Raw genomic sequence first — 72089 nt, 5'->3', positions numbered from 1 at the left:
CATGTGAAAGTCAAGAAACCGACTTCAATAAATTAATTCATCATGCACATGCGGACAAAGGAGAGAAATTGATTTTAGCTTTAAGAAGGACCCGCACTTGGCTTTCATAAATGGAAAAAGGAATGAAAATTCCAAGTGCCCAGTACATGAGTGAAGCCAAAGCAACTTAAAAGGCTTGGCCTTTGGCTTAAGAGTTGGAAAAGTCCGTGGGGCCCATTTTAAAGGCTATATAAGGGACAAAACTACGTTACAGAATCTGTAAGGTACAGACTGCAGCATCAGCCGTTGGATGTGGTTGGATGTGGAGTGAGAAACTAAACAAAAGAAAATCGGATGGTGGGATGACGGGAGATGTTTGTTACAGAATCTGTAACATAGACAGGTCCCTATATAAGAAAGCTAAACTTTGGCTTTTGGGGAGTAGCCGCCAGAGAAGAAGAATAGCGAGAGCAGCAACAATTCGGCTTTCCATGGCTGAATTTATTTATTTTGTTGATCTCAATTCAAATATGTTTAGTTAATTTTTTTATACTGAGGTTAAGGATGAAATCTTATTGAATGAAATAATTATCTTTTTATTTATTTAATTCCCTATACATGTTCTTTAATAATTATGGTTTTTATTTCACATGATTAATTGGATGTTGTTAAAATCTTTTCATTAATTCTGTCATGCATTATTGATTGTTAGGAGTGATATTCGATTAAATCTATACTTGGATCTATAAAGTTTATACATGATTATCTTTGATTTTGTGTCTTTCATTAAATTGTTTACACAAAGTACTTAGGAAAACTTTGACTCTTTGTTATTCAATATGTTTACATGAGACGCTTAGATATCATACTATTAAGCAGAAAAAGAACCTACACAAGATTAATTTTAATTGGGTTTAATTGTTATATTTATGAGATGACATAGATTGATTTCGAGTTGTCACTCTAAAATTGGGGATTAATTAATAATTAGATATGTACTAGTTGAATAGTGGTGGATTCTGAAACCTTGGTAATTTTTGTCTCTCATTTACTTTAATTATTTCTTAGTTTAATTAGTTTAATTTCTTTTAAAACTCAATTTGCTCAACTAGGTTAGAATTAATATTAATTTTAGATTTAAATTAGACTTTTCAATTTATAACAATCCATGTGAGATCGACCTCGTTATCACTATTCTATTTCTAGATTCGTGCGTTTGCAGTATATTAAAATTTTCACAATAAGTTTTTGGTGCCATTGCCAGGGATTGTGTCAGAAAGTCAGTTTAATCTAGGTTGATTTAATTCTTCCACTAGTTATAATTTAGGTTGTCTTTTATTTTTTTTATTTAATTTTTTATATAAAAAGATTATTTATTTTTACTTTGAATTCATTGTGTTGGTTGTTTGATTTCTTTTATTTAAATTTTTTTTATTATTATTGTTTTATTTTTCTTCTTTTGTCTAGTTAGTTTATGAGCCTTTGGGAACGCGATTCAACAAATCGTTTGGTAAAAAAAAAGTCAAAAATTGAAAGTAGTCTAGATAGTTCTTTAAAAGTGATAGATGACCCAAATAGACTATTGTCAATACTTCCACCAGTGCAAGCAGAGAAAACCCTTAGAGAATATTTTTCACCACTTGTAGCCAACCAACCATCTTGTATTGTGTTGCCACAAACCACAACAATACACTTTGAACTCAGGCCCTCTGTCATTCAATTTTTACCATCTTTCCATGGGTTAGAGAGAGAAGATCCATATTTGCACATTAAGGAATTTCTTGACGTATGCTCTACATTCTGTTTTCAAAATTTTAATGATGAATCAATTAGACTACGTATGTTCCCTTTCTCGTTAAAAGACAAAGCAAAAGCTTGGGAATTCACTTCCTGCTGGCTCTATTACTACGTGGGATGAATTGAGTAATAAGTTTCTCACTAAGTTTTCCCTATGTCTAAAACAAATGCCCTTAGGAGAGAGATAAGTGATTTTTATCAAAGAGAGAGTGAGCAATTTTATGAGTGTTGGGAAAGATTTAGTGATTTACTCCTCAAGTGTCCTCACCATGGTTTTGAGAAATGGAGACTTATACAATGCTTTTATAATTGTTTAACCATGTCGAATCGTCATGTGATAGATCTATGAATGGTGAGAGATTTTTGAACTTACATGAAGGGGTTGCATGGGATTTCGTTAATTCACTTTCTGAGAATTCTCAACAGTGAGATTTTTCAAATCAAAGGGAAAAATCATCTCAAGTTTCTAGAAAGGGGTTATATGAAGTTAAGGATGATTTTGATGTGAAATCCACTCTAGCTACACTTTCTAAGAAAGTAGATGCTTTAGCTCTGAACCAATCAACGAAACATCATCCTAATGTAGCTAATGAGATTTGTGCTCTTTGTTCTAACTTGTCTCATGCAGCGCATCAAGAGGCTTATTCTGAGCAGGTACATGCCTTACAATCATATGAGAAAACCTCCAATAATCTATATTCACCCACATATAATCCTAATTGGAGGAATCACCCTAATTTTTCTTGTAAGCAAAATCAACCTTTGTCAAACCAAGGAGGACAACAATTTAACTTGCCCAATCAACAATTTGTCCCTCCTAACCAAATATATCCTCCTGCCCAACAACCTATGTCTCAATTTGTTGCACCCCAACAAAGAAAACCTTCTTTGGAGGATACACTTCAAAGATTCATTCAGTCAACCCAACAAGCTTTTCAGTCAAACACTCAAGCTATTCTAAAGCTTGAACATCAATTGGGTCAATTAGCAACTACTGTAGCTGAGAGAGAAAAAGAAAAATTCCCAAGTCAACCAATTCCCAATCCTAAAAGAGTGCATGAAGTTGGAGTAAGTTCAAGCCATCAGCATAAAGAAGTAAAATCTGTTATGACCTTGAGAAGAGGAAAATTATTTGACAACAAGGTGGAGGTTCAAACAAGAAAGACATCTGAGCCCACTTCTTCAGATCTAGTTCCATCACAAGACTCATCAGTAAATGATCCAGAAAAGAGTGGCCCACCAGCTAACATTCCCAAGGCTCCTTTTCCTCAAAGGTTAACAAAGGTAAAGAAAGGGACTTCAACAGGTGAGATTATGGAAATCTTCAAGTATGTAAGTATAAACATCCATTTACTCGATGCTATTAAATAAGTTCCTTCATATGCCAAATTTTTGAAAGATTTATGCACTAAAAGAGAATTTTGCATGTCACCAAAAAGACATTTTTAACTGAACAAACTAGCAATTTACTCCAATGTAAAATGCCACCAAAATTTAAGGATCTTGGTTCTCCTACTATCTCATGTGTTACAGGGAACCAATTGTTTGATAAAGCATTATTGGATTTAGGCGCTAGCGTTAATCTCTTGCCTTATTCTGTTTACATACAGCTTGGATGAGGTGAGTTAAAATCAACTTCCATTATTTTGCAGCTTGCTGATAGGTCAATGAAAATACCTCGTGGTATTATAGAGGATGTGTTGATACAAATTGATAAATTTTATTATTCTATTGATTTTATTGTTATTGATACTCATCATGTACAAGATCCTAAGAAACACACCACAGTGATATTGAAGAAGTTAATGCTTTACTTTATTCGACTCTTATCATAGATCTACTTAAGTGGAAAGAAAAGATTGAGCCATTCAAGTTGGAGCTACTTCCTAAAAAAGTACAACATATGTCACATTCTGACATGAAAAATGTGGTCAGATCTAAAGTGCTTAAATTATTAGATTTTTATACTACTTCAGATAACTCTTAGGAAATCTTAGAACAGAAGAGATCAAAGTAGTGCGATATTGAGGAGTTTCATTACCATCATCCTTTTATGGATAAAATGCTCCAGTGCTTAATCAATTATGTTTGCTGGTATTTTCTGTGTAATTGCTTTGATTTTCACCAAATTCTTATTGATCCTGGTTGATTTGTTGTTTACATTAATTAGTTAGTTAGTAGGATTTTTTTTTGTTTTTTATTTTATTATTTATATTTCTTCTAACGTTTTCTTTTTAGTTGTCATTTTTTTAAGCTTCCCCAGCCCATTCAGGTGTGTTGTCTCCAACTTTCTCTTTTATTATTTATGTTTTTATTTTTTTCATCTTTTTGCATGCATATCTTTTGTTTGTGAAACATTGAGGACAATGTTCCGCATAAGTTTGGGGGGTGGGAATAGTGTGTGCTTTGTTATAAAAAAAATTAAAAATTTTCAAAATTTCAAAAAAAAATTGTGTTGTTTTTTTTTTGTTTTTATGTGAAAAGCCAATGATAAGAATTTGATTGACAATGAATATGACTCTTAGAAAGAGTTGAATATGGTCTTAATTTATATTTGATTCTTCTGTTGATTCCTCTTGATTGAGATTCTTTAACCATGAGCACTAATATTAATTCTTTCATAATTTTGACTCAAAATTTGAGATTGACGCAGCCTGAATTGAGAATTTTAGATAGAGTAAATGATTGTTTGTCTTTATTCTTATCTTCACAATATAAAATAGTATACATAGGCGCCAAAGTCAAAAATAGCTATCTATAACCCTTAAGAGTGAAGCTATCCTTGAATAATTTGGGCCTATGTAGTACCAGTATGTAGAGGATAATTTACCATGAGAAGAAGGCTACCTTAAGAGGTAGAGTGAAAGTTCCTGACTATGGTTAAAAACAAAAGAAAAAAAAATCAAGTGCATGCGCTGAAATGAAAAAATCAAGAGAAAATGCACATAGAAGCCTGTGAAAACAAACATTTGGAGATTAAGATGATAATATTAGTTTGACCTACTCTTTTCTTTGTTTGAGACAAAATCTATTGATATTAAAGATTTTGAGAATAGATTTGATTGATTTGATTTCACACACACACTACAAGAATCAAAAGAGAGATGGGATTGACTATTGAATTAAAGTTAGAACTTTGCCAATATTTGAAATTTTCTTTGAGCTATATAATTTATGCAATCTTTGAGGCTATTTTCATGTTTTATTTAAAGTTTTTTTGTTCTTTTTATTTTATTTTTATTCTTTAAAAAAATGATGTTTGTGGGGATCATCATTGAAGCTCTCATGAGACTATAATTCGTCCACTAGGGCCGCCTAGGGTTTTAAAGGCTTATTGCATACGCTAAATACAATCACAATTACCTGCGAAAGTGGTTTAGTTAGGATTTATTATTATTTTTGTTTTGTTACTTTTATTTTTGTTTTTAATTCTTAGTTTTACTCGAGGACTAGCATCTAAGTTTGGGGGTATTTGATGTTCACAATTTATATACACATTTTATCATTTATTATATATTTGCTAGTTATTTTTATTTCTTATTTCTTATTTTTAATTAATTGAATTGTTTTATTGAATAAGGAATTAATTTGAGATTATGGATAAAAAGGGGATAAAAGAACTCAATTTTAGAAGTATTAAAGATTAATTCATTTTTGGAAACAATTAGACATACATGCATGTGGCAATCAAGGAACCGAATTCAACAAGTTAATTCATCGTGCACATGCGGACAAAGGAAAGAAACTGATTTTAGCTTTAAGGAGGGACCCGCACTTGGCTTTCATAAATGGAAAAAGGGGTGAAAATTCCAAGTGCCCAGCACGTGAGTGAAGCCAAAGCAAATTAAAAGGCTTGGCCTTTGGCTTAAGAGTTGGAAAAGTCGGTGGGGCCCATTTTAAAGGCTATATAAGAAAGCTAAACTTTGGCGTTTGGGGAGTAGCCGCCTGAGAAGAAGAATAGCGAGAGCAGCAACAATTCGGCTTCCCATGGCTGAATTTATTTATTTTATTGATCCCAATTCAACTATGTTTAATTAATTTTCTTATATTGAAGTTAAGGATGAAACCATATTTAATAAAATAATTATCTTTTTATTTATTTAATTCCCTATACATGTTCTTTAATAATTATGATTTTTATTTCACATGATTAATTGGATGTTGTTAAAATCTTTTCATCAATTCTGTCATGCATTATTGATTGTTAGGAGTGATATTCGATTAAATCTATGCTTGAATTTATAAAGTTTATACATGATTATTTTTGATTCTGTGTTTTTCATTAAATTATTTACACAAAGCACTTAAGAAAACTTTGACTCTTTGTTATTCAATATGTTTACATGAGATGCTTAGATATCATACTATTAAGCAGAAAAAGAACCTACACAAGATTAATTTTAATTGGGCTTAATTGTTATATTTATGAGATGACATAGATTGATTTCGAGTTGTCAATCTAAAATTGAGGATTAATTAATAATTAGATAATTACTAGTTGAATAGTGGTAGATTCTGAAACCTTGGTAATTTTTGTCTTATTGAAATCTCATTTACTTTAATTATTTTCTTAGTTTAATTAGTTTAATTTCTTTTAAAACTCAATTTGCTCAACTAGGTTAGAATTAATATTAATTTTAGATTTAAATTAAACTTTTCAATTTATAACAATCCTTGTGGGATCGACCTCGTTACCACTATTCTATTTCTAAATTCGTGCGCTTGCGAGTATATTAAAATTTTCACAACACTGCTTGAAAAGAACAATGCGTATTTGTAACCTAGCCTTTGTCAATTACACAATTGTAGATATTTGTATGGTACCCGTATTTTCTTAAAACAAGGGAAAAAAAAGTTTTTGCTCCATTTTGTTGTTTCTACAATCTCACAAGCGAAGTTTTTTTCCTAGTAATGAGAATTCTTTTTGTTGTTTTTATGATTTGTATTGTGGTTAGACAAATGTAATTTGAATAGTAGATAAATATTTGGTAAAACACTTACTGCACTTGTATGTATATATGCATGTATGTATGTTTGTGTGTGTTTACATCATCTTCATTATTTTTGTCAAAGTTATTATATATATATATATTGTCAAAATTATTATTTAAAAGTCATTTTTAAAAAAAATTATCAACTTTTATTTCACAACTATAACTTTTTATTCTACAATAATTATAGTTTAAAACTGAGTACTTCAATACTAAATAGGGCCTAAGGGATTGGACAAAATAAATATCTTCTAAAAAATAAATTCAGTAATCCACAAAGTCTTGAGTTAACTTTTTGTTGACAAACCCTATTAGTACTTGGAAATTTCTGAGATAAATCTAAAGAAAGAGATGATAACAACAAAGAAAAATAACTAAACCTAGTAGTCAAGTGATAGTGATATAGTTGATATTCAATGGGCCTGTCTATATCTTATGAATTGCTATTAATCTCACTTGCATAATTTTAATCACAGAATAGGTAACCGATTGCACGGGGTGAATTGAATTTGACTAAAATATTGTGAACCTATTTACGACATTATGTCTGGGATAGATGAGAATTCAGAAAGTGCTTTATACAGCTGCTTCCTTTTTGTTTCGCCAACACAAGAATAATGACCATGTGATGAAATATCATCTGACAAAATTTTGGAAGTCTAGCGACTTATTACTACCAATACTAGTCATGGGATCATCATTTTTATTGATTGCATGATTTGATATTATTAGGTATGGCTGCTTGCAGGGCTATTTGTTAGGGCTTAAGCTAGCTCGTTGAAAATTGATTGCAGAGCTATAACTGTTAAAGCTCTGCTCTTGAAATATCCAAATGAAATATCCAATCTAAACAGCCATCACGTGAACATTTTAAGTGGAGTCTTCCCAAAATTTAAGCAGTCTAGTTAAGGTTTCTTCCTATTAGTTCTAGACTTGTACCTTTTAAATTATAGCTAGAAAATTTCTGGTAATTAAATATTTATATATAATTGTAGTTTTGAATCGCAACTACAATTGTATGACGAACAACCTTTATTATTCTTTATAAAAATCATTATTTTCGAAATTTTAATTGTTAATAACAATACATTTTTTTTTCTGTGATTATGCATCTGAAATATTCTTGAACTTATATTCATTTATGTAATATAATTGTCGTGGGTGAGATCAGTCAAGAAATAATGCCAAAAACAAGGTAAATTCTTCCACCAATCAGTTGTCAGCACAAAACTCCGTATCGATGACCAGAAAGTTTCTGTTCCATAATGTCCAAGCCTCAACAAAATATTGTCAACTGAAAAAATGTCATGCAGCGACCCATTGGCCTCCTATAGGCTATAAATCCCAAAGTGCTCCCGAATTTGGAAAGATGGTAAAAATTACAATTTCAGCCATGCTTCTCGTAGTCATGCAACTCATCATGCTCTTTACTGTTACTAACAGCCCATTTGAAAAATAACCTCAAGCTTGTTCTACAGTCATTAGCTACCAATCCTTCATAAGGCTTCTACAAGTTGTTTAAGGGTGATTATCCTAATCGAGTTTTTGGGCAAGCACTTTGTCGAGGGGATATTAACCGCACAGTTTGTCATAATTACCTCGAAAATGCAAGACTAGAAATCTTAATAAAGTGCATAACTGATGCAGAGGCAATCATATGGTATGAATTATGTCAAATTCAATACTCATACCAGAAACCTTTAATGATGATTTATGCCAGACGATACGCGAAAGAGTGGAATAATCAGTGGAAGAGTGTGTCAAATCCTGCTCGTTTCATTAAAATATTAACTTAATTAATGACTAACCTCTCATTCATGGCCTCATCTGATACATCAAACGGGATGTTTGCTGTCGGTGCACTTCAATTTTCAAAGCTGGGAACTATATATGGTCTTGTTCAGTGTACTAGGGACATTACTACCCGTGAGTGCAACTACTGTTGGACTGGCGGCTTGGGGAATCTCAAAGCTTGCTGCGGTTCTCAGCAGGCTGTGATTCTCGTTAATTTGAATTGTAACATGAGATTTCAGCTCTCCTCCTTTTATAACTCTTCAACACGCATATCATTAACATACCCAATTTCCGCAGTTGAAGTCGTTGACTTTGTCAATCATTTTTCGTTTGGTGGTCTGACTTTGTCTGTCACTGCAATGAAATTGAAGCAAATAATGAAATTTTAATTTCTGTTTATTACAAGATGATGACCTATGAATGAAAACAATCCAAATTAAGGGAAAAGGAACCCCAGCATTCATTTAGTTTGAGGAAATGGCTACAAACATTATGTTTTCAGAAATAGTCACACAAAACTTTTTTTAACATATACAAACTTCCTTTTGTTTTTAGAAATGGTTATATAAACCATTTTTTAGATACATAAATCCCTTTTTGTGTTAAAAAATCATTATAAACTCCCAAAAATATCTAAGGTATCTGTCAGAATTAAGAGTGACAAAACCTTAATTCTTTTTCCCAAGAAATTACTACACACTGATCTTGTTAAGCCAAGAATGAAAGATCAAAGTAGAAATCAGATTTAAGAGTAAGGGTTTTTAACCAGAGATACAAGGATTAAGAAAGAGTGAAGCAAAACGAAATGCAAAGGAATTATAGAGGTTCGGCTTTGCAGCCTACATCCTCTTGAGAAACAGAAGCCATAGCTTTTCTGTATGCTTTAACAGATTACAAGTCTTAGAGTAATTGCTACAAGGAACAAAATCATCACTAAGTATAGCCATCAAGGCTATATATACTACTCGGAAGGTGTCCAGATATGTGTGCTGTACACTAGCTCTTCTTCTGGGTTTGTTTCAACAAACCCAACAAACTCCCGCCACTCCTAACTGTATGTAACAACTCTTCAAAGTGAAACGGCATCAGCAGCTGCCGTTTAACTTAAGCTTGATCGTGCAAGTCACGTGAGTTACTTAAGCCTTTCGTATGATAGATGCTGGTTGTCATACGGCATTGTTATTTGTGTGTTTGCTTTGTCGTTTCTTATCCAATTCCCGAAACGACAAAGTCATCTCCTTCAGAAGGTCTTGATTCAGGTTCACAATTTTACAATCTCCACCTTGAATCTGAATCACAGCACTCCTATGGCTTCTTCTTCTCGAGCTTCTGTATCTTCATATTCTACAGATGCCTGCTAAGTCTAAGCAATGCTCAAACTTAGCTATTGGAACTGGCTTTGTCAACATATCAGCAACATTGTTACTGGTATGAACCTTCATAAGCTTCACAGTGCCTTTAGAGACTTCCAGCCTTATGAAATGGAGCTTGATGTCGATGTGCTTAGTCTTTTCATGATGGACTTGGTTTTTGCTTAGACTGATAGCACTTTGACTGTCACATAGAATTGCTATGGATGATTGTTCATACCCCAATTCATTTACCATGCCCCTTAACCATATTGCTTCTTTGAAGGCCTCTGCAGCAGCTGTGTATTCTGCCTCTGTTGTAGATAGGGCTACTACACTTTGAAGTGTTGCTTTCCAGCTGATTGTGCAGTTATTAAGTGTGAAGAGAAAACCAATGAGTGATCTTCTGTTGTCTAGATCTCCTGCATAGTCAGAGTCAACAGACCCCTCAACCAGATTGTAGTTGGCCCTCTCCCCTCCATACAACAGACCATAGCTTGTAGTCCCTCTTAGATACCTTAGTATCCATTTCACAGCCCTCCAATGTTCCTTTCCTGGGTTTGACATAAACCTGCTGACCAGGCTTACTGCATATGACAAATCAGGTCTTGTCAAGACCATTGCATACATTAGGCAGCCCACTGAGTTAGCATATGGTGTTTTCAACATTTCAGTTTGTTCTGATTCAGTGTTTGGGCACTGCTGACTTGATAACCTGAAATGAGCTGCCAATGGAGTGGACACTGGTTTACAGTTCAGCATCCCAAACTTTTCCAAAACTTTGTTGACATATTTTTCTTGTGAAAGAAACAATGTCCTGGCTGTTCTGTTCCTTATCATTTCAACACCTAAGATCTTTTTTGCTGGGCCAAGATCTTTCATGTCAAACTTATCTCTGAGTTGTTGCTTTAGCAGATTAATCAACTTCATGCTTTTACTGGCCAGAAGCATGTCATCAACATACAGGACAAGATAGATTACTTCCTCCCCATAGGTCTTTCTGAGATATACACAGCAGTCATAACTGGATTTCTGAAAATTCAGTTCTTGCATGTAGCTGTCAAATTTCAAGTACCATTGTCTGGGAGACTGCTTGAGCCGCTTGAGCCCATAAAGAGATTTTTGTAGCAAGCAGACCCAATCAGGGTGTTGAGCATTCACAAAGCCCTCAGGTTGTGACATTACAATCTCCTCTTGTAGATCACCATATAGAAAGGCTGTTTTAACATCTAGTTGTTCAAGATGCATATCATAAACAGCTACTAGTGACAGAATAATTCTTATTGATGTGTGTCTGACTACAGGTGAGAAGACTTCAGTGTAATCAACCCCTTCTCTTTGGGTAAAGCCCTTTGCCACCAACCTTGCTTTGAATCTCTTGGGTTCAACATCAGGGATTCCATCTTTTACTTTGTAGACCCATTTACAGCCCACAACTTTCCTTCATTCTGGTTTTTGAATCAATTTCCAAGTGCCATTTTTATATAGAGAGTCTATCTCATCTTCCATGGCCTTGATCCATTGAGCTAATTCTTTACATGCCACAACTTCTTCATAATTTTTTGGCTCCTCTTGATCAACCTCCTGTGCTGCTGTCAAGGCATATGCTATTAAGTCAGCATATCCCAATCTCTCTGGTGCTCTCACTTGTCTCTTCTGTCTGTCTCTGGTAAGCTGATAATCTTGTATTGAGATGTGCTCTTGAGATTGAGCATTGGTCTCATCTGAGCCTTGAGTTTCTCCAGTGTGACTTGTGTTCTTACCATCCTCAGTTTTTGATAGCTCCACCTCAAAGTGAGGTGTCTCTGCACCTAGGATTTTCTGGATTGTGCTTTGAGCAGAAGTCTGATTTTTCAGCATCTCAGACTCATTGAAAATTACATCCCTGCTTATTATGCACTTAGGTGGTTTAAGGTCTACACACCACAGCTTGTAACCCTTAGTTCCACTAGGATACCCTAGGAAAGCACATTTCAATGCCCTTGGTTCAAGCTTGCCCTGCTTGATATGTGCATAAGCAGTGCAACCAAAAATTCTCAACTGGGTGTAGTCAGCTAATTTCCCTGACCAAACTTCATAAGGTGTTTTAAGTTCTATTGCAGTTGAGGGGCATCTATTTATCAGGTAACAAGCTGTACACAAAGCTTCAACCCATAATGTCTTTGGCAGCTTTGAGTGAAATAACATGCATCTAACTCTTTCCATTAGTGTTCTATTCATTCTTTCTGCCAAACCATTTTGTTGTGGTGTGTGCCTAACAGTTTTGTGTCTCTGGATTCCACTCTTTTCACACAAATCATCAAACTGTTTATTGCAAAACTCAAGTCCATTATCAGTCCTAACCCTTCTGACTTTCCTATTAGTCTGAGTTTCAATCAAGGTTTTCTAGGCTTTGAATCTTTCAAAAGCCTAATCTTTGCTCCTTATTGGATACACCCATACCATCCTAGAGAAGTCATCTATCATAGACAAAAAATAACAAGCTCCACCTAGAGATTCAATCTGTGCTGGTCCCCACAGATCCGAGTGAATATAATCCAAAGTACCCTTAGTATTATGCACTGCAGTTTTAAACTTGGTTCTTGAGGACTTTCCTAGGACACACTCCTCACAGAATCCAACAGTACTTATCTTATCACTCCCTAGAGCTCCCTGTTTTTCTAGTTCTTTCAGCCCACTTTCACTTACATGCCCCAACCTGAAATGCCACAGTAAAGTTTTGTCTTGATCTTGTTTTATCACTACCCCAGCATCCCCAGTTATTGCTGTTCCTTGCAGTATGTATAAACCATGCTGCATTACACCTTTCATCAGTATCAGAGACCCTTTAATAACCTTTAAGGAACTTGATTCAAGTCTGATACAACACCCTGCCTTGTCTAACATGCTTAGAGAAATTAGGTTTCTTTTAAGCTCTGGAATATGCCTTACATTATCAAGTTCTCTAATTATACCATCAGACATTTTCAATCTAACAGAGCCTATACCAATGACTTTACAGGAAGCATTGTTACCCATCAAGACTTTACCTCATTCAAAGGGTTGATAGCTACTGAATAAGTGTTTATGGGGACACATGTGATAGGTGCAGCCAGAGTCAAGAACCCATTTACCTTCAGTTTCCATGTTTGAGGCTACCAGAACACCAGCAGAGTAATATCCCTCATCTGAGTCTTCAGAAGCAACAACAGCATTTCCATTTCTGTTGTTAGCATCCTTAGGCTTAATCTTTCTCTCAGGGCAATCCCTTTTGAAGTGACCTTCCTTGTGGCAGTGGAAGCACTTCAAGGCCCTGTTCTTTGATTTTGATCTTCCTTTCTTTTTCCCTTTCCAGCCATCTCTCTTCTCTGATCTCCCTCTTACTGTCAACCCTTCACCATCTTTAGTTTCTGATTTCTTGGAGCTTTCTTTGGAACTCAAAGCTTTTTTGACATCCTGCATAGCCAGAGATTGTCTACCATACAAGAGAGTGTCAACAAAATGTTCATAAGAAGGTGGTAATGAAGATAACAGAATAATGGCTTTATCCTCATCTTCAATCTTCACATTAATGTCTTCTAGATCTAAAATGATCCTATTGAAGGCATCAATGTGAGTAGTTAAAGAGTTGCTTTCTTCCATCTGGAGTGTGTAGAGCCTTTTCTTTGTACTTAATCTTTTTGTCAAAGATTTCTTTGTGTACAAATCCTCTAGCTTCTTCCAAAGGCCTGCAGCTGTTGTTTGGTCTCCCACTTCTCTAAGTACTCCATCTCCTAGACTTAGGATTATAGTGCTGTGAGCTTTGTCCATGGCTTCTTGCATGTCTTCATCTTTAACTTTGCTGATCTTTTTCAAGGTTTTTGGATCCTCAAGCACTTCTTCAATTCCCTGGTGAACCAGCAATGCTCTCATCTTCAGCCTCCAAAGATGAAAGTCATTTTCTCCCGTGAACTTCTCCACATCAAGCCTCTGTGTTGCCATTCTTGATCACAAGATTCAGAGATGTGAGCTCTGATACCAATTTGTCAGAATTAAGAGTGACAAAACCTTAATTCTTTTTCCCAAGAAATTACCACACACTGATCTTGTTAAGCCAAGAATGAAAGATCAAAGTAGAAATCAGATTTAAGAGTAAGGGTTTTTAACCAGAGATACAAGGATTAAGAAAGAGTGAAGCAAAACGAAATGCAAATGAATTATAGAGGTTCGGCTTTGCAGCCTACATCCTCTTGAGAAACAGAAGCCATAGCTTTTCTGTATGCTTTAACAGATTACAAGTCTTAGAGTAATTGCTACAAGGAACAAAATCATCACTAAGTATAGCCATCAAGGCTATATATACTACTCGGAAGGTGTCCAGATATGTGTGCTGTACACCAGCTCTTCTTCTGGGTTTGTTTCAACAAACCCAGCAAACTCCCGCCACTCCTAACTGTATGTAACAACTCTTCAAAGTGAAACGGCATCAGCAGCTGCCGTTTAACTTAAGCTTGATCGTGCAAGTCACGTGAGTTACTTAAGCCTTTCGTATGATAGATGCTGGTTGTCATACGGCATTGTTATTTGTGTGTTTGCTTTGTTGTTTCTTATCCAATTCCCGAAACGACAAAGTCATCTCCTTCAGAAGGTCTTGATTCAGGTTCACAATTTAACAGTATCAAAAAAGGAAATTTGTATATCTTATAAAAGGATTTGTGTGAATATTGTTAACTTGTATATGTTCATAATATTGATTTTGATGATAACAAACTTTAAATGACTTTGATTAAAATATTGGAGCTATTCATTAATAAACAAAAGTCGTATAATCATTCTAATTATGTTCATGAAAAATGGATAATTGCTAAACTCAAATTGAAAAATAATTTCATGCAATATTTGGCTAGCCAAGTGAATATGGAAATAAACGGTGAACCGTTTTCTTTAAATCGGTTAACCGATAAAATCCAGAGAGAAAAATTGTTTAAGCTCTAACCGGTTAGCCAAAACGGAAAGCACAAATATGTTGGGAAGGTCACTGGAATTAAACGGCGAACCGTTTAGTAATAAATGGTTAACCGATAAATTCCAGATTGGAAGCATATGCTAATCTTATACTATTTAACATAAACGGATAAGGCTATTTAGTTTTTGCAAGTCACTGGAAATAACCGGCGAACAATTATCTACAAACGGCTAACCGATAAATTTTAGAATGTTATTCCTTAATAATCTTTAACCGTTTAGTAAGAACGGATAGCTAGAGTTTGTTTTGCAGGTCTCTGGAATTTAATGGCGAAAGGGTAATGACAAACGGTCAACTATTTATTTGAAATTTGGATCAACGGTAACTTTGATCAGAACAAACGGTTAATCGTTAAATGTTAACGGTGATCCGTTTTCTCCCAGAAAGTCAATAACGGCTAGTTTTTCAGCTCCAACTATAAATAAACTCATTCAAATTCAAACACAGATTAATCACAACACTATCATTGAGTTTATAATCGAGAATACAACTTTTATAGAGCTTTAAACTCATTCTTCATTTATTCACATATTGAGCATTGATTTGTAATCTTAAGTATTGTGTGAGTGAAGAACAAAATCTATAATTTTTGTTTTTGAGTGATTGTAAGTGTTGGGATACACTTGGGTTAAGAAATTGGAGATAATCTCTTGTTGTAAAGTTTTATTGACACCTTTGAAGTCAAGTGTAAGCATTTAAAGCCTTGGAGGCTTGCTTAGTGAAATCCTCAATCCCAGAAAGCTTGGAGGCGTGGACGTAGGTGAGGTTAGCCGAACCACGTAAAAATCTCTATGTTTGAATCTCTCTTCTCTTATCTTTTTATATTGTTATTGATTTGTTTGTTATTACTTTAAATTGGTTTTAGATTTGCATTGAGTTTTGTTCTAGAATTGAATAATTTTTAGAATTCCAATTCACCCCCCCTTTTGGGTTGTATAACTAGAATTTCAAATATTTCTAGAAACGTAAAATATTTTTGATTATTTCACCAAACCATGAGAGTTGTTGTGCAAATTTTAATGTACTCGCAAGCGCACGAATCTATTGTAGTATAGATCTATGGTGACGAGTGTCGATCCCACGAGGAGGTGGATTTTAATTGTGTATAGAATTAATTTTGTAAATGGGTTGTTGGATTTATGGTGGAAATGATTTGGTATATGCTAAAACTTAAATTAAAATGGCGAGAATAAATTCTAAAATTGGAATTGCAATTGCGAGAATAAATTGAAAATGATTTGGACGCTCAGGATTGCGCCACGTCATCAGTCAACAGTCCACGGTTTGACCACGCGGATGAACAGTAACACGGTTTGACCCGACTTTGAACAGTAACGCGGTTTGACCCGGATGAACAGTAACGCGGTTTGGTTGAAAATAATCCTGTGTGATGCATGCACCGTACGCGAGATTTTTCGTCCACTGATATGCTGCCACGTCACCATCAACAGTACATAAGAATTTTAGTCCAACAGGATCGTGACACCTCATCAGTCAATGCCACATCATCGGTCAATGCGAATAGTGTCGTGAACAGTAACGTATACAGTACCGTACACGTGAATAGTACCGTACATGTGAATAGTGCCATTTTTCCTTTTATGCTCCTCCTAAGGTTTTTGACCGTCCTGAGTTCAAAAGTGATGTCCGTTTTGCCGTCTGATTTCTCCTTTATTGTGAAATGACTATAATGCCCCTAAAATACATAAAATACTTAATTAAAATAAAACACATGTAATTAAATCACAAGAAGGTTAAATACATAAAAGTAAGGGTTGTTAGTAAGACTTGAAATGTAAAATGACGATTTTCTCCTTTATAAATATGCATTTTCTAACACTCAACACACCCCCCAACCAGCTTATTGCTAGTCCCTAGCAAATGAAGCGAAAATAAAATTCAAATTCAAAATGATTTTTTTTTTTTAAATTCAGAAACACTCGTGTTTATTCAATCAGATTAATGATAGCAATCAAATAAAAGTATAAGCATTATCTCCAGTCTAAAGTAACATCACACCCACATCAACCATCCACATGAATCAACCCAGTAGACTTTGTTATAGCTACTTTCAAGAATGACATGTCAAACCCCAAAATCTCACTGGAAGTAGTGACACTCTCACAAAGAAATTAAACCCAATAAAAATAGTCACTCCAATGAATGATAATTGAGAGAAAATAATGAAGAAGTGATATCACATGCTCTCACCAAGATAAAATAAATATGCCCTCAGCTTAAAAATAATACGATCTCAAGTCAAATAAAAACTGTTAGTCAACCCAATTTATTTATTTATTTTTTTTATATGCACCACTACATCTTTTTAGCCTATATAACTAGCTTCTACTTCAGATTATAGTTCCCTAAAATCAGGAAGGACTTTTATTAGGATGTAACGTAGGCTAGGGACATGGTTAACAAAGAAAGAAAATAAGGAAAACAAAGTGTATGTTTGAGAAAAATGCAAAGAATTTTTTTTTTTTTTGGAAGTTGCAAGGTGGATTTCACCTATTATTGTTATTTTTATTCTTTTGAAACAACAACTTTTGTTTTTGTTTTTGTTTTTGTTTTTTTTTTTTGGCATAACTTCACTGAACAACATAATTATTTACATTTTCTCAAACATAAATAAGTGATGGAACTTATAAGACATCGGGTAATACTCCAAATCGGAGTGGGTCAAGATGATAAGTTGACAAAGAAAATGTTTTTTTTTTTTTTTAAAGGCTCAAAAGGGTTAACTGTGGATATTTAATAAAAGGGATGGCTAGAAAGGCTCAAACGGATCAAAGATGGCCTTTCCATCGTCTTTTAGGGCTCTGAATAACCTTCCATATCTACTAGTTAGATGGGCCTCCAAATGTAGCAACACACTTTTTTTTCTTTTTTTTTATTTTTATTAAGGGTTAACTCAAAAGAAATCTAGAGATCGTGTATACAATAATAAACTGTTAAGTTGTATAAAGAATGAGCAAAAGGGTTACTCTCCAAGAAAAATGATAGGCTCAAAAACTCACTTGGTACTTATTATGACATGTTCATTCCTTCAAGCAACTCATATATGTCTCCGACATCAACATGTAGAGTAGCAAACATAATGTAACATCACTTAAGACCAAAGATAATACAAATACTAAAATTTAAAATTAATCATGTCACCCAATGTTAAAACAAATCACACAATTTTTTTTTTTTAAACAACATTCTACCCCCCAACCTATTCTAAACATGAAAGGAAAATATGCATGCAGAAATGTGAAAATGATGCATAAAAACTAATTAGAAAAGTTACACGTAAAATGATAGAAAACGAAAATAATTTTTTATTTTTTTTAAAGAAGATGCGTTTCTAGAGGAACTACACTCCATATTCAGCCATCTTCGACTCAAAAGTTGGAAAATGTATATTGATAGAGGAGAAATTAAAAAGAAGAACAATAAACATAAACACATAATAAAGAAAAAGAAAATGTCTGAAATTTTTTTTTTTAGTTTTTTAATTTTTTTTTTTTTACGATGAAGATGCGTTTCTAGAGTCACTACACTCCATATTCAGCCATCTTCGACACAAAAAGTTAGCAACAGTTAGTTTCTACAACAAAAATTAGTAAAAACTTAACCAAAATTCCACAATTGTCGACTATTCCCTCCCCCCAACCAGAACGAAACATTGTCCTCAATGTTTGAAATGAAAGAAGTAGAGTTTAAAAGACATCACCTGGGTGGTGCAACACAGAAAACAATATTTACAAGCGGAGAGTTAAATCTAATTTGTACTTCTTACTGCGGCTACTGTTACCATCATTATTTGGGCGCTCCAACACAAAGGTCCAGGGGTCTGGCTCCGGTTTATAAGCTTGTAACATATCAAGTAGCTCATTAGCAGTGTGAGCACAAATAAAGAGTTTTTTCACATTAGCGGGAATGAAATAGTTTTTTATTGCATGGTTAAGAAATGCGATAAAGCCATCATAAAAGTTATTGACATTTAACAAACCGATGGGTTTCTGGTGGATGTGCAGATGGGCCCAAGATGCTAGCGTGATAAGTGCCTCTAGTGTTGCAAGATCTCCTTGAAGGAAAATAAAAGCATCAGCATGATTAAGCATTTCAGTTATTCTTTCTTGCATACCTGAGACGACTAACTCTTCTCCAGTTGATGAGTCAGACGAACTGCCCAATGGTTTTAAGACTCTTGGGATGATGCCTAACACTTGACTTCCTCTGATAAAAGTTGCTTCTGAGACCATTTTTGATAACCCTCGATTACCTCCTCCATACACCAAGTGTAATTTTCTCGCTGCTATGCTTCGACCAAGATCTATGGCTGCCTCAACGAACTCTTTATGTTTGCCATATGTAAATCCAGAAAGCACGCAAATGTTCTTGAATTGTCTATTGGGAGTAGCTGACATTGTGATACTTCTCAAAAACAAATTGTGAGTGCTTGACAAAAAAGAAATCACATTTAAGAGTCTTGGTGATAGTGGGTCATGGTTGTGTATGAGGTAATATGTCAGTGTCAAATAACGCGTAAAGCACGTGGCTCGCAAGTCAAAAAGAAAACAGTAAAAAGGAAAAAGCAAACAGTAATAAAATTATTAAAGACAATAATGCAAACAATAAGACAATAGTGAAATAAAATAACAATAAAATAAAAGGATATTTACAGGTAGTTGCGACTGTGGCTCACATCTTCCTCTGGTTTTACGTCCAGAAACGGCTTGAACGCCCTCTATGGGTCGAGGATAGGCTTCCTATCCAGTTTTCTTATAAACTGGCAAACAGGGTCGTTTATAGTCAGATTCCCGAGACTATATCGTGCATGCTCTTTCTGGAATAATGGCCATAACTGGAGAATCGCTCCTTGCACATATCCACTGGGATGCGTTTCAAGAGACAAAAGGATATCATCCAATGACTCCTTATTCAAGCCATCCCTAATGAATTGAATCTTATCTTCCCTGTTATCAGACATCATTCCTAAAGAACATGGGTTTTTATTGCAACTTATTCTGGCACACTTATGACAAGCAACAGAAATTCTTCGAGCTCGTCGTTTTCTTGCATAATTTCCTTTACCACAACCAGGCATGTATGCAATAAATTTTGGAGGTAACTCACCTGCCGATCGTACTTTAGCCTCGATTAACCAACGGATGTCAGCAGGTATGTTATTCCTCATGAGTAATCGCATGCGTTCGGACCGAGCTTTATAGATCGTAAGGAGGGCATTATGAGGAAGTGAAGGGAATCGCTTGTGAAGCTTCGCTAGAATCTCGTTTCTGTCCATACTTTCGCCTCAGAATATCAGTTATTATGGGAAACTGAAGTAACCGACTTGATTGTCACGAAGTACCGTTATCCGCCACTTCACCGGGGTAACAAACTAAAGCACACAAACAGAAAAACAAATTAAAACACACAAAGAAAATTAAAATCGTCCTCTTATTGAATTTACCTCAAGCTCCAACTGGATGTCGTAAACACTTCTCTCAATGTCTCTGAGTTGGCTTTCTAAACCCTCAACATAGGCTACTAACTCTGGTGGTTGTAGAGCCCAAATGCGTTGTGTTTTACAAAATTGAATCTGCCTTTTGAGATGAGTTTTGACACGTTGAAGTGGTTTAAGAATGTTCAGGAGGAACGGTCTAAGTATGAGACTCATGATTAACAATGATAAGAGAAAACTTAATGGTAAAATAAACACACTTATGCAAAAACAATTTCAATTAGCAAAAGAATAATATAAAGAAAGAAAAAATTAAATCAACGAAAAGAGAAAAAAAAAATCAATTCAAATCTGGTGGGTCACTCAAATTTATTTCGGTGTCTTCTCCATGTGATTGGTATTCTAGATATGGCTTTAATCTTTGACCATTAACTTTAAACGTGACACCATTCTTTGGGTCTTTAATTTCAATTGCCCCATGTGGAAAAACAGTATGAACAATAAATGGGCCAGACCAACGAGAGTGTAACTTACCTGGGAATAGGTGCAAGCGAGAATTGAATAAAAGCACTTTCTGACCTGGAGTGAATGATTTTCTCATAATTTTCTTGTCATGGAAGACTTTCATTCGTTGCTTGTAAATCTTGGCGTTTTCGTACGCGTCATTGCGAATTTCTTCAAGTTCTGCCAGCTGTAATATTCTTTCTGAGCTGGCTTGCTGCATGTCAAAATTGAATTTCTTGATGGCCCAATACGCACGATGCTCGAGTTCCACAGGTAGGTGGCAAGCTTTTCCATACACTAGCCTGTAGGGTGACATCCCAATCGGGGTCTTGAAAGCCGTTCTATATGCCCATAATGCATCATCAAGTCTTAATGACCAATCTTTCCTGTCAGGCCTCACCGTCTTTTCTAATATGTGCTTTATTTCTCGATTGGAGATCTCAACTTGGCCACTGGTTTGCGGATGATACGGGGTCGCCACTTTGTGTGTGATTGAATACTTTGTCAAAAGAGCTTTGAATGCTTTGTTACAAAAGTGGGCACCACCATCACTGATTATTGCTCGAGGGAATCCAAAGCGTGAAACAATGTTGCTTTTCAAAAATGCTATCACCACCTTGTGATCATTGGTTCTGCATGAAATTGCTTCTACCCATTTGGATACGTAGTCAACAGCAACCAATATGTATTGATGGCCAAAAGACGGGGGAAAGGGTCCCATGAAGTCGATACCCCATACGTCAAAAATCTCAACCACTAAAATTGGATTTAGTGGCATCATGTTCCTTCGCGTAATGCTCCCCATTCGTTGACACCTATCACATGAAGAACAGAAAGTGTAAGCATCTCGAAATATAGTTGGCCAATAAAAAACACATTGTAAAACTTTAGTCGCGGTTTTCTTAGCACTGAAATGGCCTCCACAAGCTTGTTCATGGCAGAATGAAAGGATATTCTGAATTTCACTTTCTGGGACACATCGTCTAACAATTTGGTCTGCACAATACTTGAATAAATATGGGTCATCCCAAAAGAAATTCTTTATTTCTGCAAAGAATTTAGCCTTGTCTTGCTTGGTCCAATGCTCTGGAAGTTTACCTGTAACAAGATAATTAACTATATCAGCATACCAAGGTAATAATTCCACACTCATTAATTGTTCATCTGGAAATGACTCATTCAATATTAATGGCTCTGTAATTGAGTCAAAATGGAGACGAGAGAGGTGGTCCGCCACAACATTTTCTGTCCCTTTTTTATCTTTGAATTCCAAGTCAAATTCCTGCAAAAGTAACACCCAACAAATTAGTCTGGCTTTTGCATCTTTCTTTGTGAGAAGATATTTAAGAGCAGCATGATCCGTGAATATAATTATTTTACAACCAATGAGATAAGATCGAAATTTTTCTAATGCAAACACTACTGCTAGCATTTCTTTTTCAGTAGTTGAATAGTTCAACTGTGCATCATTCAATGTCATACTAGCATAATAAATAACATGAGGAATTCGATCAACCCTTTGTCCTAATACTGCTCCTACTGCATAATCAGATGCATCACACATGAGCTCAAATGGTAAGCTCCAGTTCGGGGGTTGAATGATGGGTGATGATGTCAACAAATGCTTTAATTTTTTAAACGCCATAAGACATGAATCATTAAAGACAAAAGGTACATCCTTAGCAAGTAGATTGCATAAGGGTCTAGAAACTTTGCTAAAATCTTTAATGAAACGTCTATAAAAACCAGCATGCCCAAGGAAAGATCTTACTTCTCTGATTGTTTTAGGTTGAGGAAGATTAGAAATGAGATCCACCTTGGCTTTGTCAACCTCAATACCTTTGCTCGAAATGATGTGACCGAGAACAATACCTTGTTTTACCATAAAATGACACTTCTCCCAATTTAAGATCAAGTTCTTCTCAATACATCTCTGCAGAACTAGTGTTAGATGATGTAAACATTGATCAAACGAATCACCAAAGACAGAGAAATCATCCATAAAGACTTCAAGGAATCGTTCAACCATATCAGAAAAAATGCTCAACATGCATCGTTGAAATGTAGCAGGTGCATTACATAAACCAAATGGCATTCTCCTATATGCAAATGTGCCAAAAGGGCAAGTGAAAGTAGTTTTCTCTTGATCTTTTGGTGCTATGGGAATCTGATTGTATCCTGAGTAGCCATCTAGAAAGCAATAAAATTCATGGCCTGCTAATCTATCAAGCATTTGATCAATAAATGGTAAAGGAAAATGGTCTTTACGTGTGACAGAATTCAACTTTCTATAATCAATGCATACACGCCATCCTGTAGTTACTCTAGTGGGTATCAATTCATTATCAGCATTCGTAACTACTGTGACTCCTGACTTTTTGGGGACAACTTGTACAGGACTGACCCATGAACTATCAGAAATGGGGTAAATGATAACTGCGTCTAATAGCTTAAGGACTTCTGTTCTAACAACTTCTTTTATGTTAGGATTTAACCGACGTTGCATCTCCCTAGTAGTTTTAGCATTTTCATCAAGGTGAATGTAATGCATGCAGTCTACTGGGTTTATACCTTTTATGTCTGCTATAGTCCATCCTAATGCTCCTTTGTGCTCTTTTAAAACATCCAACAACTTACCTTTTTGTTTGTCATTGAGGGATGATGAGATGATTACCGGCAGAGTACTTTCTTCTTCCAAAAATGCATATTCCAGAGTGTTGGGTAATGGTTTGAGCTCGAGTTTCGGTGGTGATTCTGATGATGGGATGAGTTTCTTCTCCGATGGTGCTAGTTGTTCAACTCTTGACTTCCATTTATTAGTGTCCATGGATGGTGCTGAGTCAAGCAGGGCGTTGACCTCATCGACCGATCTGTCAATATCAAAATCCAAACCAAAGTGAGTTAAACATGTTTGTAAAGGATCATCACTAAGGTTTGAAACAAAAGTATCATAAACTTATGCTTCAATTAAATCCACATCAACAATTCCATCATCTGCACTGTGAGGTTGTTTGGCAATGTTGAAGATGTTCAGCTCCATAGTCATGTTGCCGAAGGACAACTGCATATTTCCAGTCCTGCATTGAATGTGAGCATCCGCAGTTGCCAAGAAAGGTCGGCCTAGAATAATGGGGATGTGCTTCCTTGAATCCTGTATTGGTTGAGTGTCAATTACAATGAAATCAACAGGAAAATAAAACTTGTCTACCTGGATAAGCACGTCCTCCACAATACCACGAGGTATTTTCGTGGACCGATCTGCAAGCTGTAACACCACTGGAGTTGGGTGCAATTCTCCAAGTCCAAGTTTCACGAATACAGAGTAAGGCAAAAGATTTACACTAGCTCCTAAATCCAACAAAGCATTCTCAATTGTGTGGTTCCCTATGCTACATGAGATAGTGGGGGAGCCTGAGTCTTTGCATTTTAGAGGAATTTTATGTTGGAGGATAGAACTAACGTTTTCTGTTAAAAATGCCTTCTTTTGAACATGCATATTTCTCTTTTTAGTACAAAGGTCTTTAAGAAACTTGGCATAAGATAGAACTTGTTTAATAGCATCAAGCAAAGGGATGTTAACACTTACCTGTTTGAAGATTTCAAGAATCTCACCTGTGGATTTTCCCTTCTTTCCTTTAGCTAACCTCTGAGGAAATGGAGCTTTGGGAACATATTCCCGTGGGTTGGTTTCTTCTTTCTCCTCCGGTGATGAGTCTTCAACATTCACAGGTACAATTTGATTTTCTTTTGTCACCGGCATCTCCACTTTGTTGTCGACTTCTTTTCCTTTTCGCAAGGTCATTACTGCTTTGACCTCTCCATGCTGTTGTGGTGAACTGGTACTTGCTTCATGCACTCCTTTAGGGTTAGGCACTGGTTGACTTGGAAATTTGCCTTTCTCAACAGTCATTGCCAAGGTCTGAACTGAAGAAGCAAGTTGTCCCACCATCTTTTCGAGGCTTGAAACTGATTGGGCTTGTGAATTAAAGCCTGCTCTCAACTCATTTCGTAGTCCATCAATGGTGCGGTTTTGTTGCTCAATCGTGGAGTGAGTAACATTCTTGAAATTTTGGAATGCATCCTCCCATGGTCTGGGTTGAGAGTAGTTCTGGTTCTGATTGTATGGTCTAAATGGGGGCTGAGAGGCTTGAGAAATTTGAGGAATTGGTTGTATTAGTGGAGCTGGAGCTGCTGGTCCATTCTGTTGGAGTCCTTGAGACCATGAAAAATTGGGGTGGTCTCTCCATCCAGGGTTATATGTGTTGGAGTATGGGTTGTAATTCGATGGTTTTCTCATTACACCTATGGCATTGGCTTGATCTGAGTATGAGTCATGGTCATGTGGCTCTATTGATTTAGCAGTCGATAACGATGCTATTTGTCGAGAGAGACCTTCAATTATCGCTTTGACTTCTTTAATTTCTGAACTTGACTCGCCAATGTGAACCTCATTTACTCCCTTAATTCTTCTTGTATTCCTGAGTGATCGACTCCGTTGTTGGGAATTATCCGCTTGTCGCTGGAAGAATTCCCAAATCTCTGATGCACTTTTTGACATTAGCTCTCCTCCACTTGTTGCCATTAGCCATTCTTGCACATTCGGCAGTAATCCCTCCAAAAAGTATTGGCATTGGTGCCATTTCTCGTACCCATGATGTGGACACTTCAAGAGTAGCCCATTGAATCGCTCCCATGTTTCGAAAAATTGCTCGTCTTCTCTCTGTGTAAACTCTGAAATTTCCCTGCGAATAGCATTGGTTTTATGTACTGGGAAATATTTATTCAAAAATTTCGTTACCATTTGTTCCCATGATGAAATGCTATTGGCAGGCAATGTATTTAACCATGAACGAGCTCTATCCTTTAAAGAAAATGGGAATAATCTGAGTTTAACATCATCATCTGAAAAATTTTCGTATTTAAAAGTTTGACAAATAGCATGAAAATCATTCAGATGATTATATGGATCCTCATTTTCTAGGCCATAAAATGTGGGGAGACAATTTAGCACACTAGGTTTTAATTCAAAACTCCTAGCAGCTACATTTGGGTATCTTATGCATGATGTGCTCAAATTAGTTAGGGGACTAAAATAGTCCTTAAATGGCCTCTCCTGTGGTTGCAAATCCATTTTATTTTTAATATGTTTGTGTGTGCGAAGTGTTTTCTCAAGTTCAAGGTCTATAGGTTCAAGATTGGGTAATAATGACCTACGACCATGCATGCAAAACAAATAAAATAAAAATAAAGATGGGAACAAAACAAATAAAAATAAAGAAGAGGGAGAAATTACGATACTAACCTTATTGCGCTATGACAACCTTTCTATAAAAATACACAAAAATAAATACGTGAAAGAAATTAACTAAAAATTAAATTAATTAAAATAAAATTAAAAAAAATACAAAGAAAAATAAATTGAAAATTAAATTACAGAATTTTAAAGAAGAGAAAAAGAAAAAAAAATACTAACCTTTAAATGTAGATTCACTTTTTTTTTAATTAAAAAAAATTAAAAGAAAACAATTAAAAGAAATTATTCACAAAAATTAATTCTATGAATTAAAATTACTTACCTCCCCGGCAACGGCGCCAAAAACTTGTTGTGCAAATTTTAATGTACTCGCAAGCGCACGAATCTATTGTAGTATAGATCTATGGTGACGAGTGTCGATCCCACGAGGAGGTGAATTTTAATTGTGTATAGAATTAATTTTGTAAATGGGTTGTTGGATTTATGGTGGAAATGATTTGGTATATGCTAAAACTTAAATTAAAATGGCGAGAATAAATTCTAAAATTGGAATTGCAATTGCGAGAATAAATTGAAGATAATTCTATTGAAATGACGTACTTGGGTATCTGGATCCGTATCAACATGCATCATGGGCTAAATAATCCGTATTAATGCCAATTAAATCATGAGGGGGGAATCTACACCTCATGAACCACGCTCTAATCAATATGGTGCTAAGGGCTTATCGTGCCAAATAATAATAACCTTATACTAGAGAGCCGGTGTAACCAAGGCGGTATCTAGACAAGATTATTATTATTTGTCGACGAGAAGTCAAAACATCCACAAAAACTAGAGGGGAAGAGAAAATAAATTTACCAAATTAAGCCCATGACACATGTTGAGACTTCACCTTCAACCCAAGCTTGAAAGAAAATTAGCCACTCATAATTGAACTAGGGGCAAAATGGGAATTTATTAAAATACGAAGAAAATACAAGATGGAGAGGGAATTACAGAAAATGGATCCCAAAAATGGATTCAGAGATATCAAATTAGGGGGGAGAGGCCCCCTTTTTATAGATACATGGAGTAAATCATGACCATCGGATTAAAAACAGTTTGGACGCTCAGGATTGCGCCACGTCATCAGTCAACAGTCCACGGTTTGACCACGCGGATGAACAGTAACACGGTTTGACCTGACTTTGAACAGTAACGCGGTTTGACCCGGATGAACAGTAACGCGGTTTGGTTGAAAATAATCCTGTGTGATGCATGCACCGTACGCGAGATTTTTCGTCCACTGATATGCTGCCACGTCACCATCAACAGTACATAAGAATTTTAGTCCAACAGGATCGTGACACCTCATCAGTCAATGCCACATCATCGGTCAATGCGAATAGTGTCGTGAACAGTAACGTATACAGTACCGTACACGTGAATAGTACCGTACATGTGAATAGTGCCATTTTTCCTTTTATGCTCCTCCTAAGGTTTTTGACCGTCCTGAGTTCAAAAGTGATGTCCGTTTTGCCGTCTGATTTCTCCTTTATTGTGAAATGACTATAATGCCCCTAAAATACATAAAATACTTAATTAAAATAAAACACATGTAATTAAATCACAAGAAGGTTAAATACATAAAAGTAAGGGTTGTTAGTAAGACTTGAAATGTAAAATGACGATTTTCTCCTTTATAAATATGCATTTTCTAACACTCAACAAGAGTGCTAGTCGAAATGCTAGTTATGCAACCAAAGAGGGGGGGTGAATTGAAATTTTAAAACTTAAGCTAAACAAACCATACAACAATTCAATCTATTGCATTAATGAAATAAAAAAATAATAAATTTAATAAAGCAAAATAAAAAAATAATAAGGGAAGAGAGAGCAAACACAATAATTTTTATATGGTTCGGCAATTTCCACCTACATTCACGCCTTTAAGCTAACTAAGCTTGAGGATTTCACTATCCAAGCCTCCCAAGGCTTCAAGTTCTTTATAATTGACTTCAAAGGTGTCAATAAACCTTTACAATCAAGAGATTATCTCTCAATCTCTTCATCCAAGTGTTTCTCACACTTATACACTCACAAATTTGATGAGAAAATAAAGATTACAACAAAAACTCTCTTTTAGAGTGGATAAGCAAATAATAGCTCAATGAAGATTTAATCTATGATGATTTCCAAATTGGAAGCTCAAAATATGTTGTTTACACTTGTTTATACTTACAAAAGTCTTTAAAAATAAATTGGATTTGAGATTATATAGCTTAAGCCCAAAAACTAGCTGTTATAGGCAAATTCCAGCAAGCAAGTGGCTAGCCTCTTAATTAGCTGGCTCACCGCTTCAGTACAGTGAAAGTTATCGTTAAAATTTGAATTTTGGTACAATAATATTGTTTACTAAAATTATATTTTTGCCCAAATTTTTTTATAATTATACTCTGGCTCAAATAGTTATAAAACTTTACAAAAAGGTCCAATTTCAGAATTACTAAATAATACTCGTTATTCTCAAAACTTTCTAAAATTATGATATGACCCAAAGTATAATAATATTTTTTAAAAATCCCTTTTCAAAATTTAATATAACACTTATAAATTTCAAAGTTCTTAAAACTTTTTCAATTTAGTCTAAAATTTGAGAATTTGAAATTTTCCTCAGGCGGCTAGCCACTAGCCCTTAGGTGGTTAGCCGCTCACTCTCTGTTAATTTTTAATATTTTACTTTAGTCCCAAAACTTTTAAAAATTAAAATTTAGCCCAAAATGTTTTGAATGTTTGTAAATAGGTCCAAATTTAGAATTCAAAACAATGCTTATTAAAATCAAAGATTAAAAAACTTTTTTCATTTTAGTCCACATCTTGAAAAATAACTAATTTCATAAAATACTTTGCTTATAATTGCAAAACCTTTGGTTTATGAAAAATGATAATTTATTAAATAAAATTTTGAGCTTCTCATATGCTAAATGATAACTCTATGAAATGAGAGTTATCTTGACACTTTTATACTTAAATCAATAATACTTAAAGAGTAAATGGTGTGTTTTCATTGCATTTTTGTTATATTTTGCATAAACATTCATCTTAGTTTATTCTTAATAAATTTTCTTTGATTTAGAATAAATTGTGTGCTTAAATCATATGCATAATTGTAGCTGACCGGAAGCTCAAATTTCAAGGAAGGAATGCTAATGCAATAGGCTTGGAAAAGATGGAAAAGAACTTGGCTACAGAAAAATTGAAACAAATCTAGAACAATGCAGTTGTTGTAGTCATTGCTATAGCAATCCTAAAACAACAGAGAAAATTTTACAGAATATTGCGATCTGTAGTTTCCTAATCGGGAAGACACGCGACCTAGGCTTTCGTTTACCCTAATTTTCAACTATAAAATGAGCAAACATCATAAGGAAAAGGAATGGGTCATCACCCAAGGAGAAAAAACCACAAAGAAACAAAAGAAAAACATAATTTAAGAGAGAGATTAAGGGCTGCACAGAGGAGAATTTATAGAAATCAATTGGGAGCTCAGTCATTCTTATTCTTCTTTTGTTTTCTTGTTTACTTTTTAGTCATGAGGATGTGTTTGATGGTTGAAACTTTGTTCTTTATTTTTCTTTTGCAAACCATGAACTAAATTTATTTGTGGTTGAGTGATAAACAATCTTGATGGTTTATTGACTGAATATATGTGTTGCTACATGTTTGCTGTAGCATTTTATTTTGATAGCATTTATTTTGATTCATTATTTCGGCTGATCACCCATTTAATGATACTAGCTAAGGAAGAGTCATAAAAGAGCCTATCTTAGTGGAACACATCATAGTAATACTTGGTTTTAGATTGAGTTTCTTGGATTGAGTTTAACTTGATCCCAAAAGGGCCATGCTTAATCTAAAATTAGTGATTAACTAGACATAATGATTCACCTTGTAGGGTAAATAGAACCTAAGCGTGTAATGCTATATTTTTTGTTGGCATAACAATTGATCACTATTAGGTTACATATAGATATACGATATCCAACATGCGACAGCTGAGGATACATAAGGATTCTGTCCACTGTTGTAGTAGATGTTGTAGCAACTGAGCCAAACATTAGAAAAATAATTAAAACCATTAAGAGAGTTTATTCACTCAACTACTCTATATTCCCATTGGTTTTATCCTTGAGTTTGACGTGATAATTTACTTTGTTGTATTTTATTTATTGTGTTTTTATTTTAATTAGTACATTAGTTTCATTAATTGTTTATTTTAATTTAGAACAAAATTTGTACTGTTAAGATTGCTGTAGCAAGTCTGATAACATCAATTCCTGTAGAGACAATCTTGAATACTCATCATTACATTACTTGTTGTGTACACTTGCACATTGACACCAATAGCATTTGAATTTATACCCAACAAATTTTTGGCACCGTTACCGGGGGTTGATTGTTTATTGTGACTTGTGAAATTAGTTTTAACGGTGCTAATTTTTAATTTAATTTTAATTTGTTTATTTTGTTGACGTAGGTGATCTAGCAACCCTTGCATGCGCAAATATTAATCTATTGAATTCCAATTTGATCCAGAAATTGAAAGAACTGCAAGGAGATTGAGAAGAGAGCATCAAGAATTACAAGTACTGTAGCAATAGATGATTTGCAAGATATGCAAAACTTGAACCCTTGAGAACCGATACAACCAGTCAATGTACATAAAGGTCTAAATGGATAATGTGTTCAAAGGCAACTAGGGAACAACAATATTATTCACATGACGAACGATAGAGATAGAGCCATTCAAGACTATGCAGTGTTGACTTCTCAAGCCATACATTCGGGAATAGTTAGACCCGACGTTCAAGCTGATAATTTTGAGCTCAAACCAATGATGTTTCAGATGCTACAAACAGTGGGGCAATTTAATGAACTGCCATAAGAAGATCCTCATTTACATCTTAAGTTATTTTTGGAAGTGAGTGATGCTTTCAAGATTGCTAAAGCATCACAGGAAGAATTGAGACCCAGACTTTTCCCGTTTTCTTTGAGAGATCGAGCAAGAGCATGGTTGAATTCTCTACCACCAGATTCTATCACTACATGGAATGACTTGGCTGACAAATTTTTGATGAAATACTTCCCACCAACCAATAATGCAAAATTAAGGAACGAGATCACATCTTTCCATCAACTTGAAGATGAAAGTTTGTATGATGTATGGGAAAGATTTAAGGAGCTACTCAGGAGATGTCCTCACCATAGTATTCCTTGCTGCATACAATTGGAAACTTTCTATAATGGTCTCAACCCAAGCACTAGATTAATGATGGATGCGTCAGAAAATAGGGTCTTGTTATCTAAGTCTTACAATGAGGCTTATGAAATTTTGGAGAGGATAGTCAACAATAACTATCAATGGCCATCAACCAGACAAGCTGCAACAAGAAGAATAGTAGCAATCCATAACGTAGATGCCTTGATAGCATTATTAGCCCAAGTAACCTCATTAACAAATATAGTAAATGTCATGACCATTGCTCCAGCAATTGTCAACCAAGTTGCCAAGATCCCTTGTGTTTATTGTGAAGAGGGACACTTATTTGATAATTGTCATGGGAATCCAACTTCAGTCAATTATGTGGGCAGCTTTAATAGACAGAACCAGAGCAAACCATATTCAAACACTTATAACCCTAGATGGAGATAGCACCCGAACTTTTCATGGAGTTATCAGAACCAGACTGTTGCAGCACCTAGTGAACAGAACAGACCTGCTCAACCATCTAGATTTTATCAGCAAAATCAAGGGCAAAGAAGCATCAACAATGATCAACTCAGCTCCCTTGAAGCTTTAATTAAGGATTATATTGTGAAGAATGAAGCGGTTGTCCAAAGTCATACTGCATTTTTAAAAAACCTGAAAAATCAAATTGGACAGCTTACTACAATAGTAAGCGACAGACCTTGGGGTAATTTACTCAACAACAAAGAGCACACAAGAAGAAAAGGGAAATAGCACTACAAAGTGATTAACATGAGATCTGAAAAGGATGTTGATAGTCCAGTTGGTATACTAAAAAGAATAATTGAATCCAACGAAAGCCAAGAAGACACTCAAGTAGAGAAAGAGTCACAGTCTTCTACTTTTCAGAATGCAAATCAACACAGTTCTGCTATAGCATCTGGAGAAAGTTATGATCCAGCACTTGGTAGTGAGGAAGCTACAACACCAAAAGCAACACACTAGAGTATAGCAAAAGAGAACCAATTTGCACAACCAGCTGCAGCATAACAGTTTAAGCACCCACCACCATTTCCTCAAAGGTTACAGAGGCAGTAATAAAACAAGTAGTTCAACAAAATCTTGGGAGTGCTGAAACAACTACATATCAATATCCCTTTTGTGGAAGCTATAGAGCAAATGCCGAATTATGCGAAATTTTTTAAGGATATTTTGACAAAGAAAAAAAGACTTAGAGAATTTGAAATAGTTACTCTAACACATGAGTGCAGCCGAAAGTTTCAGAGTAATATACCACAGAAAATGAAGGATCCAGGAAACTTCATAATCCCATGCTCCATAGGTACTAAATACAGTGGCAAAACACTTTGTGATCTAGAAGCTAGCATCTATCTTATGCCTTTGTCAATGTTTAAGCAATTGGGAGTTGGTGAATGTAGACCTATAACAGTGACTTTACAGCTTGCTGACAGATCTCATGCCTATCTAGAAGGAAAGATTGAAGATGTGTTGGTGAAGGTGAATAAATTTATTTTTCCAGTGGTTATCATTGTGTTAGACTTTGAGGCAGGTAAAGAAGTGCCAATCATTCTAGGGAGACATTTCTTAGTCACGGGAAAGACTTTAATTGATGTATAAAAAAGAGAGTTGACTATGCTGATGAATGATCAGCAAGTTACATTCAATGTGTTGGATGCCATTAAGAGTCCCGATGAGGTCAAAGACTGTAATTTTATCAATGTTGTGGACTTTGTTATAGTAAAGAGATTACACAGTTGTTGCAGTAAGGAAGAAATCAATACTGTAACATTTGAAGAACTTGATGATGAAGGTCATGGAGCAGTCAACATAGCATGGTCAGGAGATAAGCAACCCGTGAGAAATGACAAACATTTTGCATTTTTAGACCTCTTAAAGAGATCAAGAGAAGAGTTTGGTAGATGTATTGGGGCGATAGTAGAAGGATATTAGATAAGTGATCCAACATGAGAAATCAAGAATGGTTTGGCCGAAGAACCTAAAATCAAGGGCTAATTGGGAGGCAACCCAATAAGGGAAGGTTTTTCAAGTGTGCATCTAATTTTTTATGTCTTTCTGTTAAATTGCAGCAAGTAAAAAAAATGCGGGCAAAAAGAGCAGGAAGGAATTGCTGCAGCATCATTTACAGTATGACATATAACAAAAGATTCTCAAACAATAAAGGCATTTCTTGCTTTTGGAGTAGCAATGGATCGATTAGATTTTATGATAAGAAGCATTTGAGAAGTGGATCAAAGAATCAGTGACCTTTTACAGCTTGTACTGCAACAGTGCTTCCAGCAATAGAGGAGTACCCCATACCCGCCAGTTTATTTTACTTCTTTCTGCAAAACTTTTCTTTCATTTAGTTTTAATTTTATGATTCATTATGTATGTCCTTTTATTTAGTGTATGCATGTCTAGTTTGTGTTGTTTTGTTTTGTGTGCTTGTGAGGACACAACACCTCTATAAGTTGGGAGGGGGTTGTGTTATTGTGTAAAATGTTTGTGCATGCATGTGTTTGTGTTGTATGTTATGTGAAGCTCTATTATCTAGTATTTGTGTATGGATTTGAAAACTTAATGAAGATAAATTGAGTGTTATTCAGTATTTATGAGAATGCCAAGTAGGGATAGTTAGAGATGGAGGTTGAAATTATATCCTGACACTTAGACTTTGGTTGAGTTTTATGAGAATGCTGTAGCAGAGCCAAGAAAACCAAAAAGAGTAGAAAATATCTCAAGTTTGGGGGGAAAATTTTATTGAATTGTGCTTGTTATGCAATAAATTTTGCTCAAATGGCTTAAGTTGCTGAGTAACCAGGGCTAAGTATGCGCCCTATATGCAGACTTGACTCCAAAGGCAACAAGAGTTATGAGCATTGTTGTAGCCAAAAAAAAAAGGTCCTCTATCTAGGATATTGAGTAGCAAGTCTGTTCATGAGCACCATGTTCAGTCTTGAGTTAAAGATATCTTTAGGTAAGACTATGGTATAAGCATTACTGCAGTAACTCTGATCTGTGCATTGGTTGAGTAATTGGGTGTCATCATTACAAGTGATCGACATTCACATGAAAAATCAATGATACATTGAAGAGAGGTTAAGTTAGAAAAAAAAACAAAAAAAATTATTTTTGTTGTAGCACAATTTGAGTTTATTTGTGAATTCTGCTCCCCCATATGTGAATCTATTTGTGCTCTACCTTTAAATTATATGCAATGTCTGTGTAATGTTGTAGCACCTCTAGAATTTAATCAAAGTGGCACACACACACTTTGGATAGAATGAGGCCTAAGTCTAAAACTTGAACTGCTATGGCAATTTTGCATAATTAAGTGTGATATGAGGATTGAAGAATCCTTGCAAATTTGATGACAGAGCTAAGTTAATTGTTGTATGGTTGCGTGATTGAAGTGTAGCGTTGTTGTCATTACTTGAGGACAAGTAATGGTTTAAGTTTGGGGGTGTGATAATTCTCAGTGATAACTCTATGAAATGAGAGTTATCAATTATCATGACACTTTTAGACTTAAATCAATAATACTTAGAGAGTAAATGATGTGTTTTCATTGCATTTTTATTATATTTTGCATAAACATTCATCTTAGTTATTCTTAATAAATTTTCTTTGATTTAGAATAAATTGTGTGCTTAAATCATATGCATAATTATAGGTGACCGGAAGCTCAAATTTCAAGGAAGGAATGCTAATATAATAGGCTTGCAAAAGATGGAAAAGAATTTGGCTACAGAAGAATTGATTTAGAATAAATTGTGTACTTAAATCATATGCATAATTATAGGTGACCGGAAGCTCAAATTTCAAGGAAGGAATGCTAATATAATAGGCTTGCAAAAGATGGAAAAGAATTTGGCTACAGAAGAATTGAAACAAATCTGGAACAGTGCAGTTGCTGTAGTCGTTGCTGTAGCAATCATTGCCATTGTTGTAGCAATCCTGTAACAACGACAGAGAAAATTTTACAGAATATTGGGATTTGTAGTTTCTTAATTGGGAAGGCACGAGACCTAGGTTTCCGTTTACCCTAATTTTCAACTATAAAAATGAGCATACATCATAAGGAAAAGGAAAGGGCCGTCACCCAAGGAGAAAAAACTATAAAGAAACAAAAGAAAAATAGAATTTAAGAAAGAGATTAAGGGCTGCACAAGAGGAGAATTTGCAAAAATCAATTGGGAACTCAATCCTTCTTATTCTTCTCTTATTTTCTTCTTTACTTTTTAGCCATAAGGATGTGTTTGATGGCTGAAACTTTGTTCTTTATTTTTCTTTTGCAAACCACGAACTAAATTTATTTGTGGTTGAGTGATAAATAATCTTGATGGTTTATTGACTGAATATATGTGTTGTTGCATGTTTGCTGTGGCATTTTGTTTTGATAGCATTTATTTTTATTTATTGTTTCAGTTGATCACCCATTTAATGATACTAGTTAAGGAAGAGCCACAAAATGGCCTATCTTAGTGGAACATATCAGAGCAATACTTGGTTTTAGATTGGATTTTCTAGATTGGATTTAACTTGATCCCAAAAGGGTCATACTTAATCTAAAATTAGTGATGAACTAAACATAAGGATTCACCTTGTAGGGTAAATAGAACCTAAGTATGTAATGTTATATCTTATGTTGACATAATAACTTATCACTGTTAGGTTACATATATATATATATATAAGATATTCAACATGCGACAGCTGAGGATACATAAGGATTCTGCCTAGTGTTGTAGCAGATGTTGTAGCAACCGAGCCAAACATTAGAAAAATAGTCAAAACCATTAGGAGAGTTTATTCACTCAGCTACTTTATATTCCCATTGGTTTTATCCTTAAGTTTGACGTGATAATTTACTTTGTTGCATTTTACTTATTGTGTTTTTATTTTAATTAGTACATTAGTTTCATTAATTGTTTATTTTAATTTAGAACAAAATCTACACTGTTAAAATTGTTGTAACAAGTCTAATAACATTATCCATGTAGAAACGATCTTGAATACTTGTCATTATATTACTTGTTGTGTATACTTGCACATTAACACCAATAGCATTTGAATTTATACCCAACACTGAACCTTGCATATATTAAACCTTACCGGCTTTATAAGAATTGTCGTAATAATGAGTCCGTTGAGCTCTAAACTTTATTCTTGATCAAGCAGTTGTCTGTTGATTGTCTTGAACTTGATTTCACTTGCATAAACATTATCCTTAAAAAACTAGTGAAAATATGAAATTCAATATTTGTCAAATCACTTAAGACACATGCTTGTTATCATCAAATTACATTAATGGTATCATAGCCAATGGAATAGCTCAAGTATGTAAGACGAAAGGACTGGATTTGGTGGTAGTTTGGTCTAAGGGAAGATTGTTGAGTTGTGTCTTATATTAGCTAGTAAAGAAGAGTTGCTTGGATTTATAAGTAGAATAAGTCCCTCCATCCAATAAACTAGTCTTTTGGGTTGGATACTTAGAAATTCTAAACCTAATTCCCAACATTGGTTTGGATACCTAGAATGTAATAGTGGAGTAACTCAAGTGTGTCAAACGAAAAGACTGGGTTCTAGTGGTGGTTTCGTTCAAGGGGGATTATTGAGTTGTATCCTACATTAACTAGTAAAAGACAATTACTTAAATTTACAAGTAGGATGGGTGCCTAACTATTAAAAGAAGTTACTTAAATTTAAAAGTAAAATAGGTGCCATCACCCAATAGACAATTATTTTGGGATGGACACCTGAAAATCCTAAGCTTAAGCCCCAATATTGAGGTTTTTTTTAGGAAAAAAAATCATCTTAAGAAGAACCATAGGTGGTCTTTGAATGAAACAAAAAAAATGATATTCCAGCTACTTCTTTATTCAGTCGAAGTGGATTTTTTTTTTTTTGGGAAAAAAAGGTCTTAAGAAGAACCGTAGATGGCCTTCGAATGAAACAAAAAGCCAATGTTCTGGATAGTTCTTTATCCAATCGGAGGGATGTAAATGTGACAATAATATTCCATTCTATTGAGATCGATCGTACCAAAAAAAAAAAAAAGAATCTTAAAACATGTATCAGAGGTGTAAAGTGAAAATAGGTGTCTGTCTAAGTTAGCCTTTGTCAATGACACGACTGTAGATATTGTATCGTACTCGAATTTTCTTAAAATTTGTATTTTTAATTTGATAGTTATAGCTTGAACAATATCAAAGTATTTAGTAAATACTTATTGTAATGATTTAGAAGATAAGTTAATTTTATATTATACTTGTATGATGAAAAATATATAACATCTTTATTATTTTTATCAAACTTGTTATTTAAAAATCATTTTTATAACAATTATCAATTTTTATTTTATAATTATAATTTTTTCTAATAACAATTATAGGTTAAAAAATGATAGTACCTCAATATTCTCCAAAAAGTAAAAGTTTATTTTTTTCTATTTTTTTAATGCCAACTTCAATTTATACTTTAAGTTTGATATATTCATTACATTATGAACTTTGATTGTACATTTAAACTTTTGACTTTGGTTGTATTGTATGTAGTATATATTAAAATTTTTAATTTAATCTAATATTTTTTATTAAAAAAATTAAAATTACTATGTAAGAACTTATCATTCAATTAAAATATCACATTAACAAATGATGTTGTACTCCCGGAACAGAAGCAACTAAGACTTCTTCATCAAACCCTATCTAATAATAACAAGTAGAACATAAAATCTGAAATGGTCATTTACTATCAGATCAATAAGGATGGCAATGGGACAAGTTTAGGGTGGAAATCGAGGAAATTTACACCAATAACGATAAAACTTTATGTTTTTTTCATCTTAACCCCCCAAACTAATTTCTATCAACATTAGCCAAAAAAAAATTTCAGACCAAAATACCCCTCTCACATCTCTCCCCCAACAATCTTTCTTTCACTCATCTCTCCCAAACCGAAGAAACACCCATAGTCCGCGGCAACATCAGCCCTCGTTGGCGGCGGCTCCATCCATCATCGGCGTCCGATCTACCATCTACGGCCTTCAACAAAACCTAGGTTAGCCATTTTATTTATATTTCATTAATTTAAAACAAAATTTTAGAATAATAGTGGTTTTAGTTTGAGAATAATGGTGGTGGTGTTTGTAGTGGTGGTTATTGTTTCGGGAGTGCGTTGTTTTGGGAGTAATTTGTGATTATATTGTTTTGGGTTGACTGGTGCTGCCCATCAAGGGAACCGTTGTCCAGCGACGGGCGCTAGAGCGCGCGCGCAAGCGACGGGCGCGAGCGCGCTTACTGTCACACTAAATTCATCCTGTCACACCAAATTATAGTGGGTTTAATTTTTTTTTCCGTGAAGTTAATTTCTTTTATTTTTGTTGTAAATGCAATGTAATAATGTTATAAATATTACACATACATGGTGAAATCAGAACCATCAGAAATCAAACTAGGCAGGATGTATTTTGCTTATGCCGATCACTTTCCAGGTCAAATTTCGAGCATGTGTAATTTATCTTCTGTCGTAAAAGCCATCAAGCAAAAATTAACAAAGCAGCAGTTGAATCTGTTCAATAAGGACATATTTGGACATTTCTTGGAGTGTCAAAGCTTTCCATTTAGTGGTATAATTTGGCACAATCTTTTACTTAGGCAAGTGGCCCATGAAGAAGACAGCCGAGAGGATCAGTTATGGTTACGGTTATGTCTCAGTTCATTACACCGCCCGCATCTAACAGTCCGCCGGTTAACGTCCTCACTAGCCGAGGGTATTCTGAGCTCTTTACGACGACCAGGTGGTGGTACCTCAACTGGTGGATATACTTGCATCTCTTGAATTTCATCTGGAACTTCCCAATCAGCCACGTTGCCAACCAGCTCCACTGGTTGTGCATAAGCCATCGCCAACAATTCTGTAGTGTAAAATTCTGAACAAAGGTTAATGAAATCCACTCAGACAATTAGACACGCCACAATTGCATGAGCGCATACAAGCTGATCAAGCTGAAACACTCTGTAGGAGCAAGTTTTCTTTTGCAGGTCAATCAAATCTTCCTTAATCCAACCACCTACAACTTGAAATCGATACAAAGACACTGGCCGAACTATTATTCTTTCAGCTATAGCTCTCCTCTCAGTGACTATTTCATCCGCCCATGTTGTTAGCCGAGTGCTCATTGATTCAACTACAATTTTTCTATCATAAAACCATTAGTGCAATGTTTTCCTAAAGTAATCAACAAGATGAGTAACAGGAAATTTTTACGGTTCCCTCATGAAAGAATTAACACTCTCCGCGATGTTGGTGGTAAGCATATTGTACCTCCTACGTTCAAACTGAGACCTTGCCCAATTACACGTACCGATATTATTTTCTAAGTAATCAGCCGCACCCGAGTGGATCATCCACAACCTTTTAAGTTGTCTTTTAAATTCCTCGTGGCCATATGCTTTTGCTGCATTAATAAAGGCAGGCTCAAATTCATCCCAAAGAGCTTTGGACATCCTAAACTTTGACTTAATGTTACCTTTCACATGGTGAAAACAAACGCCATGAGTTGCATTGTGAAATACTTTCATAACAGCTCTCCTTATGGCAGTGCATCGATCAGAGATAATTACCAACTCAGGTCTATCGCCAATCACTCCGTGTAACTTCATCATAAACCATTCCCAAGCATCATTGTTTTCTGAATCCATGACCCCAATGGATAACGGATACAATTGATTGTTACCATCAAGACATGTTGCTAAGAACATGCTTCCACAATATAGCCCATTTAGATTAGTACCATCTACAACAATGACAGGCCGAATGTACTGCATAAAACCCTTTATGGAAAATCCAAGTGCTACAAAGTAGTATAAGAAATTATCATCTCCATCCCGCTCAAGGTGAGTGACTGTACCCTCATTCGCTTTAGTCAGTACGTGAGAGTATTTAGGGAGCAAGTTGTATGACTCTGCAGGGTTGCCTCGAACTATTTCAAAACCAACTTCTCTGACCCGATATGCCTGCTAGTATGTTAACTAAACATTGTATTCCTGTTGCATATCTGTTCTTATATCATTCGGAGTATAAATCCTCTTGTCTTGAATATATTTATCTGTGATAATATGATCGACAACCCGACTCTTTACTTAATGACGTCCATCAACCAATACCTCATTATGACAAGTGTGTACATTGTCAATTCTCCGCACCACCCAAGGAACATTTTGCTCGTTCGAACTTCTAGTTGCTCGAATATGCCATTTACATGATTCCGAACAACAGTGAGCCTCGAAACGTGTCGTTGTAGACCGTGCAATCTTGAAATCAAACTTATCCCTAAATCCAACCTTGCGTAGTTGTAATATAACCTCGTTCTTCTCAGCAAATAGCTTACCCACACTGAAATCATCTGAGTCACAAATGCTAAGAAAGCTTGGAGCAACCATGTTCGAAGGTAAAATTGGAGCAAGACGTGTAAGGGGGTCAATCCTCCTTCTCGATAGAACCATTGAAAAAATAGATCCATTGCCTCTGTTACTCACAGAATATTGTCTTCACACTCATCCTCGTGCTGAAATGACGGAATATTCGAAGGACCAACTCCTTCATCATCACCAGCATTATTGAAATGAATGTCCTTCATACTATTATAATGTTCTGCACAAACATTATCCCCCTCTATCTCATCATGAAGTTCATCATTGTCCCGGAAATTATTGTTGTGATACGGAGAAATACCTCTTCTCCAACATCCTGTAACGTAAAGCCGTTGTCATCAATGTTGTCATAATTGTCGTGGATTGAAGCGTAATATTGTTGCAGCGACATTGTCCTTGGCAACACATCTTCTTCATTATCGAGGCCAGACATATTTGCTCTAAAAGAAGTTTCTGTTTCGACATGTGGCTCAATATCTTCGCTCGGAACTCGAGGTGATGTGGTAACGAATATAGGAATGCATCCAAAATTGGCTACATTGGATGCCATATGCAACACAACCCTCACCATTTCATCATCAAATATATCCATGGGCAGTGCACATATACGATATGTTACTAGACCTAAAAGTTGTCTTCATTGTGATATTATATTCATTAGGATTTATTTGTAACACCTCGTATACTCTTGCCAAAAACTGATCAAACAGATAATTTTTCCCAACCAAAAAAGCTCTATTTTTACCATTCACATACTCCATACGGCCATCCTCTAACGTCTCCCACCAACCATCATAACACAATTCAAGTACAATTGAATCAATTAAGCCTGAAATTATAAAAAATAAATAAATTATTTGCGCACTATCAAATTAATAGTCAATTGCAATGAACCTGCCTCTTGATGCGACAGGATGCATGTTGCACGCTTTTGATGCGACAGACTGCCCGTCGCACCAAAAGGCAGATTCACCCACGACTCGCAGCGACCAACCGCACTGAAACTCTCGCGCAAGTTCAAAAAATAACTCATACCACTAAGTGATGCCGATTAGTGTTGGATCTGAATGGATTATGATCGGATTTCACTTTTACTGTTCACCTTCGGCGTTTACCGTTGCCTTTTGCCGTCGCCGATGATGTTTCAAAAGTGCAAAGTTGCGTTTGGTTTGATGAAACGGAAGAAAGAAAGTTATTTTTGGTTTGTAAACAAGGGTAATTTAGGGAGAAAAGCGTGTATTTGACTAATGTTGATAGAAAAAAGCTTAGAGGGTTAATTGTGAAAATAGTAAAAGTTTTATGATTATTTTTATAAATTTCCCGATGGAAATCATGGTCCCTACCCCATTCTTGAATTAGAAGTAATTCTTGAACCTACTTTGTGCCAACAAATTTATATTTGGCAATAATTCGGAGATATTTCCAATAATTCCTGAATGGGATGGGTATTAAAAGGAAGACCCAATCCTCAATTTTTTAATATTTTATTTTTAAAAAATACTAATTATACTATTGTTAAAACTTTAAAAACATGATATTTTTACCGTTACTTGCATCTTTTATTGATTGATGTTCTTATGAACCAAACACTGAATATATAATTAATAGATTAGCGAACTTTTTTGAAATAAGAAGGAAAAAAATGAAGCAAAAATGCAAAAATTAAAGAAAAACAAAAATGGAAATAAAAGAATGAATAAGTAAAAAAGGACTATGAGAGAAAAAAAAACAAAGAAAGGAAATTAATTAGATTCAATATTAAAGTGATAATAATACATAAAAAAAAATACAAGGGTGAGGTGTGTGAGTGTGAGTATATCTTCTTTCAATGGATTTTGCATTTGCAAATATAAACAAGAATAAGAAGATGGACTTTGAGTGATCAAAAACAGGAAAAAAGAAAAAATAATCTTTCTTGTTTTTTCAAGATTCAAAGTTAGAACTTAAAAAACAAGTTAGAAGAAAGAGAGCTTTTTGTGTTCGCTATATAATTTTTAATTAATTAAAAAATATTTTGGGTTCAGCAACAAGATTCCCAAATCTAAACCTAAAATTTTGTTGGATATTGGGCACATCCCCAAAATAGCCCTGATTCATTTTTGAGGCTTTGTGGAGGTCTATATCTGACCCAAATTCATCAAGACCTGGGGGCCGTCTCAGAGAATTCTCCATACGAAATACAAATAGACAAACTATGTTCTTACTACACTTTGTTAGACTTCAACTGCTTCAATAGTATTTGAAAGAAAAAAGGAAAGAAAGGAAAATGCTTGAACAATGACTTGTTTTTGGAACAAAGGACAATTTTGTTAAACTGGTAGAATTTTATGGTAAGTAATTTCATAGTATTTTTTTTATTTGTTACAACTTATTTGTGATACTCTCTTCAAATACCGTTCTTTGACTAACCATTCGATTTTGAAGAACGAGAGAGGTAAGAAGTTAAAAAATCTAAGGATAAGATAAAGGAAACCATCCGCTAGCTTTTGATCTTGTGGCCTTATTTTAGCAACATACATTCATGGAACCATGATTTGTATAAAGTTGAATTTTATTTTTTGTAATAAGAAATAAGGCAGTTATCAGATTTCTGCAAACGTATCCTGCCGCTCATATGAAGAAAGAACAAAATTAAATCTCAAAACATGTTGGATGTTCTGCCAACCTCTCACTTTGCACATAGTGGAAAAAATGAGGTAAAAGTTCTCATTGGTGGGTTGGCTCAATACCTATGAGCAAACTTATTTAGGATAATCAATGATTTTTCGGTAACCCAAATCTAATCCACTGGAAAAGAGACTGGCAACCAAACTGGTTGGGCATGAGGGTGCAAAGTGGGCTAAACAAAGGAAGATTATCAGCCCACCATTCTACTAAGAGAAGCCCAAGGTTTTTTATTCACCTGTGCTTTACTAATGGAATATTAAATTCCGTAGTGCCATCGTTTTATTGCTTTTGTTGCAGTTTATGTTGCCTGTGTTTTGCCAAAGTTGTACTGAAATAATTAGCAGTTTATGTTGCCTGTGTTTTGCCAAAGTTGTACTGAAATAATTAGCAAGTGGGAGAATTTTGATGTCTGCTGAAGGATCATGCGAGTTGGATTTACGGCGGACATAGTTGGTTTGTATTGAGTTCTAGTTCAATCCATTTTAAACAAAAAAAGTTTAGATTCAATCCAGACGAATCTAAATATTTTTAACTCAATCCAAATCAACTTATTTGGATTTTGTTTGAATTTTACTATCAAAATATCTTTTGTTTAATAAATTTATTTATATCAAAATTATAATAATTATTAATTATTATACATATTAATCATTAAATAAATATTAAAATATGAGAAATATATAGTGGATAAACAAATTACACAAAATAAATTTTATAGTAACTTCAACTGCAAATCACATAATACTAGAAAAATAAAATAAAGTTTAATAAAGAAAATTTTTATTCTTAATAAATGAGAACATAAACTCTAACAATAAACTTATACAAATATGACATTAACAAGTAAATTGAAAGAAAGAAAATAAAAAAGTATTAACCCATTATAAACCAAAACTCTAACAATGTCCATGTCACTCAAAATAAGACAAGACAACACAATTTAAGTATTAAAACAATCCACCATAACCATTTCCATCAACAATACTTTCATTACGAGCTTCCATGGTCAATTGAGTTTGTTCCTTCACCAATAAATAAAATAACAAAAAAATTATAATGTTGAATAATTACAAAGACAAGAGTAAATTTGGAAAAGAACATGCTTCGTACCAAAATTATTATAATAACATCAATTGAAAATTATCGCCTTCGTTGTTACACTTAATCTAAACGCTACATTAAATAAAAAAATGAAAAATATCATCTGTCCACCCATTTTTTTTAATTTTTTCAAAAATACACAATTTTTTTTTCTGGAATCCACCTAAAGCTACATTTTGTTCCACTTTTCTACTTCCGTTTGGAATCTGTTAAGAAAACTAACGAAAACTTAAAAAAATGACCATTTTACCCCAAAACGAAAATTACAATTTCACCCTAAAAAAGTCAAAAATAATAAGATTTAATGATGAATATCATTATTGGTACGTTAATGAAGTATAAAAAAATCTTAACTATTAGATATTATAACTCAATGAATAATAAAACCCTACTTATCTTAAATTCAATTGATGGTTTGCGAGATTTGACTATTTTTAATACTACTGTTATAATTTAGCATTCTAATTACAGACATATTTTTAAAAAAAACCTTGCATTGATGGTTGTGGAATTAATTCCTTTAATCTGATTATTTTTGGCAATTTTTGGGGTGAAATTATAATTTTCATTTTGGGGGGTAAAATGGTCATTTTTTTAAATTTCCGTTAGTTTACTTAAAAGATTCCAAACGGAAGTGGAAAAGTGAAATAAAACGTAACTTTAAGTGGATTCTAGCAAAAAAAAAAAAGAATTGTGTATTTTTAAAAAAATTAAAAAAAATAGGTGGACAATATATATTTTTCCCTAAAAAAATAGTAAAAAAGACTAGTGAGGGACAAATATGTGAATACTTTTGCTTATTATGATGAATATTTTGAGTAATTGCCAAAGTTTCCAAGGAATAAGTATCATGACAACTTTGAGTTCTCATCCATCTAAAATTAATTGAAAAAAAAATCATATAACTTTGGGCCAATAACTTTAATGTTATAAGTAAAGATTTTGCTAAATAAAACAATTATAATTGAAATTATTTGAATTTGCATTTCATGCAAGAGAAATTATGGTTTTAGATGCCCAAAACGTAAGTTTAGAGCGAGAATTTGACATTACTAATTGATAAAGTACCTACTAAGTTCTTGAGGATGAAGTAATCTAATAATGGTATTGTATAATCTAAAAGTAAGAACAAAACGAACATACGAACATTTAAATCGAATTATGACATTTAAATTTATATCGAGAACAAGCAAAAAAAAAAGGGAAAAAAATATTAATTTAGCAGGATCACATAAATAATTTCATCACTTGTTGCCTTCTCAATTCTCACTTTCTAATTAATTAATCTTAAAAGAAAAATCATATAGCTCAACAAATCTAAGACCAGAATCAAAACCTTTTAAAAAGAACAAATATTGCGATTGAATCACCAAGCAAACACCTCCAAGTAACTAAATCCACTAATTCCAGGCATACCCATTTGACAAATGACTCAAAACAATCAAATAAAAAAAAAAGGATATTCATACAAATTAAGCTCTACCCATTAAACACAAAAATACACCAGAACCTAATAAATTGATCCATCAGTCCCTTCTAAAGCTAAAAGTCTTACGAGACCACTGCAACAGTAACCAAAGAAAAACAAAAAATTGAAACTTTTGCAGCAGAAACAGAACCTCACCTTAGATCAACAAAATGGTTGTAATCGAGCTTGGGGGCTCGCAAGATTCTGCAATTTCAGCTGAGGACAACAAACGAACAAACGCTGTTTGGGAAGTTCTTTGTCATGGTTTTAGATCTAAGTTAGTTTCCATCGACGATTGGCGCTGTCGAGAGAGAAGAGAGGCTACTGATGTCGACAATCGGCACAGCCACTGCGGTAACGTCGAGTTTTTGGTCTGGATTTTGAGTGAATTTTTAAATGGGTTAGCCAAACCCAAACCATACTTCTACTATTTGCCCAACGCAAACCATTTAATTTAGCTTGGGCATCCAGTTGGATGTATGGCCTTATCATGTAAATTCGACAAGTGATGTGATTTCTCGAACGGCTTTTCGGAGCAACTATGAAGAAGGAATAAGGATTTTCCTACTCCGAACAGAACTATCTGACCTCCCCTAGCAAGCTTTACAGTCGGTTTACATTCCAGGATGGAGGTGCAAGAACTAATCTCTAGTTAATTTGAAAACATACATATCCCAAGTTATTTACTAACTCATTAATCATAAAGTTGAAATTTACGTGTACCAATAATAAGTAATAGTCTCCTATTTCCTTCGTCTTTCTTATTTTTATTTTTATAAATGCTTTTAGACGTTTGCACATTATAATGTGCAATTTACATTATTATTGTTGTTAAGAGGTGAATTTGCAGATTTTATAAAGTGCGGACTTTTCCACTTAAGAACGACGGTTTCTTATTGATCTCTTTTTAGTAAAGTTTTGCTGCTTGTATACAGGTATGTCCCTACTAAACGAAATAGGAGAATGAAGGATCTTGACGAGGAAATTCGAGCTCACGGAAATCATTAGGAAAAGAGAGGTAGCAATGAAAATTGGAGAAGCTGCAAAAGATGGCTTATCACGGAAATCATGGAATCAAATTTTAAAGAAATTAAAGAACATCAAAACAACAAACTTAAAAGGATGAGTGTAACTTTGCTGGACAAGAGACAACTTCAGTTTTGCCTTTTGGGACAATGGTTTTGCTGAGCAAGCATCAAGACTGGCAAGCACGTGGAAGAGAAGAGGTTTTGCAAGTCTTTGGTGATAAGAAACCTGACTTCGATGGATTAGATCACCTCAAAATTGTAAGGTATGTATAACTCTAGGATTTCATTTTGATCGATATTTTCATCACACAATTAATCTTAAAATTCACATGAATTAAAATAATAAATGTATCTGTTAGGATAATAATTTAAATATTATTTAGATACCACATCCTATAATACTTTTAATATCTATGGATATCCCAAATCATAATATGCTTTCTCCACGCTTCTGTGAATTGCATGTAATCACACAACAAACCATATATTTATTTTATTACAGAAACTGAAAATAGGTTTCAAATTCAAGTATTGATCACAACACACTCGCATCCCACAACAACAACAACGACAGCAACAATGGCAGCAGCAACAGCAACAACAGCAAGAAGGTAAAGAAGCTGTCACACAAGCTGTTTATTTAAAAATATATGCACACACTTAACTATTTTAATCTCAAATCGCTCCACCAGCCAAGAGCACAACCCATGTCTGGAATGGCAGTCCCTAGTGATGAAAATTTTCAAGGCCCTGGCCTTTAGCTTCTCTGCTTTCCCCTTTTGATCTCAATCAGCTTGTCATGGATGCACCACGGGAAGCTGAGAAAATGGGTTCGATTCATTCCTTCTTCTTTATACCGACCCCAGTAACTTGGATGGTAAGCCACATGGTACCAAGCTGAAGCTTTGGCGTAGACATCTTCATGGCTAGAGTCTGACTCATTCTTCTTGTTGAACCAGGCCCTGGCTTCTTTTTTCAAGGACTTTACAGCAAAAATGATTGCTTCCAAGTCTCTTTTCTTATCGAAGGACTTCGCCATTTCCATGATGCACCCACTCAGTATTTCAGCCTCAGTTTTGATCCCATAATAATCCATCAAGTTCCCCAACCTGTTATCATACTCAGTTTTGTACTTGAAAGCATCGGTGATGTAGTCCTCAAAGCCATCAACTTCCATATCAGTATCATAAGACTGCATTGCCACTTCCTTAGTGAAGGATTTTATTGTGGCTGTTGGTGGTGCAATGTCTTTTACCGCTCGATAAAGCTTCCCAATGACACGCTGTGATTCATAGCAGGTTTTGTCTTGCTTCTCCATAAAGTCTGGATATATCTCGACACGTAGTCCACTGGGTATTGTGGCTGCTACTCCAGTTTTGGAGAAGTCCACAGCAATGGTGGATAGCTTTGCAAGCTCAAGGCATTGGTTGCTCCTCGCCTTGTCAGGTTCTAAATCTGCATGCACGACGTGGGCATTGCAGATTACGCCCAAGCTGTCATTGACTATGTAGTCGGCAAAGTATTCCTCCACATCCTGGAGGATAGAAGAAAATATGTTAAGCGGCAAAGAAAAAGATCACAACAGATTATAGAGTGAAAAACAAATGATGAGAAATTTTTCAGGATGAGATGATATCCTGCAATGCCTTTGGCTTGAAGAAATTAGAAACGACAGAGTGCAATGACAAAAGAAACTAAGCAAATAGAAGAATTTATTCATGCATATGAATGAAATAAATCTTAAAACATTACTAAAAGATTGAGCAATACCTCGATTGTCACATCGCGAGCCAAAACCTTTTCTGGAGCAGGAGTATAACCCATGGGAGGAAACTGAAGTGGAGGAATAAGTTCGTGGTCCCAGCAGACAAAGTAGACGTCACCGTCCAGGTCACTTCCCGAGCATTCATTTGTATGGGGTCTAACAAATAATGCAACCATTGTCAGTTTACACAGGTATATATCTGAGCATTTATCAAAACAGAACAAGTCGTAAAAAAATGTTCCAATAGAATCTATTGAAACTTTCATTAAGAATAATCTATTATGAATCATACCATAAGTCATTCTTGGGGAAAACCAGAAAAAAAAAAAAGCTTACCTTTTTCCTTTTGCCGGGAAAACAACACAATCCACCATGTGATGCAAAGCAGGTACGTCCACAGCCCTTAGCACACGCATGTCTCCTGGGTGTAGACATGGATTTTTAGCAACAACCACCTTTCCCTCCACAACACTAAGTTCTCCTGACCGATTGTTGCAGGAATTATCCAAAAACTCTCTTCTTCTAGAGGCAGAACATTGAACAAATACCTGACCATATTCTAATGTGCCTGTTTCATCAAGACATCCCATCATTGCTCGTCCATTCTGGATAAATATCCTTGTTCTGGTTCTCAGCTCCAGCAGATTTGATGCGCGGAATGTGTGTAGCATCATTGACAGAAACGGTTCTACATCAGGCTTATAACCACACATAAGCATTTCTTTCAAAACATTTGTGTTCTCCCCTGATGACATCAGTTCCAGTGCCTCATGTGCCTTCAAAGGATCTGTTAAAATGGCATCTAATTGCGCGACGCCCTCTCTCTGCTTCTTTTCAAAAACACGATCTCTAATGCCAAGAGTAGACAAAAGGGTTATCAACTGGCGATTAAGGAAACAGGGCTGATACTTGCTATTTGCCAAAATGTCTAGACTTGTGCTTTCTGATTTGTACTTGAGCATACTCTTCCTCAATGATAACTTTGTTGATGAAGTTGGATCAACTGCTACAACACCTTTGTACCCACCATATCGAATCTGAAATGCAGATGGAGTATAAATCGTGAAACCACAATTTTTAGCCACAATTTCGGCTAATTCGGCAGATATTTTCCCTATACCATCCGAGAAACAATATGTAATCCCATCGTCCTCCACCTCTACATCAGGAATGATTTCAATATCACTACTGTCAACATGCAGTGCCTCTCTAGATGAGCTGAAAGACTGACCAAGTCTAGCAGCATACTTTGCAACATTCTTTATGTCGCGAAAATCACCCATTCTCTCTCTGATAGATGCTGCGGTAAGCTCAGGCCTGGATGCAAACATCCACAAAGAATTATCTTTCACTTGACTATTTGAAAATGCCAGAGTTTCAAACTTCTTATCTCCAATGACTATCCCATTTCTTAGAGTTGAGAGTACTCTTTCATAAATTCTTGTATGCCTTTCTTCATTGGTGGAAGATGTCACAGGAGACAAAACTGTTGAGTACAACTTATCCAAGTCCTCATCAACAAAAGAAAGGCGAAGAAAGTTGTCAATTTCATCTGGATAACTTCGTACCACACGATTTGATAGACTAATCTCCGGACCAGAGAAATAAACTTTAGATGGGGTTACCAAAACCTTGTTTACATAAATCAGCCCATCATCCAAGGCAACAGCAGGGGATGTAAGAAATCGCCTAGATAAGACATACTTCCTATATTGCTCTTCAAGCCAGCTTACAGGCTCATAGCAGCATTCTCTAAGGTGAAATAGCGTCTCCAAAGCATGTTCTATGTATTCCATCCTGATTCTACTCGGATCCACCAAGCGAAAGAATTTTGCATCAAGTGCAGGCCCTGGAATGCAGCCATGTTGAACTAGAGAATTGATTTTGAACAAGATTTTGAATTGCAGTTTAATGCCATGAGGTGGACTGATCATCGGGACAAGATCAGTATTGCAAGAGAATGCAGAGCCTGGTACTAGAGTGAACTGCACTGGACTTTCTTTGTAGTAGAAGAAATCTTTCAGAGTTTTCGGAATATGAGCCCCTCTGGGAAGTTCCAAACACATAGCAGATGATTGTCCAATGCTTGAAGATGGAGTAAAATCAACTTCACGAATCCAGTGGACATCTTTCTCATAAATCTTAGGAGCACCATGCAACTGGCAACAGAAAAAAAAGAAAACAAGCTTTTAGCTTATGACATTTGAAAGATGTAAGCTGATCGATCATACATCACGGTATTGAAGTTATAGCTTTCTTGTAAGTGATCAATTTGCAAAAAGCTGCATTTCTTGGTACATGACATGAAGTGATTCTTAAAAAAAAAAATCAGATTAATAATTTGTAATAAAGAATACAAACCTGAATGACAAGATACTTATCAGAGTGACGACTGGAACGGTGAAGCACAATCTGCCAAATGCTTTCATAGGAGAGCTCAAGCTTATAATCTACAGATGCACAAGACAGAAAGAACATGAATTTTCTGAGGTCCGAACACAGTTTCACAGAAACGTTTTCCTGCGACCAGAGCACAGAAAACTTGTCCTCGGAAATTTGGCATCCAAAATTCAACTTCAGATCATCATCCAACTTGGAATACGGGCTCCTTCTCTTTGCATCGGAAGCTTTTAGATAAGAATTCCCGTACCACAGACGACGCTCAGCAGCCAACCCCTTGATTAGTTCTGCAGCTTCCACAGTTGTGAACTCAACTACAGCATGTGCTCTTGAACCTTCATTTTGTCCAACTTCTACATAAGAAACAGTTCCTTCACCGGTATGTACCTCCAGAAATTCCTTCACAGCTTCGGAAGACGCAAGTGAAGCAAATCCAAACAAACTGATCGTCTTAGCCATTTCGTCTAAACAATTTCAACTACAGTCTCAATTGTACAGTATTGAAGGTTAGCAACTCTTACAATGCCAAACTTATGCAATCAATTAACAATAAAAGGCAACACATGCTCCTACAGAAATATATAACTAGGACGGAAAGCAAGTTCTACACCAAATAATATAAGCAAATAACTTACTAGAAAAGAGTGATTACTCAGAGAAGCTTGCAGCAAGAGATGCCAATAAACACTAACTAGCTTTGTGAGAAACAAATGGTGGTCAAGGAAGGTGTATATAGATAGAAGAGCTCGTCAATGCCTTCTTCTTGGTCTTCACTTTTCAATACTAGGAAACTTCTTGCATAAGCAGACTTGGCTATGACCTTTGGGCCCCATTGATCGTGTAGCTGCTTAAATTAGCACCCAAACTCCCAAGTGACTGACACGTCTCGACATCTCATTGGCTGACATGAGTTTTCTCCCATGAAATAGTTAGTTTTAACTCAACACATAGGGTCACGCGGAGTTAGAAAATGCCATGTTGTGTCCCTTGTTGAATTAGCTGATGAAGCTGAATCTCATGCTACACACGTTGGAGTGCCAGCTGGAATCAAGCCAGCTGTAAACCTAGTAGCTAGCCTAGAAGTTAGAATGAAAGATACACGTGAAGAGCTGAAGAATCCCAGGTGGCAAAACTGTTATGAAGAGATTCCCATGCAGTTAGATGCAGCTGGAATTAGTTGATAGTTTAGCTATTGTTAATTGTGTATTTGTTATTTTGTTAGTTAGATTGCTTAGCCATGATTGGTGTGATTAGAAAACATTAGATTCAACTATAAATACTGAGCCAAGCTCATTATTGTAAATTTAGTTTTGTGATAATAGAAAAACAGATCTTCATCTTCCTCATCTGATCCTCAAAATCTAACTTCCCTAGTGTCTTCGTAAGATTCTTCAGTTAAAGTCGTCATTGGTTCAACGTTGACATGAAGTGATCCACTGTGAGAGTCTCCATAGTTTCATGCAATAAACTATCAATAAGTTACCTACACATCATCAAGATACTTTCTCTGTTGTGTGGTGGCACAAGATTATTGAGCAGCGAGCGAAGTTCTCGAATGTTCCGGCCATATTTTAATGATTTGATAAGAGAACAAAGTGTGCATGCATTTAACTTCCATGCAAGGAACACATATTTTAAGGCTAGCAAAAAGGAAAAAGGTGATAATGAAAATATATGTCCCTAGTAGCATGATAGGGAAGGAGAAGGGATCTGAGCTGCTCGAAGAAGGATGAATAAAGAGATATTTCTGTTTTGCATAAAGTTGTGGAGAGTGGAAACAATAACGAAACTTACACGCCACGAAGAAAGACAGTAAATGTCAGTCGAGTTCCTAGAAGCTAAAGCTATATCCAATAGGAGTAAAGTCCTCGTTGTTCCACACACTTTATGACATTTGCTAATTAATATGCAAATTATATTCATTAAGCAAGTTGTATCTCCCTTCACTGAGATATAATATAGTAGTTAAAATAAGATACTGAATAAGCTAATTAAGCTATCCAAAAAGATTTACGACAAAAATTGTGTATCTTTAAATGACTGTTATTGCTTTAATTTTTTTATATAATTTTTTTAAATGAAAACACTTTTACAACATGATTAGAATTAAATATTTTCAGAAATCCAAATCTAATCCACTAGTAAAGATAATAACAATCAGGCTCGCAAGCCATGAAGGTGAAAAGTGCACTAAACTTAGAAAGACTATTGACCCAGCATTCCACCAAGAGAAGCTCAAGGAATATATATATGTTGTGAAAATTTTGATATACTCGCAAGCGCACGAATCTAGAAATAGAATAGTGGTAACGAGGTCGATCCCACAGGAATTGTTATAAATTGAAAAGTCTAATTTAAATCTAAAATTAATATTAATTCTAACCTAGTTGAGCAAATTGAGTTTTTAAGAAAATTAAACCAATTAAACTAAAGAAGCAATTAAAATAAAGGAGAATTCAATAAGATAAGAATTACCAAGGTTTCAGAATCCACCACTATTCAATTAGTAATTATCTAATTATTAATTAATCCCCAATTTTAGAGTGACAACTCGAAATCAATCTATGTCATCTCATGAATATAACAATTAAGCCCAAGTAATTAAATCTAATGTAGGTTCTTTTTCTGCTTAATAATATGACATCTAAGAATCTCATGTAAACATATTGAATAACAAAGAGTCAAAGTTTCCTAAGCACTCCATGTAAACAATTTAATGAAAGACATAAAATCAAAGATAATCATGTATAAACTTTATAGATCCAAGCATAGAATTAATCGAATATTAATCCTAACAATCAATAATGCATGACAGAATTGATGAAAAGATTTTATTAACATCCAATTAATCATGTGAAATAAAAACCATAATCATCAAAGAACATATATAGGGAATTAATTAAATAAAAAGATAATTATTTTATTAAATATGGTTTCATCCTTAACCTCAGTGTAAGAAAATTAGCTAGACATACTTGAATTGAGAGCAACAAAAAAAATAAAATCAGCCATGGGAAGCCGAAATATTGCTGCTGCGGATTGCTCTCTTCCAAAGCCGAATTCTCCTCCACTGGCGGCTACTCTCTCCAAAAGCCAAGAGCTTAGCTTTCTTATATAGCCTTTAAAATGGGCCCCACCTTGTCAATCCTAAAGCCTAAAAGATTTGGCCTTTTATTTTTCTTTACTCTCACTCACGTGCTCATCAATTAAGCTTGTACTAGGATTTCCTTTTTCCAATTGTAAAAGCCAAGTGGGGTCCCTTCTTAAAGCTAAAATCAATTTCTCTCTTTTGTCCGCATGTGCATGATGAATTTACTTGTTGAATTCGGTTCCTTGGCTTGATTTCCACATGCATGTATGTCTAATTCCTTCCAAAAATCAATTAATCTTTAATGCTTACAAATTGAACTCCTTTATGCTCTTTTTATCCATAATCTCCAATTCATTCCCTATTCAATAAAATAATTCAATTAATTAAAAATAACAAATAAATATAACTAACAATTATTTAATTAATGGTAAAATATGTATGTATTATATGCTCATCAAATACCCCCAAACTTAGATTTTGCTAGTCCTCGAGCAAAACTAAAACTAAAACTAAAAAAAAATAAAAATAATGAAACAAAAAGTAAATCCTAACTAAACCACTTTCGCAGGTAATCGCGATTGCATTTAGCGTATGCAACAAGCCTTTAAACCCCTAGGCGGCCCTAGTGGACGAGTTGTAGTCTCGTGAGGGCTTCAGTGATGATACCCACAAACATCATTTAAAAAAAAATAATAATAATAAATTAAATTAAATCAAAAGAACGAAAAACTTTAAATAAACCATGAAAAATAGCCTCAAAGATTGCAAAAATTATATAGCTCAAAGAAAATTTTAAATATTAGCAAAGTTCTAACTTTAATTCAATAGTCAATCCCACCTCTCTTTTGATTCTTGTAGTGTGTGTGTGAAATCAATTCAATCAAATCCATTCCCAAAATCCTCAACATCAACAGCCTTCGCCTCAAACAAAGAACAGAGTAGGTCAAACTAATCTTACCATCTTAATCTCCAATTTTTTTTCTCTCATAGGCTTTTATGTGCATTTTCTTTTGATTTTTTTTCAGCACATGCGCTTGATTTTTTTTCTTCTCTTTTTTTTTTTTTTCAACCATAGTCAGGAGCTTTCACTCTACCCCTTAAGGTAGCCTTCTTCTCATGGTAGATTATCCTCTACATACTTGTGGTACATAGGCCCAAATTACTCAAGGATAGCTTCACTCTTAAGGGTTATAGGTAGCTATTTCTGACTTTGGTGCCCGTGTATCTATTTTGTATTGTGGAGATAAGAATCAAGACAAACAGTCATTTACTCTATCTAAAATTCTCAACTCAGGCTGCGTCAATATCAAATTTCAAGTCAAAATTACGAAAGAATTGATATTAGTGCTCATGGTTTAAAGAATCTCAATCAAGAGGTACTAACACAAGAATCAAGTATAAACTAAGACAATATTCAACCATTTCTAAAAACCATATTCATTGTCAATCAAATTTTTATCATTGGCTTTTCACATAAAAACAAAAAACAACAAATTTTTTTTTTTAATTTTTATTTAAAATTTTCAATTTTTTTTTTGTTTTTTGTTTTTTTTTTATTTTTTTTTTTAACAAACAAAACACACACTATTCCCACCCCCAAACTTATTTGGAACATTGTCCTCAATGTTGCACAAACAAAAGATATGCATGCAAACAAATGAAAGAAATAATAATAATAATAATAATAATAATAATAATAAACATAAATAATAAAAAGAAAGTTGGAGAGAACACACCTGGATGGGCTGGGAAAACTTTAAAAAAAAAGAACAACTAAAAAGAAAACATTAGAAAAGAAAAATACTAGAAAAGAAAAACAAACAAAGAGAAGAAAACCTACTATTAAAATAAAACAAGAGTGCAAAGATGGACATAATTAATCCTGATAAACAGGATCATCTAAAAGTATCTCCTCAACTTCTGGTGTTCTTAACTCTAAAAATGGTTTCAATCTTTGCCCATTGACCTTAAATAAATCACCATTTTTAGGGTTTTCAATCTCAATTGCTCCATAAGGGAAAACAGTACGAACTATAAAAGGACCAGACCATCGAGAACGTAACTTACCTGGAAAGAGATGCAATCGGGAATTATATAAAAGTACTTTCTGACCTGGTGTAAAGGCTTTTCTCAAAATGTGTTTGTCATGAAAGACTTTCATTCGCTGTTTATAAATTTTGGCATTCTCATATGCATCATTCCTGATCTCTTCAAGTTCTGCTAGTTGTAATCTTCTCTTGGAACCAGCCTGCTGCATGTCAAAATTGAATTTCTTGATCGCCCAATATGCACGATGCTCCAACTCTACTGGCAGATGACATGCTTTTCCATACACAAGTCGATAAGGTGACATCCCAATTGGTGTTTTAAAAGCAGTCCTATATGCCCACAATGCATCATCAAGTCTCAAAGACCAATCCTTTCTATCTGGCCTAACTGTTTTTTCTAGAATATGCTTGATCTCTCTATTAGAAATCTCTACTTGGCCACTGGTTTGAGGATGATATGGGGTGGCAACCTTATGTGTAATGGAATATTTGTCCAAAAGAGTTTTGAAAGGTTTATTGCAAAAATGGGTGCCACCATCACTAATGATTGTTCTAGGGAAACCAAAACGAGACAGAATATTACTCTTCAAGAATTTCACTACAACCCTATGATCATTGGTTTTGCATGGAATAGCTTCAACCCACTTCGACACATAGTCCACTGCAACCAATATATACTGATAACCAAAAGATGGAGGAAAAGGTCCCATGAAATCAATACCCCATACATCGAAGATCTCAACCACAAGAATAGGATTGAGTGGCATCATGTTCCGCTTTGAAATGCTACCCATACGTTGGCACCTATCACACAAAGAACAGAAAATATAAGCGTCATGAAAAAGAGTAGGCCAATAAAAACCACACTGTAAAATTTTTGTTGCTGTCTTTTTAGCACTAAAGTGGCCTCCACAAGCTTGTTCATGGCAAAATGAGATAACACTTTGAATTTCATTATCGGGAACACATCGCCTAATAATCTGATCAGCACAATATTTAAATAAATAGGGATCATCCCAAAAGAAATCTTTCACTTTAGATAAGAACTTTGTTCTATCTTGCTTAGTCCAGTGCTCTGGGATTTGACCTGTAGCAAGGTAATTAACTATATCAGCAAACCATGGTACGACATTTACACTCATAAGTTGCTCATCTGGGAAAGACTCATTCAAAGGTAAAGATTCTGGAATAAATTTAAGATCAAGGCGAGATAAATGATCTGCCACAACATTTTCAGAACCTTTTTTATCTCTAAATTCAATGTCAAATTCTTGTAAAAGCAACACCCAACGAATCAATCTTGCCTTGGCATCTTTCTTAGTAAACAAATATTTTAAAGCAGCATGATCAGTAAAAATAATCACTTTACAACCTATAAGATAAGATCTGAATTTATCAAGTGCAAACACCACAGCTAGCATTTCTTTTTCTGTAGTTGAATAGTTCAACTGTGCATCATTGAGTGTCATACTAGCATAATAAATCACATAAGGCACACGATCTAATCTTTGTCCTAAAACTGCTCCTACAGCATAATCAGATGCATCACACATAATTTCAAAAGGCAAATCCCAATTAGGTGGCTGAATGATAGGTGAAGAAGTCAACAATTTCTTAAGCTTTGCAAAACCATCAAGACAAGATTCATCAAAGATAAAAGGTGCATCCTTAACAAGTAAATTGCATAAAGGTCTAGAAATTTTACTAAAATCTTTAATGAATCTTCTATAAAAACCAGCATGTCCAAGGAAAGATCTTACTTCTTTTACAGATTTGGGATGTGGAAGATTAGAAATTAAATCCACCTTAGCTTTGTCGACTTCTATACCTTTGCTGGAAATTATATGACCAAGAACAATACCTTGTTTTACCATGAAGTGACACTTTTCCCAATTTAGAACCAAGTTCTTTTCTTTACATCTCTGCAAAACTAATGTTAGATGCTGCAAACATTCATTAAAAGAATCTCCATAAACAGAAAAATCATCCATGAATACTTCAAGAAATCTCTCAACCATATCAGAAAAAATGCTAAGCATGCATCTTTGAAAAGTAGCAGGTGCATTGCATAAACCAAATGGCATTCTCCTATATGCAAAAGTTCCAAATGGACAAGTAAAAGTAGTTTTCTCCTGGTCCTCTGGAGCTATAGGGATCTGATTATAACCTGAGTATCCATCTAGAAAACAATAAAAATCATGACCTGCAAGTCTATCAAGCATTTGATCAATAAATGGAAGAGGAAAATGATCTTTTCTTGTGAATGAATTCAATTTTCTATAATCAATGCAAACACGCCAACCTGTAGTTACTCTAGTGGGAATTAATTCATTATTAGCATTAGTAACTACTGTAACACCAGATTTCTTAGGAACAACTTGCACAGGGCTAACCCAAGAGCTATCTGAAATAGGATAAATAATTCCTGCATCTAATAATTTGATTACTTCAGCTCTTACCACTTCTTTCATGTTAGGATTTAGCCTACGTTGCATTTCCCTAACAGGTTTAGCATTTTCTTCAAGATGAATACGATGCATGCAATCTACTGGATTAATACCTTTAATATCAGCGATGGTCCATCCTATTGCCTCCTTATGCTCTTTTAGAATACCTAACAACTTACCTTTTTGCTCAAGATCGAGGGAAGAAGAAATAATAACAGGTAGAGTGTCAGATTCTCCTAAGAATGCATATTCCAGAGTGTCAGGCAGTGCTTTGAGTTCCAATTTTGGTGGTGCCTCCGCAGATGGGCCAATTTTCTTCTCAGAATGAGGCAGTAGTTCTGACTTTGTCTTCCATTTAGTTGTGTCTGTAATTAGAGGTGCATCAAGTAAAGCGCTGACTTCTGCAATTGCACTGTCATCATTAAAAGATAAATCAGGATGAGTTAGACATGCCTCTAATGGATCATCATTATGATTTGAAATGAATGAATCTTCTACTAATTCCTCTATCATATTCGCGTCAACAAATTCATCTTCTTCTTGTGGCTGCTTGGTAACATTAAAAATATTCAATTCCATGGTCATATTACCAAAAGATAGCTGCATGTTTCCATTCCTGCAATTAATAAGAGCATCAGCTGTAGCTAAGAAAGGACGACCTAGAATAACAGGAGTGTGTTTCTTAGGATCATGTACATGCTGAGTATCAATAACGATAAAATCAACAGGATAATAAAATTTATCAATCTGTATCAACACATCCTCTATAATACCACGAGGTATTTTCATTGACCTATCAGCAAGTTGCAAAATAATAGAAGTTGGCTTTAATTCCCCTAGTCCAAGTTGCATGTAAACAGAGTAAGGCAAGAGATTAACACTAGCGCCTAAATCCAATAATGCTTTATCAAAACATTGGTTCCCTATAACACATGAGATAGTAGGAGAACCAGGGTCCTTAAATTTTGGTGGCATTTTACATTGAAGTAAATTGCTAGTTTGTTCAGTTAAAAACGCCTTTTTAGTGACATGCAAATTTCTCTTTTTAGTGCATAAATCTTTCAAAAACTTTGCATATGAAGGAACTTACTTAATAGCATCGAGTAAAGGGATGTTTATACTTACCTGTTTGAAGATTTCCATAATCTCACCTGTTGAAGTCCCTTTCTTTACCTTTGTTAACCTTTGAGGAAAAGGAGCCTTGGGAATGTAAGCTGGCGGGTCACTCTCTTCAGGATCATTTGGTGATGAGTTTTGTGATGGAACTAGATCTGAAGAAGCAGGCTTAGATACCTTCCTTGTTTGAACCTCCACCTTGTTGTCAAATAACTTTCCTCTTCTCAAGGTCATAACAGATTTTGCTTCTTCATGCTGATGGCTTGAACTCAATTCAACTTCATGCACTCCTTTAGGATTGGGAATTGGTTGACTTGGGAATTTTCCTTTTTCTCTCTCCGCTACAGTAGTTGCTAATTGACCCAATTGATGTTCAAGCTTCAGAATAGCTTGAGTATTTGACTGAAAAGCTTGTTGGGTTGACTGAATGAAACTTTGAAGTGTATCCTCTAAAGAAGGCTTTCTTTGTTGGGGTGCAACAAATTGAGACATAGGTTGTTGGGCAGGAGGATATACTTGGTTAGGAGGGACAAATTGTTGATTGGGCATGTTAAATTGTTGTCTTCCTTGGTTTGACAAAGGTTGATTTTGTTTCCAAGAAAAATTAGGGTGATTCCTCCAATTAGGATTATATGTGGATGAATATGGACTATTGGAGGTTTTCTCATATGATTGTAAGGCATGTACCTGCTCAGAATAAGCCTCTTGATAGACTGGTAATGATGGACAATTCTGTGCTGTATGAGACACGTTAGAACAAATAGCACAAACCTCATTAGCTACACTAGGATGATGATTCATTGATTGGTTCAGAGCTAAGGCATCTACTTTCCTAGAAAGCGTAGCTAGAGTGGCTTTCACATCAAAGTCATCCTTAACTTCATATAACCCCTTTCTAGAAACTTGAGATGATTTTTCTCTTTGATTTGAAAAATCCCACTGTTGAGAATTCTCAGAAAGTGAATTAAAGAAATCCCATGCAGCCCCTTCATGTAAGTTCAAAAATCTCCCACCATTCATAGACTCTACCATATGACGATTTGACATGGTTAAACCGTTATAAAAGCATTGTATAAGTCTCCATTTTTCAAAACTATGGTGGGGACACTTAAGGAGTAAATCATTGAATCTTTCCCAACACTCGTAAAATTGCTCACCCTCTCTTTGATAAAAATCACTTATCTCTCTCCTAAGGGCATTTGTTTTAGACATAGGGAAAAACTTTGTGAGAAACTTATTACTCAATTCATCCCATGTACTAATAGACCCAGCAGGAAGTGAATTCAACCAAGCTTTTGCTTTGTCTTTTAATGAGAAAGGGAACATACGAAGCCTAATTGACTCATCATTAAAATTTTGAAAACGGAATGTAGAGCATATGTCAAGAAATTCCTTAATGTGCAAATATGGATCCTCTCTCTCTAACCCATGGAAAGATGGTAAAAGTTGAATGACAGAGGGCTTGAGTTCAAAGTGTGTTGCTGTGGTTTGTGGCAACACAATACAAGATGGTTGGTTGGCTGCAAGTGGTGAAAAATATTCTCTAAGGGTTTTCTCTGCTTGCACTGGTGGAAGTATTGGCAATAGTCTATTTGGGTCATCCATCACTTCTAAAGAACTAGTTTGACTACTATCAATTTTCGACTCTCTTTTAACCAAACGATTTGTTAAATCACGTTCCCAAACACTCATAAACTAACTAGACAAGGAAAGAAAGAAAAACAGAACAAAATAAAACAAATCAACAATAATAAAAAATAAATAAAAGAAATCAAACAACCAAACAATGAATTTAAAGACAAATAAATTTTTTTTGTTTTTTTTTAATTAAAAAAAATATAAAAGACAATCTAAATTATAACTAGTGGAAGAATCAAATCAACCTAGATTAAACTGACTTTCTAGCACAATCCCCGGCAACGGCGCCAAAAACTTGTTGTGAAAATTTTGATATACTCGCAAGCGCACGAATCTAGAAATAGAATAGTGGTAACGAGGTCGATCCCACAGGAATTGTTATAAATTGAAAAGTCTAATTTAAATCTAAAATTAATATTAATTCTAACCTAGTTGAGCAAATTGAGTTTTTAAGAAAATTAAACCAATTAAACTAAAGAAGCAATTAAAATAAAGGAGAATTCAATAAGATAAGAATTACCAAGGTTTCAGAATCCACCACTATTCAATTAGTAATTATCTAATTATTAATTAATCCCCAATTTTAGAGTGACAACTCGAAATCAATCTATGTCATCTCATGAATATAACAATTAAGCCCAAGTAATTAAATCTAATGTAGGTTCTTTTTCTGCTTAATAATATGACATCTAAGAATCTCATGTAAACATATTGAATAACAAAGAGTCAAAGTTTCCTAAGCACTCCATGTAAACAATTTAATGAAAGACATAAAATCAAAGATAATCATGTATAAACTTTATAGATCCAAGTATAGAATTAATCGAATATTAATCCTAACAATCAATAATGCATAACAGAATTGATGAAAAGATTTTATTAACATCCAATTAATCATGTGAAATAAAAACCATAATCATCAAAGAACATATATAGGGAATTAATTAAATAAAAAGATAATTATTTTATTAAATATGGTTTCATCCTTAACCTCAGTGTAAGAAAATTAGCTAGACATACTTAAATTGAGAGCAACAAAAAAAATAAAATCAGCCATGGGAAGCCGAAATATTGCTGCTGCGGATTGCTCTCTTCCAAAGCCGAATTCTCCTCCACTGGCGGCTACTCTCTCCAAAAGCCAAGAGCTTAGCTTTCTTATATAGCCTTTAAAATGGGCCCCACCTTGTCAATCCTAAAGCCTAAAGGATTTGGCCTTTTATTTTTCTTTACTCTCACTCACGTGCTCATCAATTAAGCTTGTACTAGGATTTCCTTTTTCCAATTGTAAAAGCCAAGTGGGGTCCCTTCTTAAAGCTAAAATCAATTTCTCTCTTTTGTCCGCATGTGCATGATGAATTTACTTGTTGAATTCGGTTCCTTGGCTTGATTTCCACATGCATGTATGTCTAATTCCTTCCAAAAATCAATTAATCTTTAATGCTTACAAATTGAACTCCTTTATGCTCTTTTTATCCATAATCTCCAATTCATTCCCTATTCAATAAAATAATTCAATTAATTAAAAATAACAAATAAATATAACTAACAATTATTTAATTAATGGTAAAATATGTATGTATTATATGCTCATCAATATACCTTTATGTGTACTAATGGAATATTAAGTTCCATAATGCCATCATTTTCTTGCTTTTGATACAGCTTATGCTGCCTGCGTTTTACCATAGTTGCAGGGAAATAATTACCGAGTGGGAGAATTTGATGTGTACTGAAGGATCATGTAAGTTGGATGTATGGCCTTATCTTGTAAATTTGATAAGTGATGTGATTTGTCAAATGGCTTTTGGGAGCAACTAAGAAGAAGGAATTATAAGCATTTTCCAGCCCCAAACAGAACTAGCCGATCTCCCCTCGCAAGCTTTACAGTGAGTTTACATTCCAGGATGGAGGTGCAAAAAATAATCTCTGGCTAATTTGAAAACATGTATATCCCAAGTTATTTACTAACACATTAATCATAAAGTTGGAATTTACTTATGACGATAGTAAGTATTAGTCTCCTGTTTCGTTAGTCTTTTTTATTTTCATTTATGTAAATGTTTTTAGACAGTTGTACTTTATTAAGTGCAATTTCCGTTGTTATTGTTGCAAAGAGTGAATTTTCATATTTTTTAGAGTGCAGACTTGTGCACTTAAGAAAAACGGTTTCTTGTTAATCTCATTTTAGTAAATTTTTACTGCTTATATATAGATATGTCCCTACTAAGAGAAACAGGACAATGATGGACCTTAACAAGGAAATCCGCTCTTAGAAATAATGAAAACAGGGGAAGCTAAAAAGGATGACTTATTAGGTTTGCTTATGGAATCAAATTTTAGAGAAATTAAAGAACATCGAAACAACAGACTTAAAGGGATCAGTAGGGACGATGTTATCTGTGGCTAAGAATGTAAGCAATTTAACTTTGCTGGACAAGAGGATACTTCAGTTTTGCTTCTTGGCACAATGGTTTTGCAAGTCTTTGGTGATATGAAAGTTGAAAACTGACTTCGATGGATTGAATCACCTCAAAATCGTAAGTATATATAACTCTAGGATTTCATTGTGATCAATATTTTCATCACACAATTATGTATCTGTTAGGATAATAATCTAATATTTATTTAGATACCACTCCCAATGATATTTTTAATATGTATGGATATCATAAATCGTAACATTCTTTATCCATGCATCTGTGAATTCCAAGTAATCACACAACAAACCATATTTTTATTTTATTACAGAAACTAAAAACAAGTTTCAAATTCAAGTACAGATCACACCACACTTGCATCTCACAGCAACAACAACAACTGCAGCAGCAACAGCAACAACAACAAGAAGGTAAAGAAGCCGTCACACAAGCTGCTTATTTAAAAAATAATTGCACACACTTAACTATTTTAATGTCAAATCGCTCCACCAACTAAGAGCACAATCCATGTCTGGAATGGCACTCCCTAGCGATGAAAATTTTCAAGGCCTGGCCTTTAGGAGCTCTGTTTTCCCCTTTTGATCTCAATCAGCTTGTCATGGATGCACCACGGGAAGCTGAGAAAATGGTCTCGATTCATTCCTTCTCGTTTATACCGACCCCAGTAACTTGGATGGTAAGTCACATGGTACCAAGCTGAAGCTTTTGCGTATACAGCTTCATGGCTAGAATCTGACTCATTCTTCTTCTTGTTGAACCAGGTCCTGGCTTCTTTTCTTAATGACCTTACAGCAAAAGTGATTGCTTCCAAGTCTCTTTTCTTATCAAAGGACTTTGCCATTTCCATGATGCACCCACTCAGCATTTCAGCCTCAGTTTTGATCCCATAATAATCCATTAAGTTCCCCAACTTGATATCATACTCAGTTTTGTAGTTGAAAGCATCGATGATGTAGTGCTTAAAGCCATCAACTTCCATATCAGTATCATAGGACTGCATTGCCACTTCCTTAGTAAAGGATTTCATAGTGGCTGTTGATGGTGCAATGCCTTTTACCTCTCGATAAAGCTTCCCAATGACACGCTGTGATTCATAGCAGGTTTTGTTTTGCTTCTCCATAAAGTCTGGATATTTCTTGACACGTAGTCCACTGGGTATTGTGGCTGCGACTCCAGTTTTGGAGAAGTCCACTGCAATGGAGGATAGCTTAGCAAGCTCAAGACATTTGCTGCTCCTCGCCTTGTCAGGTTCTGAATCTGCATGCACGACGTGGGCATTGCAAATTATGCCCAAGCTGTCATTGACTATGTAATCGGCAAAGTATTCCTCTACATCCTGCAGCATAGAAATGTTAAGGGGCAAAAAAAGGATCACGGCAGATTAAAGAGAGAAAAACAAATGATGAGAAGTTTTTCAGGATAAGATGATACGCTGCAATGCCTTTGGCTCGAAGAAATTAGAAATGACAGAGTGTAATTACAAAAGAAACTAAGCAAATAGAAGAGTTTATTCATGCATATGAATGAAATAAATCTTAAAACATTACTAGAAGATTGAGCAATACCTCGATTGTCACGTCACGATCCAAAACCTTTTCTGGTGCCGGAGTATAATCCATTGGTCGAAACTGAAGTGGAGGAATAAGTTCGTGGTCCCAGCAGACAAAGTACACGTCACCGTCCAGGTCACTTCCCGAGCATTCATTTGTATGGGGTCTAACAAATAATGCAACCATTGTCAGTTTACACAGGTATATATCTGAGCATTTATCAAAACAGAACAAGTCGTAAAAAAATGTTCCAATAGAATCTATTGAAACTTTCATTAAGAATAATCTATTATGAATCATACCATAAGTCATTCTTGGGGAAAACCAGAAAAAAAAAAAAAGCTTACCTTTTTCCTTTTGCCGGGAAAACAACACAATCCACCATGTGATGCAAAGCAGGTACGTCCACAGCCCTTAGCACACGCATGTCTCCTGGGTGTAGACATGGATTTTTAGCAACAACCACCTTTCCCTCCACAACACTAAGTTCTCCTGACCGATTGTTGCAGGAATTATCCAAAAACTCTCTTCTTCTAGAGGCAGAACATTGAACAAATACCTGACCATATTCTAATGTGCCTGTTTCATCAAGACATCCCATCATTGCTCGTCCATTCTGGATAAATATCCTTGTTCTGGTTCTCAGCTCCAGCAGATTTGATGCGCGGAATGTGTGTAGCATCATTGACAGAAACGGTTCTACATCAGGCTTATAACCACACATAAGCATTTCTTTCAAAACATTTGTGTTCTCCCCTGATGACATCAGTTCCAGTGCCTCATGTGCCTTCAAAGGATCTGTTAAAATGGCATCTAATTGCGCGACGCCCTCTCTCTGCTTCTTTTCAAAAACACGATCTCTAATGCCAAGAGTAGACAAAAGGGTTATCAACTGGCGATTAAGGAAACAGGGCTGATACTTGCTATTTGCCAAAATGTCTAGACTTGTGCTTTCTGATTTGTACTTGAGCATACTCTTCCTCAATGATAACTTTGTTGATGAAGTTGGATCAACTGCTACAACACCTTTGTACCCACCATATCGAATCTGAAATGCAGATGGAGTATAAATCGTGAAACCACAATTTTTAGCCACAATTTCGGCTAATTCGGCAGATATTTTCCCTATACCATCCGAGAAACAATATGTAATCCCATCGTCCTCCACCTCTACATCAGGAATGATTTCAATATCACTACTGTCAACATGCAGTGCCTCTCTAGATGAGCTGAAAGACTGACCAAGTCTAGCAGCATACTTTGCAACATTCTTTATGTCGCGAAAATCACCCATTCTCTCTCTGATAGATGCTGCGGTAAGCTCAGGCCTGGATGCAAACATCCACAAAGAATTATCTTTCACTTGACTATTTGAAAATGCCAGAGTTTCAAACTTCTTATCTCCAATGACTATCCCATTTCTTAGAGTTGAGAGTACTCTTTCATAAATTCTTGTATGCCTTTCTTCATTGGTGGAAGATGTCACAGGAGACAAAACTGTTGAGTACAACTTATCCAAGTCCTCATCAACAAAAGAAAGGCGAAGAAAGTTGTCAATTTCATCTGGATAACTTCGTACCACACGATTTGATAGACTAATCTCCGGACCAGAGAAATAAACTTTAGATGGGGTTACCAAAACCTTGTTTACATAAATCAGCCCATCATCCAAGGCAACAGCAGGGGATGTAAGAAATCGCCTAGATAAGACATACTTCCTATATTGCTCTTCAAGCCAGCTTACAGGCTCATAGCAGCATTCTCTAAGGTGAAATAGCGTCTCCAAAGCATGTTCTATGTATTCCATCCTGATTCTACTCGGATCCACCAAGCGAAAGAATTTTGCATCAAGTGCAGGCCCTGGAATGCAGCCATGTTGAACTAGAGAATTGATTTTGAACAAGATTTTGAATTGCAGTTTAATGCCATGAGGTGGACTGATCATCGGGACAAGATCAGTATTGCAAGAGAATGCAGAGCCTGGTACTAGAGTGAACTGCACTGGACTTTCTTTGTAGTAGAAGAAATCTTTCAGAGTTTTCAGAATATGAGCCCCTCTGGGAAGTTCCAAACACATAGCAGATGATTGTCCAATGCTTGAAGATGGAGTAAAATCAACTTCACGAATCCAGTGGACATCTTTCTCATAAATCTTAGGAGCACCATGCAACTGGCAACAGAAAAAAAAGAAAACAAGCTTTTAGCTTATGACATTTGAAAGATGTAAGCTGATCGATCATACATCACGGTATTGAAGTTATAGCTTTCTTGTAAGTGATCAATTTGCAAAAAGCTGCATTTCTTGGTACATGACATGAAGTGATTCTTAAAAAAAAAAATCAGATTAATAATTTGTAATAAAGAATACAAACCTGAATGACAAGATACTTATCAGAGTGACGACTGGAACGGTGAAGCACAATCTGCCAAATGCTTTCATAGGAGAGCTCAAGCTTATAATCTACAGATGCACAAGACAGAAAGAACATGAATTTTCTGAGGTCCGAACACAGTTTCACAGAAACGTTTTCCTGCGACCAGAGCACAGAAAACTTGTCCTCGGAAATTTGGCATCCAAAATTCAACTTCAGATCATCATCCAACTTGGAATACGGGCTCCTTCTCTTTGCATCGGAAGCTTTTAGATAAGAATTCCCGTACCACAGACGACGCCCAGCAGCCAACGACTTGATTAGTTCCGCAGCTTCCACAGTTGTGAACTCAACTATAGCATGTGCTCTTGAACCTTCCTTTTGTCCAACTTCAACATTAGAAACAGTTCCTTCACCGGTATGTAGCTCCAGAAATTCCTTCACAGCTTTGGAAGACACAAGTGAAGCAAATCCAAACAAACTGATCATCTTAGCCATTTCGTCAATGCAATTTCAACTGCAGTTTCAATTGTGCATTATTGAAGTTAGCAACTCATACAACACCAACTTACGCAATCAATTAACGATAAAAGGCGACACATGCTCATACAGAAATATATAACTAGGACAGAAAGCAAATTCAAAACCAAATACAATAAGCAAATGAGTTACCAGGAAACAGTGATTACTCACGGAAGCTTGCAGCAAGGGATGTCAATGAACACTAAGTAGCTTTGTGAGAAACAAATGGTGATCAAGGAGGGAATATATAGAGAGAAAAGCTCGTTAATGCCTTCTTCTTGGTCTTCAGTTTTCAATACTAGGAAACTTATCATATAAGCTGACTTGACTATGACCTTTGGGCCCCATTGATTGTGTAGCTGCTTAAGTTCGCCCAAACTCCCATGTGACTGACACGTCTCGACATCTCATTGGTTGAAATGTGCCAGATGAAATAGCTAGTTTTAATTCAACACACAGGGTCACGCGGAGTTAGAAAATGCCATGTTGTGTCCATAGTGTCTTCGTAAGATTCTTCAGTTAAAGTGGTCATTGGTTCAACGTTGACATGAATTGATCCACTGTGAGAGTCTCCAGAGTTTCATGCAATAAACTGTCAATCATTTACGTACACATCGTCAAGATACTTTCTCTGTTGGGTTGTCGCACAAGATTATTGATCAGTGAGCGAAGTTCTCGAATGTTCCCGCCATATTTTAATGATTTGATAAGAGAATAAAGTGTGCATGCATTTAACTTCCATACAAGGAACACATATTTTAATGCTAGCAAAAAGGCCAAAAGTGATAATGAAAATTAATGTCCCTAGTAGCATTACAGGGAAGGAGAAGGGATCTGAGCTGCTCGAAGAAGGATGAATAAAGAGATAGGTGCTTTTGAAATATTTCTGTTTTGCATAAAGTTGTGGAAAGCGGAAACAATAACGAAACTTGCATGCCACGAAGAAAGACAGTACATGTCAGTCAGGTTCCTAGAAGCTAAAGCTATATCCAATAGGAGTAATAGTCCTCGTTATTCCATACACTTTATTATGACACTTGCATTTAGTTATTCATATGCAAATTATATTTCATTAAACAAGTTGTGTCTCACTTCATTTAGATATAAAATAGTAGTTAAAATAAGATATTGAATAAGCTAATTAAGCTATCCAATAAGATTTCCGATAAAATTTGTATATTCTTAAATGACTGTTATTGCTTTAATTTTTTTATATAGTTTTTTTTTTAAGTGAAAACACTTTTACAACATGATTAGCATTAAATATTTTCAGAAATCCAAATCTAATCCACTAGGAAAGACAATGACAATCAGACTGGCATGCCATGAAGGTGGAAAGTGCAGTAAACTTAGAAAGACTATCGACCCACCATTCCACCAGGAGAAGCTCAAGGAATATATATACCTTTATGTGTACTAATGGAATATTAAGTTCCATAATGCCATCATTTTCTTGCTTTTTTTTTAATGAAAATCCACTACGATGGTGGGGGGTTAGGCAGGGACCCCTACCTGTAAATAAATCAATCAATCAATGAACATAAAGAGGGGGATATAAACCAAAACCTTTCAAGAGAAGCAAATGATTTAGTGATCAATAAAAAACCAATACAAATCAAGGTGATTAATGTTGAATACATGGAATTTCGAGAGTGTCCAAATGAAGAATGCCTGATAAACCAATTGGAAGGTCTCCAGGATTGAAAAATCGCTGACAAGTATGATGAGTACAAGCCTAGTTGGCCATAAAGTCAGCAGCAGATGCAGCTTCTCGAAAAACATGCCTGATAATAATAGATGGGCTAGAAGCCAATGCTCGAACACGCTCAAGGAGGTAAATAAAATCCCACTACACGAATCCACTTGAAATAGCCCAAGAAACCACTGTGGCTAAATCAGATTTCACCTCAAGATCAAAAAAATCAAGTTGAGCAGCAAGATCTAAACTCTTTAATAAAGCTATCAATTCAGCAAGAAGAATAGATTGGTGCCCCAAAAAGGAACCAAAGGCAGCTAATACCACACCTTAATGATCTCACAAAACACCACCTATAGCAGCCATACCTCAGTTTCCCCTAGAACAACCATCCACACTCAACTTCACCACCCCCGACGGCAGTTTCATTCAAGAAACCAATCGAGGTGGTCTACGGGGAGGCATGATAATCCACAACCCTCCCCAATCTGAGTATCCAAAATATCCCTCAACTGAGATGGATTGAAACCAAACGCGTCACTAGCTAGCCTAATATCCAGGAGCACTCTAAAAATAACATCTTCTGCATTAAAGGCAACAGAATCATACTTAAGGGTGTTTCGAGCCTTCCAAACATGCCATAGAATGAAGTATGAGAGAATGACTCGAATATGTTTTAAAGAACAGCAACACCGCCGCCAGTGACTAAGTAAAGCATGGGGAGACAAAAAAGAGAGATACGGACGACCAATCATTGAATAAAACCGCGGCCAAACCTGTTGAACCATTGGGCAATCCAAAAGTAAGTGTCTGATAGTCTCAACATCCCGATTACAAAGACACCGAGAAACCATGTGCAAACCCCTCAAGCAAAAAGCATCATCCGTGGCCAAGAAACCATGCAACACGCACCACAAGAAAAAAGAGACCCGTGAAAGAATATGTTGTTGCCAAATTAAAGGAAAAACCTCATTCTGGCTATGAGACCCACCAATAAATTCCCAGCTATTCCCTAGAGAAAAATTCTCATCCCTAGATAAGGCCCAACAAAGTATATCTGGCTTTTGATACAGCTTACGTTACGTTGACTGCATTTTACCAAAGGTGCAGGGAAATAATTATTAAGTGGGAGAATTTGATGTGTGCTGAAGGATCATGTGAATTGGATGTATGGCCTTGTCTTATAAATTTGATAAGTGATGTGATTTGTCAAATGGCTTTTGGGAGCAGCTATGAAGAAGGAATTATAAGGATTTATATTGTCCATTAAAGCCTCTATTGGGACCAGTAAAAGGTCTTGGAGCAAATCCTCTCATAAGATTAAAATCAGGCCTAAAACCTCCTCTACCACCTCTGCCATGATACCTTTGAGGCACAAAGGCAGGATTAAATCTATTCTTACATTTATTAGCTCCATGTACAGGAAAAAGCAAATTTAGGAAATAACGGAATCAAAATTGCCACCCTCATTGCTGTTTGAACCTGAATTAAGTGTGTTGCTATTAAAAAAATTCCCTTGTTGATTTCCAGAAACACCTTTAGGCATCACTTGATTTTTCTGAGCAAAATTTGTAGTTAAATTGTGCACAATATCATAACTAATCTTGCCTTTCTTCTGTTCAATTCTCATCTCATGGCTTAAGAGCAATGCATACAAATCATCTACACTCATACTTTCACCTCTGTCTAACAAACTTGTAACAAGTGACTTATATTCCTGAGACTATAAACCAGTCAAAATATAAGTAACCAGATCAGCATGTTCAACTGGTTTACCAGCAATAGCAAATGTACCTGCCAATCTCATCATCATAGTAAAATATGCACATATATTTATTGATCCTTTTATAGCAGTTTGTAATTGCATCTTAATAGACATTATACAAGCTTGAGTTTGAGAAACAAACATACGTGTTAAGAAATCCCACAGCTCTTGAGATGAGACAC

The 72089-nt window shown here is 35.2% G+C and overlaps 2 protein-coding genes, 1 long non-coding RNA gene and 4 other non-coding genes across 9 annotated transcripts; 3 read left to right on the top strand and 4 right to left on the bottom strand.

The window, feature by feature from the left end:
- Window positions 1-1945: 1945 nt before the first annotated feature.
- On the bottom strand, window positions 1946-2052 carry LOC127901650 (small nucleolar RNA R71). Its single transcript, XR_008053894.1, has one exon. It is a non-coding gene; the product is annotated as a small nucleolar RNA R71 (small nucleolar RNA).
- Window positions 2053-25499: 23447 nt separating this feature from the next.
- On the top strand, window positions 25500-25603 carry LOC127901576 (small nucleolar RNA R71). The gene has a single exon (XR_008053820.1). It is a non-coding gene; the product is annotated as a small nucleolar RNA R71 (small nucleolar RNA).
- A 5650-nt stretch (window positions 25604-31253) lies between these two features.
- Window positions 31254-31360, bottom strand: LOC127901705 (small nucleolar RNA R71). Its single transcript, XR_008053949.1, has one exon. It is a non-coding gene; the product is annotated as a small nucleolar RNA R71 (small nucleolar RNA).
- Window positions 31361-45771: 14411 nt separating this feature from the next.
- On the top strand, window positions 45772-48356 carry LOC102610995 (uncharacterized). Of its 2 annotated transcripts, none has more exons than XR_008052961.1 (3): window positions 45772-46663; window positions 46967-47322; window positions 47575-48356. It is a non-coding gene; the product is annotated as an uncharacterized LOC102610995 (long non-coding RNA). The 2 variants fall into 2 exon arrangements; XR_008052960.1 differs by having other exon boundaries at window positions 47562-48356.
- Window positions 47525-52015, bottom strand: LOC102610690 (probable RNA-dependent RNA polymerase 1). Its single transcript, XM_006477809.4, has 5 exons — window positions 51860-52015; window positions 51186-51702; window positions 49161-50983; window positions 48830-48980; window positions 47525-48593 (listed from the first exon to the last, which is right to left on the bottom strand). Exons 2-5 carry the CDS (start codon window positions 51681-51683, stop codon window positions 47817-47819), a joined length of 3249 nt encoding a protein of 1082 aa, XP_006477872.2. The 5' UTR covers window positions 51684-51702; window positions 51860-52015; the 3' UTR covers window positions 47525-47816.
- Window positions 52016-61016: 9001 nt separating this feature from the next.
- LOC127901642 (small nucleolar RNA R71) lies at window positions 61017-61123 on the top strand. Its single transcript, XR_008053886.1, has one exon. It is a non-coding gene; the product is annotated as a small nucleolar RNA R71 (small nucleolar RNA).
- Window positions 61124-64275: 3152 nt separating this feature from the next.
- LOC107174281 (probable RNA-dependent RNA polymerase 1) lies at window positions 64276-68700 on the bottom strand. Of its 2 annotated transcripts, none has more exons than XM_052436650.1 (5): window positions 68597-68700; window positions 67925-68441; window positions 65900-67722; window positions 65568-65718; window positions 64276-65338 (listed from the first exon to the last, which is right to left on the bottom strand). In XM_052436650.1, the coding sequence occupies exons 2-5, from the start codon at window positions 68420-68422 to the stop codon at window positions 64559-64561; spliced, it is 3252 nt and encodes a 1083-aa protein (XP_052292610.1). In that variant the 5' UTR covers window positions 68423-68441; window positions 68597-68700; the 3' UTR covers window positions 64276-64558. The 2 variants fall into 2 exon arrangements, with proteins under 2 accessions (XP_052292610.1, XP_052292611.1); XM_052436651.1 differs by having other exon boundaries at window positions 68618-68632.
- Between the last annotated feature and the right edge of the window lie 3389 nt (window positions 68701-72089).

The sequence above is a fragment of the Citrus sinensis genome, chromosome 3, assembly GCF_022201045.2.
Source record: "Citrus sinensis cultivar Valencia sweet orange chromosome 3, DVS_A1.0, whole genome shotgun sequence".
In the NCBI taxonomy this organism is placed as follows: Eukaryota; Viridiplantae; Streptophyta; class Magnoliopsida; order Sapindales; family Rutaceae; genus Citrus; species Citrus sinensis.
Note: the sequence above shows the minus strand (reverse complement) of the source record. Positions and strands in the feature narration are given on the sequence as shown.

Excerpts from the sequence above, each read along its gene's own strand:
- LOC102610690 (XM_006477809.4), bottom strand. The coding sequence starts at position 51,683 with ATGGCTAAGACGATCAGTTTGTTTGGATTTGCTTCACTTGCGTCTTCC. Across the intron at positions 48,981-49,160 it reads TTCCCGGCAAAAGGAAAAAG|ACCCCATACAAATGAATGCT; the intron begins GTAAGCTTTTTT and ends ATTATTTGTTAG. Across the intron at positions 48,594-48,829 it reads CTCGCGATGTGACAATCGAG|GATGTGGAGGAATACTTTGC; the intron begins GTATTGCTCAAT and ends TCTATCCTCCAG.
- LOC107174281 (XM_052436650.1), bottom strand. The coding sequence starts at position 68,422 with ATGGCTAAGATGATCAGTTTGTTTGGATTTGCTTCACTTGTGTCTTCC. Across the intron at positions 65,719-65,899 it reads TTCCCGGCAAAAGGAAAAAG|ACCCCATACAAATGAATGCT; the intron begins GTAAGCTTTTTT and ends ATTATTTGTTAG. Across the intron at positions 65,339-65,567 it reads ATCGTGACGTGACAATCGAG|GATGTAGAGGAATACTTTGC; the intron begins GTATTGCTCAAT and ends TCTATGCTGCAG.